Source organism: Sitophilus oryzae, unplaced genomic scaffold (assembly GCF_002938485.1).
Source record: "Sitophilus oryzae breed Bouriz unplaced genomic scaffold, Soryzae_2.0 scaffold_1614_pilon_pilon, whole genome shotgun sequence".
Lineage (NCBI taxonomy): Eukaryota > Metazoa > Arthropoda > Insecta > Coleoptera > Curculionidae > Sitophilus > Sitophilus oryzae.
The window spans coordinates 855,704-927,792 of NW_022146297.1; the positions used below are offsets into that span (position 1 = coordinate 855,704).

Genomic DNA, 72,089 nt, shown 5'->3' on the forward strand with positions numbered 1-72,089 from the left:
ACAATATAGATTTTAGGCAAGAGGGAAGCCAATAAGGGGGGAAGGACTGCGTAATTAGTAATTAAAACTTAACAATTTTTTTTTACTTGATATTTTTCTGGTCGTTCACGTTGCACTTTAATTCTTTGTTGTGTCACACACAATCTAAATTTCAGATATGATGCAGAACTGATAAACTGGATTAAATATATTAATTGCAAGGTATTCAAAGAAATATTTTCGTTAACTTTGCAAATACATAAGGCATGCAATAATTTTAAAAAATTTTGACGTGAGATTACTTCATAATTCTTGGAAGTATTGAATGATAAAGATTTGAATTATTATGGGCCTGTTTTGTTTAAGAAGCTAACAAATAATTTCAAAAACTCAACTATCAAAATATAATGGTAGCAAATTTTTAAAAGTATGCATAGTTATAATGTTCTATATTAATTGGACATACTGAATGTAAACTAGGTATAGTTGTTGCAATCGATAATATATTTTGCTGCTTATTTTCAGCACAACAAAATCCGTTATGATGAAACGAAAAAAAAATACCGCTACTCATATTATGGGCACCTATGTATTTTTAATTTCATAATGATGTTTAAAAATACATAGGTACATAGTATGAGTAGTGGTTGTGACAGTTTTTTATTAGGTATGATGAAAAGAAGCTGCAAACCAAATTATCGTTGAAGCCAACTATATTTTAATGTATTTTTATCTACAGTAACTATGCACGGTAAGGGTTCAAAATATGCCTATACTGTGAGGCAACTCCATTCTAGTATAAATTAACATTTACGTTCCAAGTATCTTCTAGGTCTACCGACGCGGCACCCCGTTCACCCTTATTACTTACTTAAGTTCGAATATTGGTTAAACCTAGGAATATCCAGGTAATAGCCCGAAATATGCAAAAGAAGAAGTGAGTTTAGGTTAGATTAGAATTAGGTTTTAGTTGATTTTGCATTAATAAAAAATATAGACCTAATCTAAACTTAAGCTAAACTGACCCCCTTTTGCATATTTTGGGCTCCTACGTGGGTATAGGAGCCCGTCATAGTGCCGTGACCGTGATCGTGAGTCACGAATCCAATCACGAATCCGCACACGTGCATATCATCAATATTTTCCTCACTAAATTCTTCACTTTTACAAAAAACCATCACGATAAAAATCAAATATCAAAATTATTTAACGTTGCGAACGTTAAACTTGTTCATTATACGTATCTGGAATATATTTGTGAATAGCGATCAATGATACGTTTACGTTAGACTGCCGGAGTGCTGACGTCACAAATGTCAAATTGCTTTCCAACGAACAAGGTTTAGTTCTTTTATATTTCTATTGAGCTCTTCCAAATGACGCCACAAGTTAATATAAAATGTAAAAAACATGTGATTGTCGACAACCGCCGACTTGTGTCTGGTATTTTCAATACGCCTATGATGGTTGCGCTTGTTGCAAAATCTGTGAATTTTTGTTTATAGTCTCATTATTAGTGGTAATATTATTCTGTAAATTACTGTAAAATTTTTTTAATAAATATTTAAATAAGAATCGATCGAATTGAGATCGTAGAAAAAATGTTGTGTGCAACATGTGCAAAAAGCATATTTGTTGCACTCAACATGATTGCAGCTCTCAAGTTCGTCTCGAGCTGCAAACCTCATACGTCGTGCAACAAATATGTTCTTTTTGCACTAGTTTTTTTCCATAACAAGGGGCCGTCCTTTGCCGGAAACACTGCGACCTGTGAGGCCTATTGTGTTTGTCCCCTTTCTATATCCGCACCATAGACTTAAAATAAAATATAGACTACACTATTTACATCTCAACGCGGACAAACAACCTTTTTTGTACACATGTTTACTTCTGGGTACAGTCGACCGAGTCTTCCTCATCCAGCCTATGTTGTCACGTCTTTAATATTATCAATATTTTTTTTCTTGTTATACACATATATTGAGATATTAATACTACAGTTTAATAAAGTAGGTTTTAATATTCCAGAGATGTATTAAATAGTCCTTATACTACTAAATTATAAGTCGGATACTGTTTAAAAAGGATAAGTTCTTTACAATATGACAACACCGATTAGAGGCGAGGGAGCCTATTCATTCATTTATTACCTTGTAGTACGTGTCGCACGTGTGCGGTAAAGCTTTGTTGCCGCTATCTCCCCGGCTGTATTAACGCATTTTCTTAGCTTGTAGTGCTTAAGTGTTTATTTTATTGACTTTTTCTGTTCAAGAACTATAAAATATGGTTCGCCAGTGCCAAATTTGCAAGAAATTTGACTTAAATAATCCATTTAAGTCTTGAAACGACTTTTGACCGGTAGGCAACTCTCAATTTACCCATTGGGAGTCAGTGGCGTTGTTGTAGAAAGGCGCTTATTTAGATAATATTTTAGTAAAATGTAAAATCTGAATTTTTTCTCTTACATTACATTATTTACTTACTTACATTGTAACAAAATCATAATTATAACCCTGTTAATAATTAATAATGTTTTTATTAAAAATATATTCCGGTTTATTCTAAAATTATCTTCAGAATCTAAAATAACATACAAGAATTTTAAAATGATATTACATTATGAAACAATATTTTTTAATATACCGGGTCGTCTCAAAAGTGGCTAACCCTATAACTTTTTTTTTTTTTTTCAGATAAAAAACAGATTTGTATGTTAGTAGGTATATGACATAAATTAGATTTATTGACTTATTCAATTGTTTTTTGGTCTCTTCCGGTTTCACCGAAATGATTACATCTTTTGATTTTTAAAGGCACCCTCGGTATATTGCTACTTTATTCGATAAAAAATGACACTCTGAATAGAATGACATATCATATGTCAACTTTTGACATTGTCGCTTAAAACATATCCTATTTTAAATTTCAATCCAGTTTTTTTCAATCCACTAAGTTTTAATCAAGGAGCCTTGGAAAATAGTTTTGATCGTCTAATAGGTTTCGTGTCTTGTCTAGGCCGGTTAAAAGATGTACAAATCGTATTTTTAATCATACATATGTCAATTTTTTCAAATGGAACAAAGGGTGACTCATTAGCATATTTGGAAAAAGCATTTTTTATGAATATATTGATACCACACACTTGGTATTTTGAGTCAAATTGTCGTTATGAACCGCGTGTTACAATTACAATTAAACCATATGCGAAAATGTCAAAAGTTGACATATGATATGTCATTCTATTCAGAGTGTCATTTTCTATCGAATAAAGTAGAAATATACCGAGGGTGCCGTTTAAAAATTAAAAGTTATAGTCATTTCCGGTGAAACAGGAAGTGACCAAAAACAATTGAATGCGTCAATCAATCCTAATTTATTTCATATACTAACATACTAAATCTTGTTTTTTTTATTTGAAAATATAAAAAAATTATGGGGATGAGCCACTTTTGAGACGCACCCGGTATAATAAAGACAGTACCGAGTTATAAATGTAGTTTTTATTTTATCCACTTCCTATCACCTTCCTTGCTTTAATGGAACAGATTTATGTTTGCTCTAATTTACATAATAAGACATCACTTAACCAGAAAAAAAATTACAACAATCATATTTTTTTTCTCTCCCTGTTGCCGATTCTATTATATCTGTGGAATAGATCCTGTTTTGATTAATATTAGGGGTTGTAAATGTTTGACTAAAATTAATAATTTATTATTAATTTCAAAAATTACCTAATTTCGATGATAAAATTTCTTCTATAACGTGTATTTTATTATTTTTATCCTTTTTGGACTCTAAATTGTTTTTTCTAAACTTTTATTTAAAAAATCTTAATAAAATATAAAAAAGTTTAAATACGATATATTTTTAATTTAATTATAGCTTCATTAAAATAAAAAAATTACCCGGCTATGATACGGAGAGTTCAGGTGTACTTGAGAACGAAAGACAGTGTTGTGTTTCTCGGCAGAGTCGTCAGGGAACGACCGTTACGACAGAGACAACCTATCTATCGCTCGTGTCGCACTCGTTATAACCTAAAACAATAACACAACAATAACAAGACAGTGTCTGACCGCATGTTCCAGCTATTTATGAATGAGATGCTCAGTCTATATTTTATTTTAAGTCTATGATCCGCACCCATTCTCCTATCCCTGTGCCCTGCACTAGCTTATGCAGGTCCTTGATAGGATGGAAGTTAATCTAAGGATGGAAGCATAATTAGTCCGGTTCTAGCCTAGCTTTCCCAAATAAAGTGTCGCTTGCGATCCAGAGCCTCGAAATGACATATTATGTGCTCCGCTGTTTCAGTATCTTTATCGCAGAGTCTGCAGCAAAGACTTTCTTGATATGAAACGCATGTCTGTGGTGTCAAATTATATTCGTAAAAAATGCTTTTTCTAAATATGCTAATGAGTCTCATTTGAAAAAATTGAGATATGATTAAAAATAGGATTTGGGCTTCTTTTAACCGGCCACGAAAAGACATTAAAAACATTAGACGATCAAATCTATTTTTCCAAAGCTCCTTGATCAAAAATTCGTGTTTTTAACATAGCCATGGCACTCTAAATTGAAATTTAAAATACGATTTTTTATTAAGCCAGAATGTCAAAAGTTGACATATGATATGTCGTTCTATTCAGAATGTCATTTTCCATTTAAAAACCAAAAGTTGTAGTCATTTCCGGTGAAATAGGAAGTGACCAAAAACAATTGAGGACGTCAATCAATCCTAATTGATGTCATATACTAACACACCAAATCTCGTTGTTTATTTCTGGAAAATGAAAATGTTATAAGGGTAAGTCACTTTTGAGACGCACCCGGTATATTTTAAATAAAGCATAATATTGGACGGAAAACGAATCCAAGAAAATTTCGATTTTTGTTTAATTTAGATTCACACTAAAATTGTTAAAATCTAATATAGAAATTAGCATTCCGCTTTAAATCACTGAAATTACAATAATTGAAAAGTATAGAGATTAAACATATTCTTTCAATATACTACGGATTTTTTAAACTGAAAAAATCTGATTCTGGGTGACCTTGATCGTTAAAGGTAAAATTCAACTTCCTGGAGTGAGAAAAAAATGATATACCAGATCTTAATTTACATTCCTTTCTTACACCATATTTATAATGTAAATGTATAATGTGTATATCACAATAGCCATTATTCGAAATAAATTATTTCAAAATGTATCTAATCTATTCCTATGTGTATCCAATTTTACTCGCTTATTCAAATTTCATTTCAGTAATATATCTTTTACTTATTAGATAACTATTTCCCTCTAATGTATCTATACAGGGTAATTCAAATTCGACCCACCATTCATTGGGATCTCGAAAGCTATCGGAGCTAAGAGCATGGTTAAATTAGGGCAAATTTGTGCATTAATGTGCCATTTAGAAACGTTTAAAATGCAGAGTAGTTTCGAAGATATTATTGTCAAGGTATCTTATTGACAAGGTACTAAAAGCATATTTTCATTGCCACTTTTTCCATTTTTTTAGACCTTATAAGCGGCAGCCTAACATGATTTTTTCTCTTAATATCCCTCGTTAGAAAGTAGAAAGGAGATAGAAAGTTCCAGTTTAGCGCTGATATTTTGAAAAAATTGTAAAACCTTGCTTATGTTTAAGTAATGTTTATAATAAATTAATAATACTTTATTACCGTATTTAATAGTAAAAGAGAAACATAATTTATCACTTTATTGAAACGCATGCATACCCTAGAGTGTTGCATATCCTAAAGTATACTAATGGCAAAATTATGAACTATTAATATAAATATTTATTTTTGATAGAAAAAGAGGAGGAGAGAGGAGCGAATACAGGCCCCATTAAATATCTTGTACATGGTGAGTTAACCATAGAATAGAATAAAATGAATTGCCTCGTTTGTTACGAGAACTACGAACAAATTATGTTGAATAGAAAAGTTTTAAATTATTACGTTATATAAGATACAAAGTATAAAATTATTTTTGAGCATATAGGGTGGTTTAAAAAAGTGTGTGTGTAACACCCTATTTTGATTTTATATTGAGATTCTGCGTAAAATTCTATATTTTATGTATTTTGTTACATTATACCTAAAATCAGTAGTTTTTGTATAATTTCAATTTATTTTAAAAAATGTTAGATTTCAGTATGATAAAAAATTTCAGTGGCGCAATTGTTTCTAAAATTGGAGTAGGTCCTCACATTTTGTAGGAGAGTTTTATAGAGATGAAGAAAAAGATATAATACGTAAAGATTTCGACTGTTTAAAATTGAAAAAAAAAGGATTTTTTAAATTGCACACTCTATATAAAATGACATATTTTTTCTTATAGATTTTACAAAGTCTTTCAACATTTATTAAGTATGTCTATGTCATCTAACTATTTTTGGTAGTTTGTGCTTTTGTCCTTTTTTTTTCAAAAAACCACTTATTAGTGATTAATAATATGTTATTAATTTTCATTTTGTTATGGCGTATATCCTATGATGTTATAGCTTTAATGAATTAAGAGGAGGGCAACATTTTTTTAAAATCATTATAAATCACAGTCTGTTAAAAAAGCTACATGGCATACTTAAGAATAAATAATAATATATATCCTGTGCTACATTTTCAAGAAATGTGATTTTTTAGTTTTAATTAATTTAAATACATACATTTATTGTAAACCACTCTGTAGCATATAACTCACTTTTTTGTTCATCTCTATAAAAGTCTCCTACAAAATTGGAACTTTTGAACGGGCCATATTTTAACTTTCTGTTATTTTTTTATTCATAAAAAATGTTCACAATATGGCGAATGCGCCACGCAAACCATATTATTAGAAATTTTAATTTATATCGGTATAGTTAAACAAGCTGTCCTATAGATAGCGCTAGCAGTCTTGCCCGCTATTTTACGCTCGTTCACTTACACTTTTAAATTATTTATTGTCTCTAATAGTATATTGTTTTATTAGGAGTAAAAATGACACTTTTTGTGGCGAGGCATGCTGACACACACTAGCTGAGGCAAAAAAACTCATTTTTACTCCGAATATGCTATTTTTTTCAAACGCCACCAAATAATTTTTAAACAATTTCAATCATTCCAGATAATACAAAAATATTTAAAAGTCATACCTTGTATGTAATTATATATCGAGAAACTATGGTTGCGCTCGTTGAATTTGACACTTTATGTCGGTTTAATAATATATTTTCGTATTTTTATGCTTAGGCGTAAGAGCGCTTTACTCTTAAGGTGAGTTTATATGCATCCGTAATGCGTCGTTCGTCGTTCCGTCACTCCAATCATATTTAAGTATGAGCTGTCATTTTTCAAAGGAACCAATCAAATTACGCAAAAACGACGACGGACGACGCATGCATGTAAACTCACACTTATGCCTAGGCGCTAAAATTTCTTTTTTATATTGTCAATCACGTCGCAAAAATTAAGGGTGTATTCCGTTGCTTACCTTGGTTATGGTTTTATGTTCCGTTTCTATCGGTTTCCTGAAAATTTTCTTATTACGGAACACGGTTCCTGAAAAATTCGGTTATAACTGTCACCAAACTAACCAGTTATTTTTTTATTCAAAAAAAATGTTCACAATATGGCGAATGCGCCACGCAAACCATATTATTAGAAATTTTAATTTATATCGGTATAGTTAAACAAGCTGTCCTATAGATAGCGCTATCAGTCTTGCCCGCTATTTTACGCTCGTTCACTTACACTTTTAAATTATTTATTGTCTCTAATAGTATATTGTTTTATTAGGAGTAAAAATGACACTTTTTGTGGCGAGGCATGCTGACACACACTAGCTGAGGCAAAAAAACTCATTTTTACTCCAATATGCTATTTTTTTTCAAACGCCACCAAATAATTTTTTTTAAACAATTTCAATCATTCCAAATAATAAAAAATATTTAAAAGTCATACCTTGTATGTAATTATATATCGAGAAACTATGGTTGCGCTCGTTGAATTTGACACTTTATGTCGGTTTAATAATATATTTTCGTATTTTTATGCTTAGGCGTAAGAGCGCTTTACTCTTAAGGTGAGTTTATATGCATCCGTAATGCGTCGTTCGTCGTTCCGTCACTCCAATCATATTCAAGTATGAGCTGTCATTTTTCAAAGGAACCAATCAAATTACGCAAAAACGACGACGGACGACGCATTACGCATGCATGTAAACTCACACTTATGCCTAGGCGCTAAAATTTCTTTTTTATATTGTCAATCACGTCGCAAAAATTAAGGGTGTATTCCGTTGCTTACCTTGGTTATGGTTTTATGTTCCGTTTCTATCGGTTTTCTGAAAATTTTCTTATTACGGAACACGGTTCCTGAAAAATTCGGTTATAACTGTCACCAAACTAACCAGCGCGAGAAGGGGTTTTTCTAGTTTTGTTTGTCAATCAATGTCATTTATGTGACAGAAATCAAGCAAATATTGGAAGTTCGAGTGAAATTCTTATTTAATTTTTAAAATTTGTAATAGTATTTTGTATTTACATCTAAAAGCAATGGAGGTAGGCAGTAAAGGTAAATAAATTTCATTAACTAAATATAATGATTTTCTAGGACCTAAATGGTCAAAAAATGACCAAACCAAACTTATCATGCAGCCATTCTTTTTTAAAGTCAGGAACATTTAAAGAAAACATGAAAAACAAGACAACAAGTAATCGTAAATGTTTTGTAAGCTATAAAAATATAAATATTGATTAGATTTGTGTATTTATTATAGATCTGTTTTAATTTGGCACATCGATAGTTCCGCCACCTGCCAGAGGCGAAACTATCGATGTGCCGTGTGTGCGAAGGGGGGGCCGAGCCGCATTCCCATAAATATCACATGCTATCGCGAATCAAGCAAAATCGGTCGATCCCGAACTAAGTTCTTATCTATCACATGTCTTCTTAACTACTTAACTAGCACACGCTATCACGAAAATAACTTTGCTTTACACTTGTTCTTGTGCAATTTTGTAGCTGTGTTTTCCTTTTTATTTTGCAAAATAAAAATAACTGGAAATATGTGATTTTTCATTAGAGCATTAAATTTGATAAAAAAAGAAAATTTGCTGTATTGTCACTGGATTTCTGTACCATCGAATAGAAATAGAACTAAGCTAGTTGTAGCATCAAAAAGAGCATGAAAAATTATACTGGCCAAACTAGTTAACTGAAAATCACAAAAACTCTAGTTACCTAATGGTTGTATTAAGGGGACGATCAGGCAGCTGAGTTACGAGAGGTGCCCGAAACTGCCACTTTTTTTGGCAATTATTTTAATAGAAAATGAAGTTACTCGTACAATAGACATTGGTAATATTGTGTCAACTTTCGCGCATGCTCAAGCAAGGAAAAAAGAATTTTAACATGTTCATGTTCTTATTTACATTGTTTATTTTAATTTAGTTAGTTTTGTTGTGGTTTTTGGTTTTGTTTTTATTTATTTTTTTATTTATTTCATATTTTATATGTTTTGGGTTACATATTCTGTGTTGCAGTAATAAATAATACTATATAAAAATTAATTTGATAATATTATTTCTAACCTAAAATATGAGTGCATATTATTCAGATTAGTATATAAGTATTGAAATATGTAGGTGTAATAGGGGGCGCGGTAAAATTTTTGCACACAGGCCCGTGAGTCTGTTGGTTATAAGATACTGACGCAACAAGATACTGACGCTACTGGGACCTGCAAATCTTTACTTGAGCTGTCTAGCGAGTTTAACAGTTTATTAATAAAGTACTTTTCAATATTAAACTCAATTGAAAAAAAGAAGCAAACGTAAAAGCAGAGAATAGGTACATTAAAAATGCATAAAAGATAAATTTTATAATAGAGGTATTGAAATTTAGAAAACGTCAACATTTGACATTTCCAATATTTTACCAAACCGTTCCGTATCAAAACCGATGTTTTTCAGGAACCGCTCTTTACCGTAGTTTGCCGGTCTGGTTCGCCTGGTTTTGCAACGGAATACAGCCTAATGCTTTTGTGACATTTGAAAAAAAAAATATTTAAATTTTTTCTATAGTATAGTAGAAAGTGTATCTAGTAAAAATCTATTAAAAATGAGTCTTGCAGTAAGACCAAGACCAAGGAAGTCTTAGTCTTGCATTTTATCATCGCTAATTAAGTATTTTCCAGCTACAGTGCAATTAATTCAGTGCAAGTTTATGTTGCTTGCCGAAGTGTTTTATTCTAATTAAATGTTTACAATGATTTATCAAATATAATTCAGGGTGCTCATAGAGATATTCTAAAGAGTAAGTTTATTAAAGTTTTAAAACAACGTATTTAGTTTGTTTAGTATGTTTTCTAATCTGCGATATACGTACCCAGAAAATTCCATCGGAGTGGAACCCCCATAAAGCATATCAACTAACATAACTTACCTACGCTTATTGAAAATAGTTGTGTTATTTTATTTATAGTAATATGGCGCCTTTCTTCATTTTTTACAAGAAGCAGAACTTTTATATTATTTAATTTATTTATACGTTGGCATTTAACTATATTCAGGTTTTACCATAAAGCCTTGGAGATTTATTTTTGTCGTTAATTCCGAGTGATTTTTTACAGTATAAGAAATGCATCCATTACTATAACATACCTAAGTTAACTCAATTAATTTGCTTTATTACCAGAAGCGAAGCAAGAAACGTCTTGCAAGATAAATTAGAAAAGAATCTTGCTGGTATATTTTCGCTAACAAGCTTGAATAACATTTTAAAATCATAAAACATTTATTTTTCTAAACCTTAAATTTAAAAAAAAATATTTTTATGTTCTTGTTGATTTTGATTATCGCTAATTATAGCTAAACTTATTGCTCGTTTTTTTCATATTGTTACGGATTCCCTGTGTCTTTAATTTTACATACACAATAAAACACTTAACTAATGATGATTAAAAACTGCAATCCGATATATATATACAGGGTGTTTCAAAACAAATGCGAAAAACTTAAGAGGGTGATTCCTTGTTCAAAATAAAGGGGAGTTTGCTTTATAAACGTTTGGTTTGGTTTGGTTTGGTTGTGACACACTTCCTGTTAATTTTTTCACTTTTTTAAAATGAGTGGAAGGGGTTGAAATAAACTACCCTTATCATTCTTGTTAACGAAATTTAAAGAAAAATCTTATCAAACACATGCAAAAAAATTAATTTGGATAGTTTAGTTTGTTTAGAAATAAATTGTTTTTATCTTTTGTGTTTTTTTGATAAAACTCACCGATTTGAAATTAAAAAATAAAATGTAAATCTTTACATGTCAGGACAAAAAACATTTTTAGATTAAGAATCTTAGAAAGAAAATAACGATAATAATAATCATCTAGATAATAACGTATTGCGGTAGAGTAATGTCAAATAAAATAATATTAATAAATAATATTAGGAACAGCGGCCGACTAGATTTTTTCCTAAAAAAATTACAATAGCCCACTAGATTCTTTATCAAAAAATGTTTTTTGTCCTGACATGTAATGCTTTACATTTTATTTTTTAATTTCAAATCGGTGAGTTTTATCAAAAAAACACAAGAGATAAAAAAGTTTCTAAACAAACTAAACTATCCAAATTAATTTTTTCGCATGTGTTTGATAAGATTTTTCTTTAAATTTCGTTAACAAGAACGATAGGGGTAGTTTATTTCAACCCCTTCCACTCATTTTAAAAAAGTGAAAATATTACCAGAAAGTGTGTTTTCATAACAGTAATGCTTCATAAAATTTCATTAGTCTATTTCTGTTCGTTTTCAAGATAAAAAATAAAAACATTATTTTTCCGCCATTTTTGTACCGCGATATCTCCCTAATGGTTGACTTTTGACCAAACGTTTATGAAGCAAACTACCCTTTATTTTGAACAAGGAATCACCCCCTGAAGTTTTTCGCATTTGTTTTGAAACACCCTGTATATACTTAATTATTCACAATAACGATTAATTAATTATTTCCGATCTCTTTCTTCTGCCTTCTCTATTTATTTATTCAAAAACTGACCCATCCCACAAAGATAGTTTTTATATACCTACCCACATTACATATATCAGAATCATCGAGTTCAAATTAGGAGGAACCATACTCCAAACAGTAATTTGATGCATATGAATCTAGTTGCCCCACAAGTAAGAGCATACAAAAAAATAACAAGCCCTGGTGGAACAAGAAGCTGGTCAATCTTATCTTTGATCGGTGGTCCGACGCCTGTTCAACAGAGCCAAATCCAGCGGCAAATGGCAGCTCTACACCGAGAAATTGACTAGGAGATAAGAAGGGCAAAGCGGTCGGACTTAGATCTTTTTGCGAAAAGATTACTTCTACTACTTATGTAGCTAGACTACACAAAGCTGTAGCCAAGAGAGTGGCCATTCCCAACATGGCACTTAAGAAACCTGACGGACGCTATACGAAGGGAAATGAAGAGGGAGTTAACCTTCTACTTCATACACATTTTCCAGGTAGCATATCTAGATACGCAACTAGCTCCGACCGTACCCCACAATCTTGCGGGGAAGACTGGGAGATGGTCAAGCTAGTAATAACAGAACAAAAACTTAAATGGGCTATTGAGACAGGGGTCTCAATAACCCATAGAAGCCGAGGGCGGCAGGAGTAGGTGGGATTTATCCTGTCCGTTTAAAGAAGGTTTGGAAAATAGCTACTTGCCATCTATTGAACATTACAAGAAGCAGCTTAACTTAAATCACTAAAAAAATAACAGGAACAAAACAGAGCGATAATTCGCTGGTTTTGGAAAATGCTCTCAACACGGCTAAGATGGGTACCAAAACTGTAGTTGCTAAAACAACGCAAGAAACCCCACAAGGTGGAATAATCTCCCTCCTACTGTGGAGCTTGGCAGTGGATCACCTACTAAACAAATTAACTCTAGCGGGAATACGCTGCATATAGTATACAGATGACATAGTAATAATCGCTCGGGGGAACCATGAAGACACTTTATGTGATATTACCGAGTATATTATCCAAAGAGGACTCGGTATCACTGAGAGATGGTGGAGGACTGTCATGTCGGGCTGAGTATCAACTCAAACAAACCCGTGGTAGTGCCATTCACCAGAAAGCGAATTCTGAAAAACATGGAAAAAGGAATACTGCCATCACAGGAAGTGAAATATCTCGGAATAACCCTGGACAGTAAACTGCTCTGGAACAGACATATTAAAATATTTACCAGCAAAGCCACATAGGCACTCAGGATATACAGAAGACTTGGGGGAAATAGTTGCAGCTGGTCCCCTAACATGTTGCGCTGGGTGTATACCATGATAGTATAGAGAAGCTAAACAAATTAGAGACCTAGAGAAGCTAAACAAATTAGGCAGAGAAAATAAAGTTCCTCTACTCTGGGTGCCCGCTCATCGAGGTGTAGAAGGCAATAAAAAAGCAAACGATCTAGCTAGAAAAGGAACGAACACTCCACTAACTGGACTAGAACCAACTCTGCTAAGATTATTGAAAGACTGGTTAAAAAAGGCTTCTATCTTTTCTCCTTAAATATATAGTACTTAGTACCCATCAATTTGGATTTCTAAGTAACAGTTGCACAAATGATGCTATGTTCGATCTTTTTAATAATGTATGTATATGTATACTCTAGCCTGAATAACCATCACTCTACAGCTACAATTTTCTGTGATTTTTCTAAGGCTTTTGACTGTGTAAATCATAATATCTTAATTAACAAATTGCAATACTATGGATTCAGGGGAGTGCCGCTCGAATAGCTTAAGTCATATCTTGGCAACAGAAGACAGCTTGTGAGGATTGATACGTCTATGTCTTCTTCTAAGCCTATAGAATGTGGTTGTCCCTCAGGGTTCAGTACCTGGACCTATTTTGTTTCTGGTGTTTATCAACGACATTGCAATTCTAGACATTAGCGGTAAATATCGGACGATACTAGTTTCACTTGGAGCGGCCCAGATGTTATGGCACTATATAATACTCTCGATAATACTATATCCAGTGACTTACGCACCATAAAATCTTGGTGCGATTCTAATCTCCTATGCCTCAACCTTTCAAAAACTGAAGTTTTGTCATGTAAAAGTACTATACAACCTTTTGTATACTTAATAACACCACTATATGAAAAAACTGTTTATTATGCACTTTTTGAATCGCACCTCAGATATGCCCTTCCATTCTGGGGTACCGCTGCGCGACAAAATTTGATCGTATTTTCAAACTTCAAAAGAGAGCAGTTCGATATTTATTAGGACTGAACAGTAGAACTCACTGCCAGAATTTCTTTAAAAATTTCAAAATACTGACTCTTCCTTCCTTATTCATTTTTGAATCCGTTTGCTTAATCCGCAAGCACATATCTGCTATTCCCGAAAGGCCATCTCACAACTATCCACTTAGGAATGCGGAACACGATCTTTATCTGCCAACCCCGAGCTCAGAACTAGTTAAAAGCTCAATACTGAACAATGCCAAAAAAATGTACAATCGTCTGCCTTTGAATATCAAGTCACTTTCATTTTTTCCCGCATTTCGCAAAGCTCTGAAACTATACTTACTGGAGAGAGCCCTATATGCGGTAAACGACTTTTTTGTTGATGTTTAATCATGTACAATTTTGAATTTTAAAATTTTGATCATCTCACACACTGATTAAAGGTCTAGTATTTAATATTTATTATTTTATAACTTATAACATGATTATATCCATTTACAATTTTCCTATTGTAAAATTTTATTGATACGCCTTTTTTTGTGTTCTGCAATGTCCATGTTATGTATTATTTGTATTTTTTTTTAATTTAATGACGTACATTTTTTTGAATTCATTTGTATTGTATGATTTTTTATTATTTGTATATTTTTTTGTGCTTTTGTTTGTTTTGTAAATGCTTTGTCGATGAAGCTATTTTGGCTTTTTGTACAATAAAGCGTTGCTTATTATTATTATTTATACCCGTTCTGCTTTCCAAGTGGAAACCAACTTAAAGCGGACCTGAAGAACCTAGACGACTCCGTCCGTCAGGGCCGCCGCTAAGGAGTTAGCCGCCCGTGTGCAACTCAATATTTGCCGCCCCCTTATATTAAACAAAATGTATAAAAATTACATATATTTTTTTGGCATACCTATATATAATATTATGTTTATATTCCCCGAGACATGTATGATATCATTAATAATACCCGTAAATAAGTACTTAATTATTATTATTACGTTATAATCCCGCAGAGTCAAGTCTAAAAAAAATCCAAATTAAAAAAAAATGTCCAGTAAAATGAAACACTTATAACTAATCAACATAAAAAGTTATGAAAATCGAACTTTTCGGCCGAAATTTTTTTGACGATATCTTTAATATCCAATGTCGCACATACCTCATGTTCGATGGATAACAAAGCTAAAGCAGAAAGTCTTCCTTGCGTCATCGAAGATAATAAATAGTTTTTAATAATTTAAGTCTTGAGAACGGTACGGTACGGGTGAGCGACAGCACCCGTACCTACAGTAACCGGTAGTGTTAGGAATATAGGTATAATTAGGGTTAAATTTGGAAATGTTGAATGTAGATTATTTTCGTACAAATACTAGTAGCCTAGTATATCACTAGGATATTTTTCTGTGTTAAAATATAGTTGAATAGCTTTAATTTCCTCCTGAATGTCACCGGGTTTTTAACAGGACACCTCAGTAGATTGAAGCTGAGAAACAACGGCGAATGCAGATTCTGTGGGAAAAATAGGGAAACACCACAACACCTTATCACTTAGTGCTCCTAGACGACAGCTGGCCTCTGTGGAGTCGTCTCAGATACTGGATTTTGTTAAAGCCCTGAGACTGTATGATGAATTATAACTCGTTATAATTCAAGAAGAACACACAGAAGAAGACTGCCATGTCTGGCAGTTTATTATAGTCGACTGTTGGTCTTAAGACTGAATGATAATTCCAATAGTGAGACACCCCTCGATTTTATATGATTAATCCTGTAGACGCAGTTTGGAGTTAATTAAAGAAAAATAGAAATAAATGAACCAAAACCACATATTTTTTATTAGACTCACTGATTATGTTCTAGCATTTAACCTAACTGTAACTAAAGTAAATTGTAGTATTTCTTTTATCGGTTTCCACTTTTTATTAATTTATGATAATCGACGCGGTAAAATTGAAAAACCAGCTAGTATCGCAAACAAAATGCAAGAATGTCTCGCCTTCATCTCCTTGTGACTGAAAGGGGTGTGGCTGTTGAGGATATATAAGATTAACGCACGGAGTTCCTCGAAGATTTCGAAAGAAAATTTTAGCACAAAATACGAGTGTAAGTGTTTTTATTGGAGAGTGGAGAATATGGTTCTGTTGGGAGTAAAAAATATTTTGTTTCGCGTAAGTGTTCTGTGTCTTCATTGTGATTGTGACATTGTATGGGGGTGGTCAAATTTGGTGGCAGATGTGTAGCAATTTTATCAAGAAGTAACTTCCTGTTTCGCCCTTTTTTTTGGCTTATTTAGTTAAATGAAACTGAAAAAGTATTTTACTTTTGAATTAAAAGAAACAGTATTTTGGTCTATACAGTGTCATAGATAAAATACACAATTTTCATTTTTAACTTATTTAAAATCAAGGGCGTAGATAAGGGGGGGATACTGGGGGACAGTACCCCCCCCCTGACGCTTGACGAGATACGAGAATTGAAATAGTCATTGACTATGAAAGGATTTTTTTTAATTAATATCCGACATATAAGAACACTTTGTATGCTTTTAATTATGTTGATTTATCGTTTATAATATGTTCGACCTCATTAAAAGCACACAAAGTGTTCTTATTGGCCAGGACAGATTAGTGGGGTTAACTCTAATCAATATCCATAAAGATATTGAAAAAAATGTTGATGCTGTTATTGATAGGTTTTCCAAACAGCGTACTAGAAAACTTGATTTTGTTTTGTAGTTTTATTTATAGTTTTTATAGTTTTTTTTGATAGTTTAGAGTTTTTTATTTATAGTTTATAGAAAATTAACTAATAAACGTCGTTGTTTCATTTTTGTTTATGTTATTTACAAATCTATATTTTAATTTTTGTGTTATGTTTTTATATCTTTTTGAAGACAAAAAAATCGCCGTCGTTTTAATTCGACAAAAAAATTCCGACGGTGATTTTTTTTGCGACTTACTCATAGTACCACCCCCATAGCATACACCTATCTACGCCCCTGTTTAAAATACGGCATTTTTACTAATTCATTTAGGTCACATTTGTCTTTGGGGAAAGGTTAAAAGGTAATCTCGATATTTTTTTACTTTATTCGATACAAAATGACACTCTGAAGACATATCATATGACCGTTTTTGACATTCTCGCTTAAAAATAAATCGTATTTTAAATTTCAATCTATAGATGAAAAATAATGTAGTACTGCTTTTTCAATACAGATTAAGTGGTCCAACATATACATAAAAAATAAATATTTTCTTTTTCGATAGTTGTATTCTTTGGACAAGAGATACAAATCGAAACGTAAACATGATCCAATGAGTTTGATTTAAAAACATTTTTATTACGGACCATACACCCAAGAATACAACCTCAAAAAAAATAACTTTAAGTATTTAATTTCCTAATAGTATTTCTGTTTAATTATATTTTGTTTTAATTCCTTTTTGTATAATTTTTTATTTGCGAATATTATTAGCAACACACATTATAAGCAAGAAGATTTTAGGCTTTCATCGTTGATAGCTAAAGTAGATGTAATTTCCCATACCTTTTGGAGGTTGTAATAAAATTTTATATGTTGGACTTACAAGATTTTACCTGAACCGCTAAAAATTGAAATAATAAAATAGACAAAAGACGATCAGAAAGTTAAGAAAAGTTTATAACTGCACTTTTTTTAATGGAAAATGTATAATATACAGGGTTGCATATTATACAACTAACCTAACCAAACCACATACGACACGGTGTATTGTGGCTAAACGATTAGATTTTTACAAATTGTAAGTTCTGGGTTCGTTGAAAGACTATTAGAGCTACAATTTAAAAATAATTTTACAAGATACAGAGTGTCCCAGATAAGTAAAAAATATTATAATTGTATTTTTTTAAATGGAACACCCTGTATATTATTCTATTTTTAGATTCTAGCATTAAAATAAAGATAAATTTCATTAAGATTTATCACACTTAAACCTTACCGTTTTTGAAATATTTTCAAGTTTATGAAATTGCAGTAAACATTTTAAGGCTTCATTTATCCCAAAGTATCGACGTTTTTAATACTAAATATTTACTAAATATTTACTTATTTATTGATCAGATATTGTTTTGCAATAATAACAATACTACTACCTTATACAGAGTGTCTTAATTTAAATGGAACACCCTATATATTTTACGACAATCAGACTCACAATTTAATTGTCTAACAAATTGTACTATACCATTTTTTACCTATCTCTTCTTCAAGTGGAAATGCATTTTCTTATAATTTAGATCTCATTTATCACTATACCCATGGAATATTGTCAATTTAAATTATTTTTAAAGATGTAACAAATTTTCAAAATTTCAAAAACAATATTGCAGATACTAATATTGTCGATATAGTTCTCTTATTTCTTTTTAAGAGGACCAATTAATATGATCGCAGTATTCAAACTACATTAATTGACCGTTTACATTGATTAACAATAATTGCTCCAAATACTAAAAAATTGAATTTTGTTTGTGTTTTAGACAGTGTGGTAAAAGTAGCACCTTATAAATTTTATTTCATATTTTGACAAAATAAATGCTTATTTACAACAACAGAGATGATCATGTTCATAAGTCGTTATTGAGCCAAATCCATATTTATTTAGAATAATTTATTCAATTGTTTTACAACTGAATATGTAATTAACTAATTTTTGGGCGGAAATAATGTTGGTATATTAATAATTAGTAATAATTGGTATACTCTTTTACAAAGATTTAATAGTAAGTTTTCTTTTTGTAAACAAATAAGCTTGCAATATTATTATTTTTACCACCTGTACATTTTGTACATATTATGTTGCTTTAAAAAAATATAAAATGTCAATATTCCATGGGTATATATGAGAGGTCTAGTTCCAAAGTGTACAATCTCCAAGTTTTGATAAAAATGAGATAGATGTCGTTTCTGGTGTAATTTGTGGCGCTAGATTCAAAAATAAAATTACTTTGCGTCAAAACGGTCATTCTCCAGCATAAAATTAGGGTTAAAATTTGAGATTAGTTCTAAACTGTACAATCTCCTTCCATTTGTTAGTTTCAAATTGTACAAACTCCTTGGTCATCAATGAAAGCAAAGCGTACAATCTCCAATGTATTTTAAGGCAATATCCAAAGTTAACATTCAAAGTGTACAATATCTGATTGGCGCCTAAATTTGTTTACCGTCAGTTTATTAACGGTTTCTAAACGCCATTATTGTGTTGTTTGCTGAAAAGTAATAAGGTTGTTAGTTTGTACGCTCTTATGTTTTTGTAGTTATTAAGTGTTTAAAGTAATCAGCATAGTTTTAATTAACAATGGATCATAATGTAACACCTGTTAGTGAAGGCAAAGGCCGAAAGAGGAAAAGAAATCCTTCCGGATGGAAGAAAAAACAAGAGAAATGTCTTAGGTAAGAAGTAGCATTTATATTAGGTGTAATAGAGTTCATTTCATGAGAAAATTTGTAATTAGGTATAGTCCACATTTACTTCCGATTTACCCAACTTGTGGCCACAAAACCTCTGCGTTTCAGTGCAGTTTGCTAACAATGGCTGAAATACACAGTTTTCACAAAAAATTTTATAAAGTAAAGGAAAAGGTTTACCAAGATAACTTCATTCTAAAATATTGCCAGAACATTCCGGTGAAGCGAAAAAGGTCAAAAAATTCGAGACATAGCGAAAAAAAGTTCCAAGTGCATTTTTATATCGTTAGTGAACAAAAAAGACTTGTGCCAATTTGCAAACAGTCTTTTATGAATATTTTGGGAATAACACGAAAAAGGATCGACACAGTGACTAAAAATCATTTTCGAACGTTATTACCAGCGAAGGAAAATCGGGGTGGTGATAGGCTGTCGGAAAAATATGAAGCCCTGAGAAAATCGATTATGGAATTTATTAATAAGTTTAAGGTGATAGAAAGTCACTATTGCAGGGGGCAAAATGAAAGGATGTACTTAGACTCTTCTTTAAATATTAGTAAAATGTGGACCATGTACCAAAATGAAAACAAAGAACTATTAGTTAAACATAGTTATTTTAGGTATATTTTCAATACCTCTTATAACTTGGGTTTCGGAAATCCGCGCACTGACGTATGTTCAACATGTTTACAGCTGACAGAGAAGATAAAGAGCTGTAATGATGAGAATGTTAAAAAGGACTTGCTTGCCGAGAAAAAAGTGCATAAAATGCGGGCTGAAGCGTATTTCCAGCTCTTGAGAGAAGCAGAGGATGGCGTTGTGATTTTTTTCATTCGACTGCCAAAAAAATCAGGTTTTGCCTAAGGTGCCTGATCAACAAGCCTATTATTCTAGGCAGTTGTATATCTATAACTTTACAGTGGTGAGAGGCACTTCAAAAACCCAACTGAATCCGTCAACAGTTACTTGTTTCTGTTGGACCGAGAATGAATTTAAGAAAGGATCTAACGAGATTGCTTCCTGCATCTATCACCTTCTGGACACTTCTAACTTAACGGGTATCCATACTGTTAGGCTTATGTGTGATGGGTGCGGGGGGCAAAATAAGAATACCACCCTGATATCAATGTGCTGTAATTGGCTTTCCAAACAAAATGTAATAGATAAAATTGAGGTTATTTTTCCTGTCAGGGGTCATTCATTTATTCCCCCTGACAGGGTTTTTGGTCGTATAGAAAAGGAGATTCGTAAGAAGGAAATTATTTTAGAACCAGAGGAATATCTGAACCTATTTTCACGATATGGAACCGTTTTAAAAGTTGGCGATGATGTTCAAATTAAAAATTGGAAGAATGAAATGAGTAAGTTCATAAAAACACCTGGCCAGTGGCACGCATTTTCAAAAATGAAAAAAATGGTGATTACCAAAAATTTAAAAGGGATTGTTGTAGTCCGAGGTGAAGGTACCTATCGCTCAGACTTAGGAATGGGGAAGTCAATAACAAAAAAGGAAAAGCCATTCCTGCTATGAATCCAACCATAACAGCCAAGGCTACCACGGTAAACTCCAACAAGAAGTTAGATGTAAACAACCTTCTGCGCTCTCACTATGGGGAAGACTGGAAAAATAATCCCAAATTGAAATTTTATAAGTTTGTGCTGGAAGCGGAAAGTCAAGAAAAAAGAACTGCTGAAGAAGTACCTTCAGTTTGCCAACCAATGGAAGAAGAATGCAGCCTGAATATTTAATTTTTTTTTATAAAAACATTTTATTTATTTCTTATGTTCTATTAATAATTTAAAAAAAACTAGAACCACGACTTATGTTTCAATTAAAATTTAAATAAAAGCATACAGAAAAAATAAAGACGTTGACTTATTTCCAAAGTGAACAATCTCCATCAATGAGTTCCATAAAGTACAATCTCCATCTTTTTTTTCTCAATACCGCCACTAAAATAACTTTTTTTTTCTACAAATTCACAAACTAACACTAAATACTTACCTTAACTGATTAAAACAGCAAAAAAAAAATATGGTAGTGCACTAAAGTTATATGTTTTTTTCGTTTTGTCATTTTTTTATAAAACTGGAGATTGTACACTTTGCAATTAACCCTCTCATATTATATATATTATATTCCATGTCAAATGGATCTCTATATTATAAGAAAAAGCATTTTCTACGAAAACTTGAAGAGATAGGTAAAAAATGGTATAATACAATCTGATAGACAATTAAATTGTGCATCTAATTCACGTAAAATATACAGGGAATTCCATTTAAATTAAACAAGTTATTGCCGTTTAAAGCTAAAAATTATTAAATATAAATTTTTGGACACTCTGTACCTATAAGGTAGTATAATGTTTATTATTGCAACACAATATCTGATCAATGAACAATCTTCAGTAAATATTTAGTATTAAAACCTTTAATACCCTTGGAGAAATGAAGCCTTAAATGTTTTACTGCAATTTCACAAAATTGAAAATATTTAAAAATGGTAAGGCTTAAGTGTGATAAACCTTAACAAAATTTACATTTTTCTCAACCGTAGAATCTAAAAATAGAATAATATAGAGGGTGTTCCATTCAAAAAAATACAACTACAATATTTTTACTTATTTGGGACACTCTGTATCTTGTAAAATTATTTTTAAATTGTACCTTTAATAGTCCTTCATCGAACCCAAAACTTACAGTTTGTAAAAATCTAATCGTTTAGCTACAATACTCCGTGTCGTATGTGGTGAACAACCCTGTAGTATAAGTTTTTTTGAAAGATATTTTGTTTATGTTTCAAATATATAGTTTTAATCCGGGAGGCAGCTTTTTCCGAGGAATTTTATTTTTTGCTCTGGCTGACCGTTTTACCCCCACTAGAAAAGCAGTTAATTGTTATTATTATATTTCTATATAAGTACGAAATACTGTGTAAAAGTTTCAAAAGGGATGAAATAATTTCATATTTTTTTCTCAAGTTCAGGCGCACCACTGACGTATTATCCACCCTCTGCCGTAGGATTGACGTTTTTTTATTACTATACTTATAACATAAATATTACATATCACAGATAAACAATTTCACATGGGATGAAATAACTTCAGAAATCTATTTTTTGACAAATACCGCAGCCAACGTGCAGTATTAAACTCAGCCGGGATGAAATTCCTAAAAAAAACCGCAGCCTCCCGAACTATTTGTCTATATTTGCGTGAACCGTTTTTGAATTATTTTTATATAAACAATGCAACCGCTACTACAAGCTTTCTTGTCGTCTTTTGTTTATTTTTTTGAGTTTCTGCCGGTTCAGGTAAAACTTGGAAGTCTACATTTAAACTTTTTTACCACCTACAAGAGGTAAGCCTGCAGATACTAAATATCTCTAACAACAGTGTACATGTGTAGAATGTTTAGATTATTGTTATTATTAAAACGGTACTATAATTTAAAGTTATTTTATGCTTACATATTGAAAAACAACATTTTTCAGATCACGGTCTCTATATGAATTATAAATATTATTTAAAATGTAATTTATTTCATACTGGAATTAAAATGTTTTATTTAATAGATTGGGGTGTGGTTGACTATCGTCAATGGAATTTTATGTCAGTACAGATCACAGTTCAATCCCTCGATTATACATGATGCACGATTGGAACCAAAAGTCGATGGTAAGTAGGCAAATTTAATTAGCCAATTCAATTATATCTACAAAATACACCCTGTAGGTATAATTAAATTTGAATATATTTAAATATTTGAGATATGTTAATATATTTCATATCAGTTAAACTTTTAGTTACATAATCGAGGGCGCGATTTTCAAATTCATTGTTATCAACTATGGGCATATTCTAGTCTAAGAGCTGGCTACATAAAAAACCTTAGCATCGTTACATGGCTAATTTTTCTTGTGATGTATCCTTTTGTGTAGCTATTATGAAATAGTCATGTCTGCCAGCGCGATTCCAGGGCTTAAAGCGAGGGCGGCCATCGAAAGGGTGAAATTTTGACACAAAATATTATAAGGTACACGCGTTATAATTGCGAAAATAGCTTTTATTTAATATTTAATATTTAGAAACGTGGAAAATTGTTGGCAGACTTTTTCTCGTCGCTAAAATACCGACAGACAATGCAAAAGAGGCAAAAAATTTTGAAAAAAAAGTAGTGGCATACATGCATGCCGATTGCGGAATGCCATGTATTTATTTATGTAAAAGCCTAATAAATACAAAAGGGCAGACCAAAAGATCGTGGCTAAATATCAGTATAGGTAAATCATGTATCGGTTATCTATACTAATATATAAAATCCATAAGTGACTGACATATTGATTAATCACGATCCTGCTCAAACCACTCAACGTAAGAAGCTCAATTTTGGCATACAGGTTGATTTTAGGGTGTAGAGGTTCGATAAGAAGGGATTAATTCCATTTCCAAGGGAGTGAAACCACCCCTAAAATATTACAATATTTTTTATTTAAAAAACGGTCAAGTTTCCGAAAAAATGCTTAAACACGTATATTTTATTTTGTTTTTTTACATATTTTAAGATTTTTTAAAAATGTATACAGGGTGTTTCGAAAAATCTGGTCATTGATTAATCACGATCCTGCTTAAAGCGCTTGACGTAAAAAGCTGATTTTTGGAAAACAGATTGACCATAGGGTGTAGAGGTTCGATAATAAGGGATTTTTCGAAACTCGAATTCTAAGGGGGTGAAACCACCCCTCAAATATTAGAATATTTTTATTTAAAAACCGGTGAGTTTTTCGGAAAAACTCTTAAACATGTATATTTTATTTTGTTGTTTTACATATTTTAAGATTTTTTAAAAATTTATACAGGTGTTTCATAAAATATGACCATTGAGTAATCTGGATTCTGCTTAAACTGCTTGACGTTTAAAGCTGATTTTTGGCAAACGGATTGACTGTGGAGTGTAGAGGTTCGATAAGGAGGGGTTCCTCGATTGTTTTTCCTCATGCTGACATAAATGTGAGAACATTTTATCCAGTTTGTATGTTAACGGAAATTCTTGCTTTGCTTTATCATCACCATTGCAAATGATTAATTCGATGCGAACGAAGTCGCGGGTACACGCTAGTATTATTATAAATATATATTTTTTTATGATTTCAATAACAGGTATCATACATTTACTATTCTGTCTCACTATTTGTATCTGACTCGTCGTACTGCAGATTCTCGCCCTCGCAAACGAGTCTTCCTCTGAGTCGATATCTGAACCGTAAAATTTTTGTAGACTTCATGTATTATGTTTCAATTGATAACGCGGCGAGCGTTTCCGGAAAACGCTTATACAGGGTACGTCTTAAATAAGTGCAAATACTTTTAGGGCTGATATATTTCGACCCCAGGAACACGTCTATGAGGTTTTTTTGGCGAAAAAAAATCTGGAATATCGTCCATTTTTTAAATTTTCCTGTATATTTTAGAAAACTTTTTTAGAACTGCTTGTTCATCGTAAATTTACCCACAGTATAATAATTATTTCTTAATCTACCATGCTTACGTCTTATATACGTCTATGGTTACGACACTAAAAGCATGGATGCAAATACAGAAAAAAAACAGGTGGCTCGCAAAATTATTTAAAAATAAATCAATTTCTTTTTAAATTTTCATACTTGAGTAACTCGGTTATTTTGGACTTGTTTGGAAAACGATAAAGAGAAAATATGTTTCTTTTATCGAGATCTACCAGCTCTGAAAATATTTGCAGTTATTCAAGACTCACCCTGTAGAGTAATATCGGGTTTTTGATAACTGTCTACCGCTGATTTAGCAACGATTGTTTTGTCTGTCCTTTTGAATACGACATTTTAGATAAATAAACATGACATTCCACCAAGCGGCACGCATGTATGCGATGACATTTTTTGTCAAAATTTCATGCCTCTTTCCTGTTGTCTGCCGGCATTTTAGCCACGAGAAAAATGTCTGCTAACAATTTTCCACGTTTTTTAATAATAAATAAAACTATTTTCGCAATTATAACTCATGTACATTATAATATTTTTAGTCCCAAAATTTCACCCTTTCGATTGGCCGCCCCCGCTTAAAGCCCCGGGATCGCTCTGGCAGACATTACTATTTCATAATGGCTACATAAAAGGATGCTTCATACAAAAAATTAGCTATGTAACGATGATAAGATTTTTTATGTGGCCAGTTTAATCGCTTGACTAAAAGGTCTATTTGGTATGAACTGTACATTTACTATCTATGTCCTATGGTTGTTTTTTTTTTTCGTTTATTATGAAGTCAACAATCTGTGGAAATTAGAGAATACTACCTTGATTTAAAATTGTGAAACGATATTTATTCAAAAATACATAGAAATACATTTGTGCTGTGAGTTGCATGAGTTTTTTAAAAAAAATAATATTATCTCAAGTGATTTATTTGATTTAATCTCTTTTCACATTGTATCTTTTTCTTTTCTTAGTACAACAAATGATAAACTCTATAATAAGCACTACTGTTCCAGCTATATAACCTAGGAATAAAATAGCAAATGCCCCTTGCAAATGGCTAATGGTAAGTTGCGTTACTTTTCCACTAGAGCTACTATTAGCGCCTAGAGCATCTAGATTTAGTTTGTCTGATTGCAAGAAACCCATATATCGAAGTCTCAATACATTGCCTATACCACTCTCGATGATCAATGTTTGTAGTTTGAGGTTTAAGTCATCCTCTATATAACTTCCCTTTCTCATCATCACCCCAACCTGGAAAAGAAATATTTATTTTACATTTTGCGCAAATACACTTTTACTTTTTTATGCACGTTAGGAGTAAAAATGCGTGACACTTGACCGTGACACTCGGCCTTGAATGACGGCCGCGGGACGATCGTGACGCGCGAGAGGAATTGTGATAGTGGCGGTGTTGCCACAGCTACCCCATTCGGGGTAGATCTGCCGGGTCAACTTTCGTTTAGCTGAAATCAGTTATTAGAAAAAAAAATTGTCTTTAAAAAGCTACTATGAACCACGGAAAACTGAAATCTGCTATAAAAAAATACATTTTGCGTTTTATTTCTAATATTTTTCTGAACATATAAACACAAAAATTTTCCTGCGGAAATAAGCTGTCTTCATTTTTTAAGGAAATTCATTATACTTTAGAATAGCTGAAATCAGTTATATGAAAAATAAATATATTTTTGCTTTTTAGAAGCATTCACGAATTGAGGAAAATAAAAATTTTCCTGCGGAAATAAACTGTATCCATTTTCTGAGGAAATTTAATAGACTTTAGAATATGCACTGATTAGAAAAAATGCTCTGACTTTAGAATAGCCGAAATCTGTTACATTTATATCAATGTTTGTATTAAATTTTAGACATTTTTCCGATTATAAAAACACAAAAAAAACTGTGCGGAAACTTTTTATTAACATTGAAAATGTTTCTGTTATCCTATATAAGGGAGCCCAAATCGAATTAAAATGCTACATTTGCCACACCATGACGTCATATATACAAGGGTAAAGGAAATCTCGGCGCAGCGGCGGCAGTCGGCCAGCGCGCGCAAAAACCATTACATCGCTAATTGTTTATTGATATATCTTTATTAGTTTAAAAGCAAAAAATATGGGGTTTGCTTTGATACCTTGTCAAGACATAAGCGAAACTTTTAAATTGTTTCTTTTTTTCATTTAGGCCTTCGTTTTTCGTTAAATGAAAGTTATATTAAAAAAAATCTATTTTTAAACCAAATTTTCGCATGATTGAAATGATTATGGTATGTATGATGGTGTAACCAGGAGTATATTTCGTAACCTCTTACGATATAAGAGGGCACAAAGTGTTTTATTACTTAATGCTTAAAATTTAATATATTTGTACATAAAATAAAATAGACTAGAAAGTCAATTAATTAATATTGACGAAATTACTAAATAAGTACAAGATTTTTTTTCTAATTATTTTAGTGTATTTTTAGTCACCTAATTATAAAGGAGAGATATCCAACCATTGCATTATTTTACTCACAAATAAATGTTTTATGGTTTTTATTATAAAACAACGATTAATTTATTATACACCCCTTAACCCAAACACTCCAAAGAGGATATTTCGTGACCCCTTATTTAAAGTGGACAAGCTTTAATAGTCAATGTTTTAATTACCCAGCGTCTTTAATAAAAATCTAATGTAATTTTTCATAGAAATGATCTGACATAAAAAGCAAATATTATCAAAAAACTTTTTGATTATCTACAAGGAGTAAACCGCTGACAAATGTCTGTACACTAATGCCAAAGTAATGCCAAAAATACAAATTAAATACCAAAATTTCTCATATAATGCCCCACTAATGCCAAGCTGATTCCAATATAATACCACTAATACTACGAATAATATGTAACACATTTGTTTCACGCATTAACCTGTAACAATACTGGTAGGTACGTGCACAGATTTTTTCCTAGGTAACTTAAAAGTCGTTAAAAGTCTAATTATATTTAAAGAAGATATAATTCCAACAAATTACATTATAAGGCCAATAATGCACAAGTAATACCATTAAAATTTTAGCGTTTTTAACTTGTGTAACATATTTCTTTAACGAATTAACCTGTTACAATAGTGGTAGGTACGCGCACAGATTTTTTCGCTAGGTAACTTAAGTCGTTAAACAGGCCTATAAAAGCTATAACAACATAGGTAACTAATATTTATAATTTAATTCGAGTTTTAATCTCAAATAATAAATGTTTTTACTGGTGTATTTCTGAAGTGTTCATTATTAAAAGTAGATATTCTTCAAGTTATGCGAAGTAATAAGTAATGTTTCCGGTGAGACCGCGTATATGTCACCGGATTCTGGTTAGTATAAAGACTTTTTCTGTAGAAAGAGTTTTTTCTATATTTTCCTTTCAAAATAAGACTAATTTCTTCTTATTCTTTTAAATACTACAGTGTCTCTTTTTCCTAAAATGTTATGCTTAATTTTCGCTTAAAATTAAAAAATCACCAAATGGAGGAAAATATACGTTATTAAATAAAGTTTATACAAATCACTGTACCATAACAAAAAAGTAAAAACATGTCATGGCGGAAGATATTCAGGTGGCATTTCACACATATATATTAAAATCGAGATTAAAATAATAAACTTGAGTAACATGTTATACATGAGATAGAAAATTGCAGAATCGATTAATACGCAATACCCTACGCAGTCAACTTATTCCTATGCGCGGATGAGCGTCTTCAAGACTCTTTCATCGGCCAGGGTCACGGCGCCGCGCGCCGCCGAAGAGGAATCGGCCTACGTTTGGCTAAACAGGCTGGACACGGTGGCACACGGTGGACCACGATATTGACGAGTCTGAATATTTATAAAAATTTGCAAAGTAAAATATGTTGGAATAATAATTAATCCATACATATATAAAAGCTCAAAGGTTTTTTTTGTTGCATCCATCCCGCCGAAACAGCTTCACCAATCTTGATGATTCTTTTTTTAAATGAAAGGTATATATGTGTAGATTTGTTATGAAGTATTTTTATAGTGCTTAATGGCTATTTCTTTGTGTAAAACGACTAAATACTAAAACATACCTGAAAAACACCTACACACAATACCTCCAGAAATAAATTATTTGTCATTGTCAGTGGTGTGTCATATATATTACGTTTTTAGATATTTTAGAGTGAGTTCATGCCGCCACCTTTACATACATAAATATTAGCACAAAGGTTCGTTTAAACGACATTAGTGAATTAGCTACACAAAGCGATTTTAGAAAATTCATCCTCTTAGAGAGTAAAATTATCTCGGAACAGTTTGTTGTATGAAAATTCCTTTCTATTTGGTCTAGAAGAATGAAATCCTACAAAAAGAATTAGAAGAAATTTTTGAAATTCATCAACCAAATTGGTAAAGTTAGTAAAAATTTATATAAAACTTGGTGACCTCTGGATTATACACATAAAAATGGGCACAAAGGTAAAGCGAATTTATGAAATTTATACCCTTAGGGAGTAGAATAGGGAACGAAAGTTTGCTGTACGAAAATGCAATATTATAACATTATAAACCAGACAGTATAAAATTTTATACAAGGGTTTATTTAGTGACATCATAACGAAATATATCTTCCTCAATTATCCTTCAAAGAATAAAAAATAACCTATAAAGAGAGTATTAGTGCTCTTAATAAATAAAAAAAGATGAAAAATAAAAAACATCTATGCTCACTACTAGCTCTCTATAAAGAAGTAAAAAATCATTTAAATCAATGCATGAAGGATTCGAGGTGTAACGGGAACGTAGTCGCGAGAAAAAAGCTAGTAATTTATTAAATTATTTTATTTAACTCATTAATTTTCATTCAAAAGGAATTTTTGTAATTCGCCACTATATTAGTTAAAAACTAAGAAACTCATATCAAATTTAAGTTTTGCAATTTTGACTTATACTTTTTACAAAATCTGAACACATTTTAAAAGAAAAAAAGTTTTTGATAATATTTGTGTAGATTGACTACAAGTTGTATAACATAAATTTCTACGACCGGTCTAACCTAGTGGTTTGCAGCATCGCCTTGTGGTGCAAACGTGGGCCTGTTAATCTGTGACGTAACGCACAACAGCCAAGAAAAACAGAAGCGTGGCTAAGAATTTAGTAATTTAAAAAAAAGTCTTTTAGATACAGTAGTAGGTATTAAAAAGTTTTGTGTTTAAATGGGGTTTGCCTTTAACAGTTAAAAAATTATATCGTAAAGTGTAACTTTCCGTAAGAATTCTTTTTTTTTGCTTGCTTGTTTTACGGATAGGTGCGATCGCATAATTATTATTGATAATGTTTTATTTAATTTTAACATTACTACTTTTTCAGTGAACCTTTAAATCTGTTGTTTTTTGTTAAGTTCGTTATTTAAACATATGTATGTAATGTACGTTATTTAAAAATATGTATGGCATGGTATGTATGTATGTAATACACTCATATTAACACTAATCATATTTTTACGTTTTTATTCATCATTTTCAATGCCCCCCCGGTTGCATCTTTGTAAAGGACTGTGAATTTTTTCATTTTATATAGAAGATTTTCTGACTTTAGAATAGCCGAAATCAGTTACATTTATGCTAGTTGTTCTGTTGAATTTTAGACATATTTTCCACTGTAAAAACACCAAAAGAAATGTGCGGAACAGCCGGGGAGGTTGGCATAGTTTTTTGGCAGACGTTCCTATGCTTATAGAATAATTTAAAAGAAAAAAATCCATGGATGAAGCACTTTTAAACCAAAAAAAATCATTTAAAAGTGTCTAAAATGCTAACCAATCTAATAATGTTTTTACAAAATCACAGTTAATAATTATTAAAATATAAAAACCACAGCTTAACACCCTCCACAAAGAAAAGCTAACCAAAGCAACCCAAATGCTAACCAATCTAATATTTTTGCAAAATCACAGTTAATTATTAAAATATAAAAGAAAACTGCATGATCCAATAATTTTTTGTTTTGAATCAGCCCTATTATTACGCAACATTCCGAGATACTTATAGTTTACAAGAACCTATATTATTTATTCTACAAGAATTGTTATTTCTTCGAAAGATGTTTTACCCTACCCAGCACCCCTATTCGCTTCTGGGTCCCATAAGCTTCTAAACTGAAAAATGTATGAAAAACGAAGTGCACAAAATGACATTGACACATTTCCGCAGGCATTTTTTTTTATTTCTTTGCTCGTAAAAGGCTTGTATAAAACAAATATAAGTTCATTTTTCATGTAACTGATTTCGGCTATTCTAAAGTCAAAGCATTTTTTTATGTAAAATAAAAATAAAAAATTTCCGCAGGCACTTTTTTGTGTTTTTATGTTTAGAAAAATGTCTAAAACACACCCCGAAGACTAGTTTTCATGTAACAGATTTCGGCTATACTAAAGTCCGAAAATTGAAAATGACGCATTTCCGCAGGAAAATTTTTGTACATTTATACTCCTAACGCCTTCTAGAACGCATATATAAAGTCATTTTTTATATAACAGATTTCAGCTAAACGAAAGTTGAGTCGATCTGCCCCCTTTCTAAAACAATTTAATCCCGTTATCTCGTGATAATCGATGAAAAATATCCTTGTGTCAACACTGGGTAACGATCTGTGCCTGTATACTTACTGATTGTGATATGATTGGTTTGTGTAAAATGTATACTTTCGGAAATCCATTAATTTCAGTTACTATCGGGTCATTTTTGGAAAATAGATATAAGACGTACAGTCTGATGGTGATAGTAACCATACTTTTGTTATTAGCGACTAATTTTAGCCAGTAGCTGTAGTTATCTTCTACACTATCTTTTGCTGTGGTGTACCTCTCAAAAACTTTTTTTGACAGCAAGCTGTTATGTTCTACATTATTAAACATTTCCTGATATTTTGAGGGGCCACCAATTGGATAACCTAAAAATGTATAATAATTTGTGTGTCCAAAAATATGGGGAAATTAAAATAACTTTCGTTGCACATCATAATACGACCACCAGCAAACTCCATAAAACGACGCATGGTGTCATTATAATGACGTGCAACGAAAGTTGTTTTAATTTCCCTTATATTATGAAAAAAATATGTTTCAAGTTTTTATTCTTGTCAACAATTTTTTATTCTTGATTAAAGTATATTAGAATACTTTTTTGATTCTTATTCTAGGTAGAATGTAGAATGAGGGGAATGGGAAATCATTGCGACTTCTAAGATCTATTGTGTCCCATCCATTAGCATAACTAGCAATTTATCCTGGGGTGGGCCTGGGGGGGCCTGATGGTGTAGAGCCCAGGGGGGGGCCTAGAATTTTTGTTTTTTTTTAATGAAAAATAATTTTCAAAACACATTTTTTGAATAAAACGTTTACATGAATTTCTCTATCAATAAATTTCCTAGACCTGGTTATCAAACCGTGTTCCTGTATTACTTGAATACCTACAAATTTTCTAAAAAAATAAAAATTAACACATTTTTTGAACACAACAAACTATATATATACAAACTATATATACTTATAACTAAACAAAACTAAAAAACGTCATTTTTACTGAATTACAAGCAAATAAAAATTAATACGTAGCCAAGAGTTATAATTCAGGATTTCTCTGGGGGGTGCCCAGCAGTACTTGGGGGGCCCTGCACCCCCGGGCACCCCTATACAAGGTATTTCCCATCTTCCTCTGACAACAGATGTTCTTCCTTCGAGGCTACAAACTACAGGTGGGCAAAGATTGAACGAGTCGTTCATTTCAACGAGTATTTAAAATGAATCGTGAGAATCGATTCACCATTTAGAATACGGTTCGTTCAATTGAATCGTGGCTAGGACGGTGTTGTATTACTGTTTTGTTGTATTTGAACATTATTGAATCGGATCACAAAGAGTCGTGAGCAGGGGCGGATACAGAAATTTATTTTAGGGGGGGCCCAAATAAAAAATAATGCAAAATATGCCTTTTAGGGCGCCATTTTTAACCCAAATGTCTAATATTTAACCCAATTTACAGACTTTAGGGGGGGCCCGAGCCCCATGGGCCCCCCCTTTGTATCCGCCACTGGTCGTGAGAATTGATTCATTGCTTACGATATAGTTCGTTTAGTTGAATCGTGCCAGCACGAATTCATAAACTGTGAACGATGAGCCGTTAAAAAAATTAGTAAAATTAAATTTGCGACACCAACTTTAATGCAAATATGGAGGTTATATAGTTCAAAAATTATTTAGAAAAACAACGAAATAAAATGAAATTTCTACACCCTGTATCTCCTAAACAAAGCATTTTAGGACATTATTTTATAAGATTTTTTTTTACTTATTTTTATCTACAGAATATGTTGCAGAAATTTCCCGTTGACAATTCGGACCAGCCTGTATGTTTTATCTAAATTACATTCTAACACACAAATAATAAGTAATTATTATTAGCTTATTATAATTACTTTCAAATTAGTAAATGCCCTTAAATATGACAGGGAATTTTTATATTAAACACAATTTTCATTTTAGCGAATTGAAGGAATTAACGTTTTGATGTGTTTACAGGGTTGTATTAAAGGACAATACATTTTGAATGAATTAGATTATTTTTTACATGTTTTCAATTTCAATACTTTTTTGAACGAGTGTAAATAAAGTTGTAATTAAAAGTGTAAATAAAGAGTGATCAACTAAAATTAAATATTACTCAAAACAATACCTGTGTCTATTATTTCTAGAGCAGTAGAAATTTGATGTTCTCTGATTGGCTCTTGAAGATAATACACCAAGGATGACGTATAGACTGCGTTCATTATAATGGCAAAAATGGCCAGAGTGATAAAAAATATTCTTGTAAAACTAGTAATGGGATGAAGATAGACAGGTGTCGCTATGACGACTTCAAAAGCGGCCAAAACACATTTCTCAAACGATTTAAAACTTGTTACTTCCTTTCTCATTTTGGAAAAGTAAAATAAGATTCCGAAAAGAAATATAACTCCCAAGCATATCGCCCACATTTGGACGGTAAAAATTACTGTCAACACCCTCCACCTAAAATAATATTTGTTTATTATTAGCTATTCAACATAGATACAACCAACAAGAAGTTTATCTCTTAAAAAAACATGGGTATTATGCCACTGAAATAAATTCCTGAAAATATTTTTTGTAAATTTTATTGATTAGAATTCAAACGAAAACCAGCTTGCAAATGTATATGTACTGCCAAAATATAATTTTACTGTCAACTAAAAAAGTAATTCAGTGATATGAAAACCGGATCTTTATACTCATAAGCAAGAGATCCAGTAAAACACACGAAAATGGGACACCCTGTACAATGTGTCCCATTTTCGCTGGCCTTGCCGGAAGGCAGTTTTCGGAAACGTTTTAACCTAACCAACTTTTCGTGAAAATTTGATTCCATTATGAAAATTTTCATAGTTTGCTGTTGTTTATTAGATATGCGAAACTAACATTCGACATATTAAGCAGAAAATCCAGAATCTTATTCAGTTAATTTGGTGGCAAAAATGACATTTTTTCCTTAACAACAAAACATTTTGTCCAAAATGTACAACAAGAGAATGCAACATGCATGACAGTAACAGTTATTTTATCTGTAAATTTTAATTCCCAAGTAAATTGTATTTCTTGTCATTCTTATTATGTCATGACTCGTTTTGACCAAATAAAAGGATATAATATATTGTAGAATATACACAATGTACCAAGTTAAATTAGAAAAGTTAAATTATTTATATTTTTATACCTTGGTACTAGAGAAGCGATAGGAACAATCCAAACAACTTTTTGAGAGTAGTACCCAACGCTGTAACCAAAATCTCTAAGATATTTAGCATCCGGAGCGATATTTCCTATTCCTAATGCCCAGTCGTTATAAATAGGTTTTACAAATCCCGTCCAAGAATCATTAGCCTCCAAATCGCCTAAATCTAGGGATGTGTTGTTCTCTACGTTGATTACAAATGAAATATTTAGAGATTTCCCAACTTCGTTCATGATGTCGACTTCAAAACCAGAGTTGTTGCCAATAACAAATGGTTCATATGGTAGAGCACTTATGGGAATCACGCAGTCGTTATAATAATTCGAGAAGCCTTTATGAAATATGTTGCGATAGGTTTTTTTAATTGTTCCTAAAAATACATACAGGGTTTTCAACGCCAAGATGCACAAAATGTAAACAAATACATGAGTAATGAATATGTACGTAAAGAGTTGAGAATGTAGAATGTTTGGGAAAGGGGTTAATAACCGCGAGCTTACAGATCTATTGTATGTCCCCGTTAGTATCTGAGACGGCTTTACAGAGTGTAGTTCTCCATCTCCGATATTAATCGTACTAAAGATTATGGCACGAATGGCAGTGATGAGATGTTCTGGTGTTTTCCCATTTTCCCCACAAAATCTGTATTCTCCGTTGTTTCTCAGTTTCAATCTACTGAGGTATTATTGGAGAAGACAGTGTCCCGTTGAAAACATCGTAAATCCGAAGATTGTTCTTACTTAAATCAAGAAAAATATTTGATTTTTCGGGTCTTAAGTTCTGAGGAACATTTTCGAGCGTCTTAGACCGTTGGAGGATTCTTATTCCAGGTTACAGATAGAGTCTTCCAGATTCTTCAGTTCCTCTCCAAGCTGGTTTCCGCTTGGAAAGCAGAATTGTTCTGGTCCAGTTAGTGGACCTCCTTTTATAGCTAGACCGTTTGCTTCATTGCCTTCTATCCCTTGGTGAGCCTGCACCCAGACTAAGAGGACTTTATTTTCTTCGCCTAATTTGTTCAGCTGCTCTAGGCATTCTTTGACCAACTTTGAATTGATGGTTACTGAGTTGATCACTGTTAGTGCTGCTTGACTGTCGGATAAGTTGGCTATTTCCTGTTTTCGATAGTTCCTACCTAAGATAAATTGTACGTATCTTTTCATAGCGCAGAGAGATCTACGCTATGGAAAGATGCGTACAATTTATAGGCAGAGGCCTGAAGGATGCTGGGGTAGGTACCCATTCATATGGTTTGGTATATATATGGTTGGCATTAATTTTTGGCCCAAATACTCCTATCCCTGTGTATCATACGCTTTGGCTTTGGAAGCATCAGTATACCATATTATGGTATGGTCTCTTACATGCTGAAGAAACGTTTCTCTCATCCAATCCTTTTTATTGCGCAATACTACAGTGAGGTGTTTCTCAAAGTTGTAAATTCTTGGTATGTCATCCACTGGGAGTTGAAGGAGTGGAATTTTTTTTGAGCGTGTTCGAAGCCCCTGACCTAAAAATTCTCGCAGTACTGAATCCGTCAATGACCATTCTAATCATTGACATAACTGCCGATGACAATGCGCAGTGGTGTTAGGTCTAGGATGATCTCAGTTGCTGCTGTTGGGATGTTCTCATAGCACCTGTGATGCAGATGCATGCAAGTCTCTGCACTTTACACAAGTTTTGGCTTGTTGTACGTTACTCTAGTTTTGTGTACCAAGCAACTGCTCCATAGGTAATCATAGCTCTTACTATCATGGTATAAATCCAGCGTAAAATGTTAAAGGCGAATCCCGATCTATTTCCCGTCAGTCTTCTACATATCATGAGAGCCTTTGTGGCTTTGCTGGTAATGTTCTTAATGTGCCTGTTCCATAGAAGTAGTTTACTGTCCAGGGTTATTCCCAGATATTTGACTTCCTCTGATGGCAGTATTTTCTTTCCATCTATTTTGTTATGATTATGTGCGTTTTATGAATATAAGCAATAACTCTTAGAAGATCTTCTAGAAATTATTGATATAAGTCGGTCCAATGATCCATTATGACAGTTGTGCCTGTCACTTACTTTACGTTAATTCACAAGTAAATATTATTTTCTGGTGGATTTTGATTGTCATCTGTCAAGATCTTCCTTGAATCGTTAAACAGTCTTGCGCTCACACTAATTTTATATGCAACGGGTAAATTAGTTTGGAGTTATAGGTATATAACGTGCAGTGTATGGATTTTACCAATAAATAGCATTTAATAATGGCAAAGCGACTATTAAAAGAAGTTTAATTCAATTCTAATGTCATCTGTAAAGTATGCAATGAATACCTTTGTATTGGTTACAAAGGCAAAATAATATACTTAACACTGTCTCAACTACCTTTAATATCCTCTTTAAAGTATGTCGGTCTGTCCAACAGTCTGTCAGCGAAAAATATCGTTAAAGGACCTCCAATCAATGACGCAATCAAGCAATAACTCTCACTGTCAGATAGTCTTTAGATAGACAAACTTTACATACCTAAATAAATCCATAATTTAGTTTTTAACGACGAAGACCGGATTTTGCCCGAAATTTTCAAGATTGTATGTAAACCCTAGTAATATCATAGCAACAGATATAATACCAGTAATATCGCATAGTAATATCACAGTAATACATATGTATAATAGGTATAATATTATTGTAGTATTGGTGTTCACGTGCATGCCTCATGTATTAGATTGCCTTTGGTGCATCTTCCCGTTCAATAAACCTTAGCTTCAGAAAATATAAAAAACATAATAAGAATATTAGGCTTAATTAATCTCTAATAATGCTTAAAATTAGTCGAACAATTTAAATAACTAAATATTGATAAATCAGTACATACCATTTATACATTTATTCGCTATTTTAACAACTTGAATTTTCGACAAACATCGCTGGTGCGGCACATTATGCATAAGTAAATTATACATTTCCATTGTCGATTCATTGTATCGCAATATTACAAAAGCATCTCGAATAAACTCTTTAAAGGAGCTCTGAAAAATACTTTCAGCTATTTCATAACCATTTGAAACATTTTCAGTAAAATAAACCAAAAATAGAGCTTCTGAATCAAAATTTGATGTCTTAGTCAATTTGGACAATTTATTGTTAAATTCTTCTAAACTTTCAACCATCAAAAAATAAAGCTGAGGATAATGATCCAAAACGTGATAGTTCTTGCACTTTTTGTGCTGTTTGAACGATTGAACTTCTTCAGGATCGTTGGGAAGATTTTGACAGTGCTCAGAATAAGATACGAATTCTTCTCGATCGTCTTTGAATATTTCGATTAACCATTTTTTCTGCTTGTAAATGCTCTTCAAAATTTTGTCCTGTATAAGAAAATGTTCAGAATCTGAGTTTTCCAGACCAACGAATACTAAAAGGAACAGAGGTAATCTTGTTTCATTAAAAGTTGACTTGCAATAATCGTAAGCATCTATGGTTAACTTATCTAAACATTGTAAAGCATCCGTTTTATCTTTGAGCTCTGGTAACACAAATTCTCTCAATTTATGTGTTTTATGTACGATAGCAAATATCATTATTATATAATTTACGAATATAACAAATTGTATAAAATACATATTGTAGGGACAACTTTACATACTCTAAAAGAGTTACAACAATTACAACAAATATATTATGAAATTTAATAAAAAATGGCCAAATGTCTATCGCCATGAGTAAAAATTGTATTTAATTATCTGATGCACGAATGCATAGCTTTAAACATGAAAAGTACTTTAAAATATTACAAAGTAAGTACATAATGAAACTAAGCTTTATTCTAATCCTATGTTTGATAAAAAAATAATTTCTAAAATTATTCTATGGCATTTAAAAAATATAGATATATCAAAAAGACTGGAGTATTGTTTTGACCTAATACTTTCTACCCAATATTAATTTTTCAATCATCTAGGTATATTATTTTTATCAGCATCATCATCAGCATCATTTTCAGCTTATTCAACCGTTTCCAATTATGGTGTAGCCTCCCTCACATATTTAGATACTCTCTTTGCGGTTGGAGTTGAGCCCAAGGGGGGCCTAAAGCTTTTGTTTTTTTAAAAATGAAAAATAATTTTAAAAAACACATTTTTTGAATAAAATTTTACATGAATAAATTTCATAGACTTGGTTATCAAACCGTGTTCCCGTAGATTACTTAAATACCTACAAATTTTCTAAAAAAAATAAAAATTAACACATTATTTGAACACAATAAAATAATATTAACTAAACAAAACTAGAAAACGTCATTTTTACTACATCACAAGCAAATAAAAATTAATACGTAGCCAAGAGTCATAATTCAGGATTTCTGTGGGTTTCAGCGGTACCTGGGGGGGGGGGTCCGGCACCCCCTGGCCCCCCTGATTTCCCTCTCCCTAGTTTGGAAATAATATTTTAAAAATCAATAATTTTATTTATGTATACAGTGTCTTAAAAATAAATGTTTTGAATTTAAAGAAATATGTTTATTTTTAATTAGGCGGTTCATCTCAATAGAAATGAGTCTAAAATTATATTTATTAACGCAATTTGTTCTAACACCTATTAGAAAATAATGAAAAATCTACCCATAATGCATAATAAAGCATTGTATCACAGTGGCACACATAGATACACTTTACATTCATTTAATTTTATTCTAATTCAATTATTAGATAAATATCCTAACAACTAAAGATGGCTTACTTTTTCTATTACTAAATAATATAAAGTAATTAGAAATGAAAAAATATTATTAAGAAAATAGCCAGATTAGGAGGCCCTAAATATAATATATTCGAAAAAAAATCGGCGTCAGAGATGGCTTGGAAATGACGATCGCTGTCTTTTTTTTCTGTGTGGCGGGCCACAGCGGCATTCAAGGCAGCAAAAGAACTGACGAACTAAAAGTAACGATCGTCGGAAACATAATTTAGTCCAGAACCAGGGGAAACTGGAAGTAAGCAGATGGTCGGTAGTGCAGTAAAGGTCTGGACCAAAAAGATCCAGATACCACGTTGGAGTAACAGATAGGAGTACATGCATAGCAAAGCTTTCATCCGAAGACCTAACTTTAAAGAACCTAATTACGAAGGAACTGCTATTGCTCAGCAGGAATAAAGTGCGAATTAAAACAGGTCTCTTGAGAGAGTATATGGCTGTTAAGTGTCACCTAAACAAGCTCAACCTGGATCAAGAAAACCTTTCCTGCAAAACCTGCGATAAAGATCCGTATATAGCAGAGCACATGTTTAGTGTAACACTCCACTCACTGGACCAGAACCGTTCTGTTTTCCAAGCGAAAACCAGCTTAAAGCGGAAATGAAGAACCTGGAGGACTCTATCTGTAACTAGGAATGGAATCCTATAACGCCAACGGTCTAAGACAATCGAAAAAGTGCCCCAAAACTTAGACCAAGAAAAATCGAAAATTTTCCTTGATTTAAATAAAAACAATCTTCGGATTGTCACGGGGTTTGTTAACCAAACCAAACCAAACCAAATCACAACCTGGATCAAGAAAACCTTTCCTGCAAAACCTGCGATAAAGATCCGTATATAGCAGAGCACATGTTTAGTGTTCGCTAGATCATGTCTAGCGAACACTCCACTCACTGGACCAGAACCGTTCTGCTTTCCAAGCGAAAACCAGCTTAAAGCGGAACTGAAGAACCTGGAGGACTCTATCCGTAACTAGAAATGGAATCCTACAAAGCCAACGGTCTAAGACAATCGAAAAAGTGCCCCAAAACTTAGACCGAGAAAAATCGAAGATTTTCCTTGATTTAAATAAAAACAATCTTCGGATTGTCAAGGGGTTTCCAACAGGACACTGTCTCCTCAACGATTATCTCAGTAGATTGAAGCTGAGAAACAACAAGCTGAGAAACAACGATCACCTTATCACTGAGTGCGCGGACACGACCTTTCGTGCCATAAACTTGTCAAAGCCCTGAGACTGTATGATGAGTTGTAACTCGTTATAACTCAAGAAAGTGAAACACACAATAGTTCTGTATAAGGTCGCGGCGATTAGCTCCCTTCCTAAACATTCTACATTCTAGGAGAACAAAGAATATGTCACTGTGAGACTCTGAAATACAAGTGACATTTTCTAATAGAAAAAAACAAGACAAGAACCGGAGGAACTTTGATTCCAATCCATCAAGAACCTGGACAAGGGATACGAAACTGGGTACAAACATAGAAAGGGGACAAACACAATAGGCCCTAGAGATTGCAGTGTTTTCTGCATAAGACAGTCCCTTGAAAAAATGTACTTTGATTTTAATAATATAAAAACTTTTATTTGAAATTTTCTATATTTACTAGGCAACAGTTTTAGCTATTAATCCATCGCATTTTTTAATATTTCTAGGAACATTTGGATTTGCCTACAGAACAGAAGACGGTATATCTCACGCGGCTCAAGGAGATCCCACTGGATTTATCCAAGGCAGTTACTCCTACAAAGATCCAACTGGACTTAAAGTAAATTTTAATTATTTTGCGGGGTCCAGAAATGCTCCTTCTAACCCGGCTCCAAGATATCCAGAACCCAGTTATAATCAAGTACAAGAACAACCAGCGTATGATGACAGGTATTTTATGAGTGCATATTGTTAGTCAAATTTGTTTTTCGATTTTTTTAATTATCTTTCAGTGCTTTTAGTAATTCAAATAAAATTTTGAGGATAAAACTTACTATAAGAGCTACACATTTTAATGCCAAAAAAGTGTCGACAGATTGACCAAGGACGTGAATATGAGTTATCATTGAACTTTTTTTAAGAAACCCATGTACGCCACTGATTTTCTTTTCTCTTGTTAGCAAAATTGTGTAAGTCCTTTAATGCAGATTAAAAGTTTTATTTTGATGATTTGTTGATTTCGTTCTCCTTGATGAGGTAAACGCAATTTTTTTGTATTAATCACGATTATTAAAAATAAAATAAATAAATGATTTCTTTCACTTAATTTGCCGCCTTACAGAAAATTTAAAAAATAACGGTATTTAAGATAATTACAAAAGACCTATATTTTTAAAAGTTTTACCTAACATACTGTAACTTTAGAACTTGCATTTCTGCACCCATGTTAATAGAATTTTTTTTTTCATTTTTTTTTGAGGAGTAATCAATTAGTACCTAATTTTTGATCAGTTAATAACGTTAAATTTTTTTAAAGGTTATTGCTATTAGACTTGAATTAACGCAAAATAATAAAATGGCGTTTATCTCATCAAAAAGATCGAAATCGACAAATACCAAGAGCCAACTTTTAATCGGCATTAAATGTTCCTCACAAATCTGCTCAAAGAAGAGAAAAGTCAGTGGCGCACATGTTTTTTAGAAAAAATCTCCAGTGATAACCCATCCATATAGATATACGTAATATATCGAATCTTTTTAGCATTAAAATATGCCACACTTATAGTGACTTTTACATTCAATTTCATTCGAATTTTTTCGAAATTCGAATCGCTAAAAGCATTTGGAAGAAAATTATAATAAATCGAAAAAAAGACGACCTTAACTTCCTGTAACTACGAAATGAAGTAGAATCGGACCTATGTTTATATTAAAAATAAATCTTATTTTTACGTGCGGAACCTTGCCTATAGATATTGCACAGGTTGTTTGAAACACTCTGTATACTAGGCAGTATATCCATTAATAATATATAAATTTGTACTAAAGGTCTGTAATATTCATATTATTTTTAGGCAAATTGAAGATGATCGTCCAGTCGAACCATACGTCCCAAGAACTAGACCTCCATCTACTTATTACAATAAACCACAGAGTAATTACCCAAGATACACCAGCACCTCTAGAGATAATGAAGTTTACGAAGGTCAAGAACAATACAGAGGATAATATATTTTTAATAATTTCATATTTGTTAAGTATAAGTGCCATTGTAAGTAACACTAAAAATAGTTTTTACTGAATAAAGAGATGAAATAGTTTTCTTTAAAAAAAACACAAAAAATGCATAATTTTTAATGTTATGTTAAAGTATACAACATGATCGAAAAAAAACGGTGTTAGCGATGGCTATGAATTGAAGCTCGCTGTCATTTCGTATGTAAAATTATATGGAGAATGTTATCGATGTTCATTTCCAAGTCTTCTAGACGCCATTTTTTTCGATCATACGGTACTATAATAATTCTTATACAACCCCATACAGCACATCAAATCACATTTACGATGTGTTTACATTATTAGATGTCGACACAGGGTGACACAATTCCCCCAATGTAAATATGCTACTTTTACACATTGTAGTTCAACACGTATGCACAAAGGTTAAACGTCCGTCTCACAATGTAGCCACAGTATAGCATTTACGTATACACAAAGTAAGGGATACACAGTGTGCCGTAGGATACACAGTGCTTGTGTATTACGTTTAAAGTATATTTACACATTGCAGTTATGACTACCGCGTGTATACGTATGTATACACGCTTCGAATATACATCTTGTGCTAGATAAAACTACTTCTTATGAACGAATTTAGGAAATAATAAAAGTTTTGATGGCCTAACTTTTCGTTCTTTTTAAGAAATATTTATTCAATGGTACCAATAATATTTTTTTAGAACGAAAATTAGGAATGCAAAACTTTGTATTTTCCAAAAGTATCTCGATCGTAAGTTCAAGAGAAGTAGCCTTAAAATTGTTCCATTTTTGTTTTGTATTAAATGTACCATTTTTCTTCCATAAAATGGATTAAGTGGTTAAAAAATAAAATTCTTATATTTCTTTATATCATGGAACGCAATAGCGCAAATAACACAATAATAATAATTATTTACACTGCAGAAACCAGAAGTAAGAAAACACTGTAAAAGAACAGAATTTGTATCAAAATGTATTAAAAATATAAGTACCTAGCATAACAACATACTAAAATAGAAACACTGGTATATCGCTACGATTTGGTAGACCTCGTTTAGTCATTTTTTTCTCCTCTTTTCCCTCCAAGCAATTGGTTTATTAGCATACTAATTCATCAAGCACTCTGTTGGACTTTGTTGTATCTTATTTCCAGATTAACAATCTCACCCTTAAATTTTATATGAAACTGATTATTGAATATTAAACATATCTGTATATTGATCCATCAATAACTTACCGAATATCAGTGTAAGAAGTTCTTTAAATCTTTCTTTTTCTGGTCCATTTAGATTTTTATTATTTCCAAATTAAAAAAAAATTATATTGCAGAGCTAACTCAGATAGGTAACCTCTTTATCATAATACTAGAATATTTGGAGTTTTCATTCATTGGAGTCAAAATTTGGTAAATTGGGTATTGAGTAAGGGAAGAGTCGCTGCTATAATATTAATAATACTCTTAGGAAGGTGTAACAAGGTAATAAACTTGTATTTACCTTAAAATCTCTTTTAAACTACACACAAACAGAACATTTATATAGAGCTTCCGAATGATAAAACAATAATGGCTGCTAACACATACCACTCCTAGAAAGAAGAAAGGAAAGAGGACACATAAGATACACTTGGTCGGTGTATCTACGCTGAGGCTATCCGCGCATGCGCACACCTTCATTTCACGCTAGAATGTAGACACAACAGTACATTATTACAAAGAGTCTATATACATATATATATATATATATATATATATATATATATTTATATTATGTGTATACGTCACATTTTTACAAGGTGTGTACTATAGGCACAACTATGACACGAAGTATCACACATACATATGACTTATACATTGTATGTCTCATATACCGATGTCAGATTTCATCATTTTAATAATTATTTGTTACGTTACAAGAAACTCTTTAGAATCTTGAGTGCATACGGTATACAACTAGTAAACACTGTATCACACAATTTTATCAGTATAAACCTGCGTGTATCTCATATGTATATGTTAGAACTAGATGAATACTTAGGTGCACTTTAACATATGTTGTTTCTCATGTGTCTCCCTTGTAGAAACGTAATTTCATTTGGACGTGCTATATGGGATGTTTCTTTCTCAATACTCAACATTGGTTTAGATTTATTTCAAACATTAGTTGAGCTATGGGAGAGAAAATTATTTAAATTCGTTTTTATATTACTTAAAATATATGAAATATAATCTCATACAAGGTGGTAAATGTTATTCCAGTTCAAAACAATAAAACACCAAAGTCAAATTTAACCTAAATAAAAAAATCCATATCATGCAGACTTTATCTGTAAAACAAGATAAAACAGGATTGATAATTACAGAAAAAATTGATAAATCAAATATTTTTCCCGAGATTTCATAAAATTTTGACAAGATATTGTAATGAGCAAAGCAGACAGGCCAAACAGTTTACAGTAGAAAGGCCAAACATCTCAAAATTTCGACTGACTTGATGAAGCAGAGATATGAAACTCTAGTGGTTCTGTTAACAGGACATTGGAAGCTCAATAGGTACCTATTTAAAGCTAAAGGTGTTGACAGACGAAACCAAATTCTGTCAATCATAAGAAAAAACGGCAGAATGTTTTTTTATGTGCTTGCGATACTTATACAGGGCGTCCCCTGACATATTCGGTGGACATAGAACTACTACGCATTTTTGGAATGAAAATAAGTTCATTGGGAACAATTTATCTCTATACAAAAGTGCTTGGCTTGTCCGTCAGAGGGCATCAACCCATACAGCACATCAAATCACATTTACGATGTTTTTACATTATTAGATGTAGACACAGGGTGACACAATTCCCCCGATGTAAATATGCTACGTTTACACATTGTAGTTCAACACGTATGCACAAAGGTTAAACGTCCGCCTCACAATGTAGCCACAGTATAGCATTTACGTATACACAAAGTAAGGGATACACAGTGTGCCGTAGGATACACAGTGCTTGTGTATTACGTTTAAACTATGTTTATACATTGCAGTTGTGGCTACCGCGTGTATACGTATGTATTTTGCTTCGTATATACATCTTGTGCTAGATAAAACTTATGAACGAATTTAGGAAATAATACAAGTTTTGATGCCTAACTTTTCGTTCTTTTTAAGAAATGTTTATTCAATGATACCAATTATATATTTTTAGAACGAAAATTAGGGATGCAAAACTTTGTATTTTCCAAAAGTATCTCGATCGTAAGTTCAAGAGAAGTAGCCTTAAAATTGTTCTATTTTTGTTTTGTATTAAATGTACCATTTTTCTTCCATAAAATGGATTAAGTGGTTAAAAAATAAAATTCTTATATTTCTTTATATCATGGAACGCAATAGCGCAAATAACACAATAATAATAATTATTTACACTGCAGAAACCAGAAGTAAGAAAACACTTTAAAACAACAGAATTTGTATCAAAATGTATTTTAGATACAACATACTAAAATTGTAAACACTGGTATATCGTCACGATTTGGTGGACCTCGTTTAGTCACTTTTTCTCCTCTTTTCCCTCCAAGCAGTTGGTTTATTAGCATACTCATTCATTGAGCACTCTGTTATATGAAACTGATTATTGAATATTAAACATATCTGTATATCGATCCATCAATAACTTACCGAATATCAGTGTAAGAAGTTCTTTGAAGTGTTTAAATCTTTCTTTCTCTGGTCCATTTAGATTTTTATTATTTCCAAATTAAAAAAAATTATATTGCAGAGCTAACTCAGCTAACCTCTTTATCATTATACGAGAATATTTGGAGTCTTCACTCATTGGAGTCAAAATTTGGTAAATTGGGTATCGAGTAAGGGAAGAGTCGCTGCTATAATATTAATAATACTCTTAGGAAGGTGTAACAAGGTAATTAAAAACTTGTACTTACCTTAAAATCTCTTTTAAACTACACACAAACAGAACATTTATATAGAGCTTCCGAATGATAAAACAATAATGGCTGCTAACACATACCGCTCCTAGAAAGGAGAAAGGAGAGGGACACATAAGATACACTTGGTCGGTGTATCTACGCTGAGGCTATCCGCGCATGCGCACACCTTCATTTCATGCTAGAATGTAGACACAGCAGTACACTATTACAAAGTGTCTATATAGATATTTATATTATGTGTATACGTCACATTTTTACAAGGTGTGTACTATAGGCTCAACTATGATACGAAGTATCACACATACATATGACTTATACATTGTATGTCTCATATACCGACGTCAGATTTCATCATTTTAATAATTATTTGTTACGTTACAAAAAACTCTTTAGAATCTTGAGTGCATACGGTATACAACTAGTAAACACTGTATCACACAATTCTATCAATATAAACCTGCGTGTATCTCATATGTACATGTTAGAACTAGATGAACACTTAGGTTCACTTTAACATATGTTGTTTCTCATGTGTCTCCCTTGTAGAAACGTAATTTCATTTGGACGTGCTATATGGGAAACTTTAAAAAAATAAACACATTTTTTCTTATATTAAGAACCTTTGGGTGAAACAGATATAATATTTGTATAGTTTTCTTCTCAACCGGATACTGCTCTGCACGAGTCGTCACTGCATACTTTTACTTTTATTTACCCTAAAGCACAGGAAGCTTTAAATATTCTGCGGTTGGTTTAATCCGGGCATTGAATTTAACCACGGATTAAAAAGCTGCTTCGTTTTGCTTAGGGGCGGCGAACACCAAACGAAATTTGCGCCTAAATAGCTTTTTAAGAAAGCAGATCAAACGTTGCCGACGAACTGTGTGAGATTTGTGAATTAATATTGAAGAGGTTAACCAATGATCAATGAACTACATCTTTTAGAAAACATATAGGTTTAAATACGAGAGTTTCTTTGTTAATATATCTTTTGAGAATTGAAAAGTTCATTAAAATTATATACAGGTTGAGTCTTAAATAAGTGCAAAAATTTTCACGGCTGTTAGATCTTGATAAAAGAAACATATATTTTCCCTTTACCGTATTTCAAATAAGTCCAAAATACCACAGATATTTTACTTTGAAAATATCCAAAAAAAATTGTTTAAAGTTTCAGCAAACCACCTGATGTTTTGTAGGTTTTCTTTCTAGTAAATTTAATCAATTACCTATGATGCTATATTATCAGGAATTGATTGTTGTTATCGAGAAACAAAAAAAAATCCAAATTTTCTCAAATTCACAACTTTTTTCAATTTTTTCTATTTAAGACTCACCCTGTATAGTATCTGCAAGTTTAACATTAGATAAAACGTAGAAGATAACCTCACATATATGTTTTTTATTAAATTTTTAATAAGTTACGTGAATTCGTTAATTAATTTTCAGTAATAAATGAACGAACAATAAATACCAAATACGATCAACCAAATACAAAATAAACACGAGAAATTAACGAAATGACCAGCTATAGATATAGATAATCGAATTCCCTTCAAAAAATACTCCAATAAAAATTTCTGATTGTAAAGTGAACTGTAACTTCATGGCGGCAAGTAAAATTGTCATTTTGTAAACAGCCATTTGCCCTGTGTCCTATGAGTGCCGGCAAATCTTAGATTTTTAAAAATCACCTTTTTTTAATAATCTTTATGTTCTTTAATCGAACATTTAACGGTGTAGATGTTTCACCAATGTAAAATTTTTCATCTTCATATGGTATCACAGACAGATAACCATGTTATCTGTGATGGTATTTGAATATCACATTTTTTGTTTGTTGCTCACTCTTCATTGGTTTAGTGTGGGTTAAGATGGATCTCAGCCTCTATAAGTTTTGAAGAATATTCGTATGTTATATTGTTTTCCTATCCTTATTTTTTCTGAAACGCCTCGTATATATGGAATTGTAAGGATAATAAGTTAAGTGTTTATATATTTTGTATTTGTCTTCATTGCAGTAGCGTAATTTGAAATGTGAGGCCCACCCGCAAGGTTTTTTTGGGGCCCTTATATTAAGATAAAAAAACACACTAAAAACATAATATAGCTTTATGTAAGTATATCAAGTCATTTAAAATATAAAAACAAAAAATAAACTTGTTCCACATAAGAAAAATAATAATAAAGGAACATAAAAAATAAAATTGTTAGTCAAATTTAATAATACATGATTAAATTAACTTGGTTAAAAAATATGTGTTTAAAATTAAAATATATTACATTAACAATGTAGCTTAAAAAGTAAAAAGTCAAAATTTAAATATTAGTTAAATATTTTTCATGTTATTCCCTTTTATTTTTGGAAATTGTAGGGGACGCTGTTCATATACCGGGTGCGTCTCAAAAGTGGCTGACCCCTATAACTTTTTTATTTTTTCAGATATAAAAACGAGATTTGGTATGTTAGTATATGACATAAATTAGGATTGATTGACGTATTCAGTTGTTTTCGGTCACTTCCTGTTTCACCGGAAATGACTACAACTTTTGATTATTAAATGGCACCCTCGGTATTTTTTTACTTTATTCGTTAGAAAATGACATTCTGAATAGAATGACATATCATATGTCAACTTTTGACATTCTCGCTTAATAAAAAATTGTATTTTAAAATTCAATCTAGAGTGCCATGGCTATGTTAAAAACACTAATTTTACATCAAGGAACCTTGGAAAAATTGATTTGTTCGTCTAATGTTTTTAGTGTCTTGTCCTGGCCAGTTAGAAAATGCGCAAATCGTATTTTTAATCATATCTCAATTTTTTCAAATGGAACGAGGGTGGCTCATTAGCATATATGGAAAAAGCATTTTTTACGAATAATTTGATACCACACACTTGGTATTTCGAGTCAAATTTTCGTTACGAACCGCAAGTTATAATTCCAAATAAACCATATGCGAAAATGTCAAAAGTTGACTTATGATATGTTATTCTATTCAGAGTGACATTTTCTATCGAATAGAGTAAAAAAATACCGGGGTGTTATTTAAAAATCAAAAGTTGTAGTCATTTCCGGTGAAACCGAAAGTGACCAAAAACAATTGAATACGTCAATCAATCCTAATCTATATATATAAATCTGACTGTCCTGACTGATACTGACTCATCAACGCCCAGACCAAACCCTTGACCCTAGAAAGCTGAAATTTTGCACAGGGGTTCCTTTTATGATGTTTACGTAAGATAAGAAAGGATTTTTAAAATTTCATCCCCTAAGGGGGTAAAAAGGGGGGTGGAATATTACAATATTTTTTATTTAAAAAACGGTCAAGTTTCCGAAAAAACGCTGAAACACGTATATTTTATTTTCTTTTTTTACATATTTTCAGATTTTTTAAAAATGTATACAGGGTGTTTCCAAAAATCTGGTCATTGATTAATCACGATCCTGCTTAAAGCGCTTGACGTAAAAGCTGATTTTTGGAAAACGGATTGACTTTAGGGTGTAGAGGTTCGATAAGAAGGGATTTTTCGAAACTCGAATTCTAAGGGGTGAAACCGCCCCTCAAATATTAGAATATTTTTTATTTAAAAAACGGTCAAGTTTACGAAAAAACGCTTAAACACGTATATTATATTTTCTTTTTTTACATATTTTAAGATTTTTTAAAAATGTATACAGGGTGTTTCGAAAAATCTGGTCATTGATTAATCACGATCCTGCTTAAAGCGCTTGACGTAAAAAGCTGATTTTTGGAAAACGGATTGACTTTAGGGTGTAGAGGTTCGATAAGAAGGAATTTTTCGAAACTCGAATTCTAAGGGGGTGAAACCGCCCCTCAAATATTAGAATATTTTTATTTAAAAAACGGTCAAGTTTCGAAAAAAGCGCTTGAACACGTATATTTTATTTTCTTTTTTACATATTTTAAGATTTTTTAAAAATGTATACAGGGTGTTTCGAAAAATTGATTAATTGGTCATTGATTAATCACGATCCTGCTTAAAGCGCTTGACGTAAAAAGCTGATTTTTGGAAAACGGATTGACTTTAGGGTGTAGAGGTTCGATAAGAAGGATTTTCGAAACTCGAATTCTAAGAGGTGAAACCACCCCTCAAATATTAGAATATTTTTTAGTTAAAAACCGGTGAGTTTTTCGGAAAAACTCTTAAACATGTATATTTTATTTTGTTGTTTTACATATTTTAAGGTTTTTAAAAATTTATACAGGGTGTTTCATAAAATATAACCATTGAGTAATCACGATTCTACTTAAACTGCTTGACGTTTAAAGCTGATTTTGGCAAACGGATTGACTGTGGGGTGTAGAGGTTCGATAAAGAGGGGTTTTCGAATTTCAAATTCCAAGCGGGTGAAAACGACCCACAAATATTACAATATTTGTTTTTTAAATACGGCGAGCCTTTCGGGAAAACACTTGGACACGCATAATTGATTTTGTGTTTTCACATATTTAAAATTTTTAAAAAATCATACAGGGTGTTCCAAAAAGTTGGGTAATTGATTAATCACGATTCTGCTTAAACTGCTTGACGTAAAAAGCTTATTTTTGGCAAACGGATTTTCGAAAGTCAAATTCCAACGAGATGAAACTACCCCTCAAATATTATACCAAGTTATATAATAATATCGCCATATTGTTTTTTCTCATGCTGACATAAATGTAAGAAAATTTTATCTTAGTTTGTATGTTAATGGAAATTCTTGCTTTGCTTGATCATCACCATTACAAATGATTAATCCGACGCGAACGAAGTCGCGGGTACACACTAGTTTACCTATATTACTTTGTCGGTTAGAGAAACTTATTTTAATCATAGACTTAAAATAAAATATAGACTACACTATTTACATCTCAACGCGGTCAAACAATCTTTTTTGTACACATGTTTACTTCTGGGTACAGTCGACCGAGCCTTCCTCATCCAGCCTATGTTGTCACGTCTTTAATATTATCAATATTTTTTTTTCTTGTTATACACATATTTTGAGATATTAATAGTACATTTTAATAAAGTAGGTTTTAATATTCCATAGATGTATTAAATAGTCCTTATACTACTAAATTATAAGTCGGATACTGTTTAAAAAGGATAAGTTCTTTACAATATGGCAACACCGATTAGAGGCGAGGTAGCCTATTCATTCATTTATTACCTTGTAGTCCGCGTCGCACGTGTGCGGTAAAGCTTTGTTGCCGCTAGGTCCCCGGCTGTATTAACGCATTTTCTTAGCTTGTAGTCCTTAAGTGTTTATTTTATTGACTTTTTCTGTTCAAGAACTATAAAATATGGTTCGCCAGTGCCAAATTTGCAAGAAATTTGACTTAAATAATCCATTTAAGTCTTGAAACCACTTTCGACCGGTAGGCAACTCTCAATTTACCCATTGGGAGTCAGTGGCGTTGTTGTAGAAAGGCGCTTATTTAGATAATATTTTAGTAAAATGTAAAATCTGATTTTTTTCTCTTACATTACATTATTTAATGTAATGTTAATAATTAATAATGTTTTTATTAAAAATATATTCCGGTTTATTCTAAAATTATCTTCAGAATCTAAAAAAACATACAAGAATTTTAAAATGATATTACATTATGAAACAATATTTTTTAATATACCGGGTCGTCTCAAAAGTGGCTCACCCCTATAACTTTTTATTTTTTCAGCTAAAAAAAAACAGATTTGTATGTTAGTAGGTATATGACATAAATGAGGATTGATTCACGTATTCAATTGTTTTTGGTCTCTTCCTGTTTCACCGAAATGATTACATCTTTTGATTTTTAAAGGCACTCTCGGTATATTGCTACTTTATTCGATAAAAAATGACACTCTGAATAGAATGACATATCATATGTCAACTTTTGACATTGTCGCTTAAAAACAAATCGTATTTTAAATTTCAATCCAGGGTGCCATGGTGTTGTTAAAAACACTAAGTTTTAATCAAGGAGCCTTGGAAAAATAGTTTTGATCGTCTAATAGGTTTCGTGTCTTGTCTAGGCCGGTTAAAAGATATACAAATCGTATTTTTAATCATACATATGTCAATTTTTTCAAATGGAGCAATGGTGACTCATTAGCATATTTGGAAAAAGCATATTTTTATGAATATATTGATACCACACACTTGGTATTTCGAGTCAAATTGTCGTTATGAACTGCGTGTTACAATTACAATTAAACCATATGCGAAAATGTCAAAAGTTGACATATGATATCTCATTCTATTCAAAGTGTCATTTTCTATCGAATAAAGTAGAAATCACCGTACATAAAACTCGGTGGTAGAAATATACCGAGGGTGCCATTTAAAAATTAAAAGTTATAGTCATTTCCGGTGAAACAGAAAGTGACCAAAAACAATTGAATGCGTCAATCAATCCTAATTTATGTCATATACTAACATACTAAATTTTGTTTTTTTATTTGAAAAAATAAAAAAATGATGGGGATGAGCCACTTTTGGGACGCACCCGGTATAATAAAGACAGTACCGAGTTAAATAAATGTAGTTTTCATTTTATCCACTTCCTATCACCTTCCTTGCTTTAATGGAACAGATTTAGGTTTTCTCTAATTTACATAATAAGACATCACTTAACCAGAAAACAAATTACAACAATCAAAATTTTTTTTCTCTCCCTGTCGCCGATTCTATTATATCTGTGGAACAGATCCTGTTTTGATTAATATTAGGAGTTGTAAATGTTTGACTAAAATTAATAATTTATTATTAATTTCAAAAATTACGTAATTTCCATTATAAAATTTCTTCTATAACATGTATTTTATTAAAACTGTCCTAAATCTTAATATGTTTTAAAAAAGTTTAAATACGATATATTTTTAATTTAATTATAGCTTTATTAAAGTAAAAAAAATAGCCGGCTATGATACGGAGAGTTCAGGTGTACTTGAGAAACGAAAGACAGTGTTATGTAGTTATTCTGTGGTGTTATGTTTCTCGTCAGAGTCGTCAGGGAACGACCGTTACGACAGAGACAACCTATCTATCGCTCGTGTCGCACTCGTTATAACCTAAAACAATAACACAACAATAACAAGACATTGTCTGACCGCATGTTCCAGCTATTTATGAATGAGATGCTCAGTCTCTATTTTATTTTAAGTCTATGGTTTTAATAGTAAAAAACCACTGACAAGTTGCTTCCAGTGGCGGAAAATAATTATTTTCAAGAAATAAACCTACAAGTCAATTAAGATTATAAAAACTTAAGAAAAAAGAAATTAATTCTGTTTAATAGGTCTTTCTCTTAAATATGACAATAACTATTCCTCTTTACCATTAAAAACCATAAAAACTAAATCACTTGACCTTATAAAGCTGTAAAACTCCCCCACTGTAAATTATTATTATTCATACACCACCCTTTTTCAAGAAGCAATTACATTCGACAAGATTAAACACCCTTTCCCACCTCCCGTTCCGTCTCCAAATATCTTTGATTATTTCCACAATGGTAATTAGTACCGGCAACAGTACCTTGGGCTGTTTATTTTATTAACTTTCTAATGACTCGAAACCTATAATCCCTAGCTATAATTTCTTTATGTTTAACAAGTTAGGTGTAAATCTTCCAATCTCTTTCTTTACCTATTTACCTGACGCACCAATTCTCAGTGAAGTAAGTAAAACTAGATAAACTCTACAATATTCTTCGATACCATCATGTTTTGGTTATCATCTGAAGTTATCATGTTTCACAGAAATATCAGTCAAATAATACAAATTTATAATTTTCACAACAGAATTTTTTTTGTGCTTAGCATATTATTAACAATATTTTTTTTATTATAATAGGAAATGTATTCATAATTAGTTAAAATTTGTTTGATTTATAGCCTTAATTTATTAATACAATTATAATATTGCTCATAAATCTGATAATATTATTGGCATTAAATTTAATTCAATTGCATAAAAGACTAACAAAAGTGGATTCATTGACTTCTGATTGATCATAGTATTTTTAGCGTTCAAATGTAAAGTAGGATAATCTCAATAAGTTGCTAGTTCTGTTCTACATAGGCTGTATCTTATTTACAGCAAAAATTTATGAAACAAATATATCATCGTCATTTTCAGGTTATTCAACTGAGGCTACACCATAATTGAAATTATTGTGTAGCCTCCCTCACCTGTTTGGATACTCTCTTTGTAGCTGAGCTCATTGTTGTGTATTGATGGCTAGGCGGACCTTAGTAATCCCTGCTAATTTTCTAATATCATGGTCTCATCTCAGGTTTGGTCTTCTTCTGGGTCTCTTAGTTCCTCGTGGGTGCCATGCTGTAATTTTTGTGGTCCATCTCTTGTCCGTCCTGGTTGGTTGGTTGGTTGAAGTGGCGAGTGCAACCGCTTGTCGAACTCCATTTAGCAGAATTGCCGTTTTGATACCAATCATTCTGAGACCCTATCCCTAGGGATGGAAAAGTTGGACTGTTAACTGTTTATAACCATTCGGTGGCATTATAAGGTAACGTACAAATTCCGTTATGCACCTCCCCGCAACATCTTCAAGATTTACAAAGCTGTAACCACCGAGGAAGATCCTCAGAATCCTCAAGATACCATGGACGGCCAAGAGAAGAAACGAGGATGTACTAAGACGTATTAATAGTGAACGTGAACTCTTCAACACTATAAAAAAAAAGGAAGACCGCATACCTGGGTCACGTCATGCGTAACCATAAATACACATTTCTCCAGTTGATTATCCAGGGCAAGATCGAGGGCAGAAGAGGTTTGGCACGGAAAAAAATGTCGTGGTTGCGGAACATAAGACAGTGGACAGACATTAGTGACATACAGACGTTGATCCACACAGCCAGAGATAGGGAGCCATGGAAAATGTGGTCGCAAACATCCATTAATGGATAAGCAGAGAAATAAGAAGAAGAACCACCGAGGAAATAAATAAAATAAATAAATAAATGTCTTTATTGTCAAAAAATTTTTCAATTTGTAGACAAAGGTAAACTAACAAACAAAGTAAAAAAACAAGGTACACAAACAAACAAACAAAAGATAATACAAAACATTATACAAATAATATTGTCAGTCTTATTGTTAAAATAACATTTATAAATGTTTATAATGTCAAATAACAAAAAATAAAAATAATATTCAAAAATATTTAGCTAGTTTATAGTAAAATATCAATGACCTCTAAATAAATTCATTTCGATGTCATTAGTAAATATAGCAATAGCAAACATTAGACCAGTGTTTACAAGATCAAATTTGATTTTCAAAATATAATTCATTTACGGCGTAGAAAGCCTTGTCTAGTAAATAAGAGTTCAATGCTTTGCGAAATGAAAAAAATGATGTTATGGATTTGATTTCAAATGGCAGGTGATTGTGCATTTTTTTCGAGTTGTATAATATTGAACTTTTAACTAACTCTGAGCGTGGGGTAGGTAGATAAAGATCTTGCTCCGCGTTCCTGAGTGGATAAGTGTGAGATGGCCTTTCTTGAGAAGCTGATACATGTTTACGTATTAGGCAAACGGATTCAAATATAAATAAGGAAGGAAGAGTCAATATTTTTAATTCTCTAAAAAAGCCCCGGCAATGAGTTCTGCTGTTTAGTCCCAGTGAATATCGAACAGCTCTCTTCTGGAGCTTGAAAATGCGGTCAAATTGAGCCGCACAACACGTACCCCAGAATGGAAGGGCATACCTGAGGTGCGACTCAAAAAGTGCATAATAAACAGTTCTAGCCACTGACAAGTTAAGCTCCTTAGAAACAGACCTTAATGCAAAACAGGCAGAGCTCAATTTTTTCGACAAAGCTTCGATATGTATGTCCCATTTCAGAGAATTGTCCACAACAAGCCCTAAGAATTTTACGGATTTTACGACGTCAATGGTGGTGTTGTCAAGTACAAAAGGCTGCAACGAGTTTTTATACGACAAAGCCTTAGTTTTAGAAATGTTGAGACTCAGGAGGTTCGAATCGCACCAAGATTTAATGGTGATTAAGTCATTTGATATAATCCTATGAAGTGCCGCGATGTCCTTGTTGCTCCAAGTGAAGCTAGTGTCGTCCGCAAAAAGACATATTTTGCCACTGATGTTTATGTTAGCAATGTCGTTAATAAAAAGAAGAAACAAAATAGGGCCTAGTACTGAGCCTTGTGGTACTCCACATTCTATTGGCTTGCTAGAAGACAACGTGGTATCCACCCTCACAAGTTGCCTTCTGTTGCGACTTAAACCATTCGAGAGATGATCCCCTGAACCCATAGTGCTGGAGTTTATTAATTAGGATCTTATGATTTACACAATCGAACGCCTTAGAAAAATCACAGAAAATTGTTGCTGTAGAATGATGGTTGTTTAGGCTGGAGTAAACTGTATTAAGGAGGGAAAACATAGCGTTATTTGTGGACTTGTTGCTTAGAAATCCAAATTGAAACGGTTGGGGGTCCTATACAAAGCCTGGTAGCGGCACAGGTAATGCAGAACCGTGTCCCCTTCCTTTGGGTCCTTGCAGCTTCGGCAAACTTTGTTAAAAGGGATGCCCATTCTCGCCCCATATTTTCCAATTAGCCAGTGTCCCGTATATACCGTCATAAGCCTGGCTATATCCTTAAGCGACTTAGTTATGAGTTCTTTCGATTTCTTATATATGGTCATATTTGGACCAAGTGTTCATGGCTATCCTGCAGGTGTTTAAAGTTTAAAGGTTATATCATATCTATATGCCGTGTAGGATAACTTGCCGTACGTTTTTTTGACTATTTTGGAGGATATGGTTGTCCGTTCTTCTTGCCAAGTGTCCTGTCCATCACCACTTCATTTGTTTCTGTAGATGAATTCAATTACCTGAGTCTTTTGTCGTATCCACTCTATTCTTTTACGATCTTTTTTGGTAACATTTTTAGTCATTTAGGTGAGATTTTTTTTTCATTATTTTTAGCCAATAGAAGCCGTTCCATGAGGTGGAAGGAAAAATTAGGTAATGATAATCCGTTTGTCAGTCAAGTATTAATTTTGTCATATAATGAGTTAAAAGCATGAATCATTTAAAAGTTTTTAAAGCAAAATTAAATTGGGTTGTAGGAAAATCGACTTAAATGATGCAAAATAGTAATATCTGTGTTTGAACATTTGAATATTTTATGGCTGTCTACGTTTACTTGTTTCACTGAGCACCAACCAAATGCAGCCTAAAGACTAGTAGGTACACCTATACCTGAAAAAGGGATCGTATTTCGGATAAAGATAAGGTAAGAAACTTTGGCGATCGGAGGGTATTACATCTTTGGTATTACTTTGATTATGGTTTTAAATGAAAATTTTTCTTTAAACCTCTAAGTATTTGGTGGCATTATTTAGTATTATTTCACCCTAAAGGCACGGATTAAATATATAAACTCTGTGCTAAAGCTAAGTACTAGATTTAACACACTTACTACCTGCACCAAAGTTTCTGTAAACTTTGCCTATACAAATTGTTGTCGTTATGACCTTAAAGTCTGCCCAACGAGTTAAGGAAGATTTTGACAAAGACATCCAAAAAATGACCGAATTAATTCACAAGTAAATCAAATTTACTTGTGAATTAAAATGACAGAAAACAACAGTCAGTATCGTGGATTCTATCATTGGACCGACTTTAGTCAAATATTTTATATTTTTTGAAATGCTTGTTTTGTTCTGGTATATCTGAACTAATCTAATAATAATGTATATGAACCAACCAAAACTGTATGTATAAGAATAAACATTGTTTAAACTAAATACATTTTTATTTTAACTATACCAGGTGCGGTCTTAAAAGTGGCTCACCACTATAACTTTTTTATTTTTTCAGATAAAAAAACGATATTTGGTATGTACTATATGACATAAATTAGGATTGATTGGCGTATTCAATTGATTTCAGTCACTTCCTGTTTCACCGGAAATGACTACAACTTTTGATTTTTAAATGGCATCCTCAGTATTTTTCCACTTTATTTGATAGAAAATGACACTCTGAATATAGAAACACATATCACTCTGACATACATCATATGTCAATTTTTACCATTTTCGCTCAAAACAAAATTTTATTTTAAATTTCAATCTAGAAAGCTGTATCTATTATCAAATCCGTACAGCTGTGTTAAAAAAACTAATTTTTAATCAAGTAACCTTGGAAAAATAGATTTGATTTTCGATCTCCACTTATAGTAGTGTCTTGTCCCGGTCAGTTAAAAGATGCCCAAATCGTATTTTTAATCATATCTCAATTTTTTCAAATGGAACGAGGGTGGCTCATTTGCATATTTGAAAAAAACATTTTTACGAATAATTTGGTACCACACACTTGGTATTTCGAGTCAAGTTGTCGTTATGAATCACATGTTGGAATTACAAATAAACCATACTCAAAAATGACAAAAGTTGACATATGATATGTCATTCTCTTCAAAGTGTTTTCTATCGAATAAAGTAACAAAATACCGAGGGGGCCATTTACAAATCAAAAGTTGTAGTCATTTCCGGTGAAACAGAATGTGATCGAAAACAATTGAATACGTCAATAAATCCTAATTTATGTGATATACAAGCATACCAAATGTGGATTTTTATCTGAAAAAAATAAAAAAGTTATAGGTGTGAGCCACTTTTAAGACGCACCCGGTATATGTTGAAGGAAAATAAAACAGATTTTTATTTTAAACATTAAAAAAAATTAAAGAAAATTAAAAAACAACATTTTTTTCTAGATAAATATTTTTTTTAACAGAACGTCAACGGTTTCTTGTAGACGTATCTGTTTTAAAAAAGTAAGTAAGTGTTTTCGGATAGTTCAATCTAAATATTTTAAATGTTTTTTTTTTCTTTATTCTTTGTATTTTTTTGCTTCCGACGACAGATTTATTTATTTATCGTATGGCTCATATACATGCAAGAAAACCAGACACTTAAACATAGACATAAAATAAACTACAATGTAAATGAAAACATTACAATGTAAATATAAAAAAAAAACAAGTATAATATAAAAAGACAACAAAAAAAACGTATTTACGAACACTATATATTAACATCTAGATGCCCTATCCATTCCAAAGCTGATGGAGAAGCCTCCAGAAAGTCCCTCCAGTCTTCACCCTAAGCGCGTAGGTTGCACTCTCTAGTTATGTGATGGATGGTTTGGTGAGGGGATCCGCAATCACATTCTGGGGAAGGTATTTTTCCCCACTTATTAAGGGAATCCGCACATCTTCCATGGCCAGAGCGTATCCTATTCAAAGTTGACCATGTTTTCCGGTTTAGATCGGTACCCGGTGTCTGGCAATAGTTATGTTTGAACCAGGAATATAGCTGCGCATCGGCCATTTCTCTCCATAACTGAAGCCACCGTTCTCGAGAATTGTAGTTACTGCTTTTTAATTGTTCAGCTGTTCGCAAAGGTGGATTCCTCGACTTAAGTCTATTCACCTGTAAAGCAGGAAGTGTTTTATGAACAGGTAGCGTTGGGGTAGCTATTATTTTATCAAATTCTCTAAGAAGAGCCTCATTTCTGCGTAGATTTGGAGGTAGGATGTTACTCAGGACTGGAAGCCAGTAACTAGGGGTGCATCTGATTGTCCCTGTAATCAGCCGCATGGTGTTGTTCAGCTGTCTGTCTGCGAGATTTGTGGCTGTTCAACCACACGGGTGCACAATACTCTGCCACACTGAATACCAGACCAAGGGCGGAGATCCGAAGTGTTGTTGCTTTTGCACCCCAAGGAGTACCACAAAGTTTTTGTATAATGTTGTTTCGTTTTCTGATTTTCCCAGCAACATTTTCTAGGTGTTTTCGGTCTAGAGTAATCCCCAGATATTTTGGATATTTGTTATTACGCAGAGTGGTGTTACCAAACTGGACGCTTATTTCAGTATTCGCCAGCTTGTTATTAAGATGGAAGGTAGCCACTTCTGTCTTATTTGCACTGGGTTGAAGTCTCCATTTTATAAAATAGGCATTCAAGGATACGAGATCCTTTGTAAGCGTTTCTTGGGTTTGATATAGCGATTCATGTTCCGTTGCTATGGCTATATCGTCTGCGTAACAAAATTTTCTAGATTGCGTATCTGGTAGGTCAGAGATGTATAAGTTGAATAAGAGAGGGGCGAGAAATTCTATTTTCAATAGAATAAAGGATAGTATCTTAGACCATATTCCAGTTGAACAGGCAAGTTTCATTCCTAAACGCAGTTGCTGTAACCAAGTCCTAGCACTTACATCTCACATTGAAGGAAATTTCCAACTTAAGCTTAAAACCTCCATAGCTTTTGTCGATTTAACAGCCGCTTACTACACAGTCTGGAGAGATGGTATGGTTTATAAATTACTTAAAGCACTTCCTTGTCAAACTATAGCTCGAGTTATCAACAACATGCTAAGTAATCGATATATCCAAGTATTTCAGGGAGAGAGCAGAAGTAAACCTAAAAAACTTAACAACGGCTTACCCCAAGGCTCCGTTCTCCGACGACAGAAAGAAATAACTTTCCGAAACGTTAAGCATTGTTTTCTTTGTTAGGCAAATTTGTATTACTGTAAACATAACTTCTGACAAGCAGCGTCCGTTTAGGTTTAACGCAGAAGTGTTTACAAAAATAACCATTTTATTTTGTAGATTTTCTTGCAGTGTAGTGGCGAAATACCCATAAAGGATTTTTTGGTTTGGTTTGGTTTCTATTTGTTATCTGAATATTATACAAAAAAAGAGAAGTGTCCTTTACTCCCTGAGAAGAGGGACTTGATAATAAATAAATATCCCCTCAACACAAAGTGTCATCACACATGCCCCCACCCCGATAATCACCGTTCTGCGGTCACAATCTCTAAAATGGCGGCCCGGAATTAATTGATTCATCGTGCCTTAGAATCGCCTTCAATCCCAGCCTCCCTCCTACAAAAAGACCATTCTAATGGACGGTTTGGCCCGCTGCTGTCGACGACGGATAATGTACGGCTTAATAATACTCTGCCTAAAAGGCAGGTCACTTTGTACTAAACTTCATTATTTTATTTGATCCTGTCACTAACTCTCGTCGCACAAAACGATTGCAGTACGAAAGCTCTGCCCTATTCCATAGATTTACTATAGGGATGTATAAAATATATGTGGAATATCGATATTTCTTAAATATAATGTGGAACGATATCGGGTAGCGGTCTGTAGATTCAATTTAGACTAATTTCTTTTTTAACTCGATATTTCCTTAATTTTTATTAACTTCTTCAGGAGTAAAACACTTAGGTTGGCTGGAACAACATCCCGTAATCCTGCTGTTAAAACGTAACAATTGCTTTTTATATTTTTTAACAGCAGGATTACGGGACGTCGCGTCTCGTTGCAGCCCTCGTGCAGCCACCCTTAGACCACGGCCACACAGAAAGCGTTTTTAGCGTTTTGCGTTTTTTGCGTCTCAAGCGCTTTTTGCGATTTTACCGTTTTAAGCGCTTTTTTCGATTTGTGTCCATTAAAAACACGCAAAAGACGCGGCAGGTCTGCAGTTTCTATTAAGATGTCAATTAGTAACGCCGCAAGCTCGTGGATTCCCGGCCCGTTCAACAATCAATCCTGTGAGAAAGAGATAGGCGAGATCGGCGCGGTTAACGTTGAAGAGACTAAGATAAAAGATGCTGGGATTGAATTGTGGACGGGCCGGGGCATACATATATTCGGCGACAAACACAATCTACTGCTAGTGCCAGTGGTGTGTGTAAAAATAATAAATAGTATTTGCAATTTATTTTACGAATTTTAGTTTATATGTGTATATATTTATATAAGATGATAAAGAATTATAATTATATAATAGAATAGTAAATATAAGTATATTACTAGTTGCTAACACAATTTTAGGACATGATTTATGCAACTTTTTGGAGTGAAACTTCTTTACGCGCGCTGGGAGTAAAGATTCAAGGCCCTGCCATACGAGCTATTGAGACGGCCCTGATACACGAGCTAGTTGTAACGAAACATGTCAACGGCTTAGAAATACGTAGTGACGCGACGTGTATTCGTGCGCAGACCTCGTGTTTATCAAAAATATTTATATTTTAATACAAATTTTGTAAAAGTTAATCAAATTATTACGTGTAAAAAACCATTTTTACACGTAAAAAACTATTTTTATTATTTTACGCGAATAAAACTCTTATACGTAAAAAACTATTTTTTACGCATATAAAACTATTTGTTACTGGTAGAAAACTATTTTTTACGCGTATAAAACTATTTGTTACGTGTAAACATCTATTTGTTAAACGTAAAAAACTATTTTTTTACACGTCAAAAACTTATTGTTTCTGGTAAAAAACCTTTCTTACGCAAAAAGAAATATTTTTTACGTGTAAAAAACTATTTGTTAGACGTAAAATTTTTTTTTCCGTCAAAAACTTATTGTTTCTGGTAAAAAAACTTATTTGGCCAAAAAAATATTTTTTACGTGTAAAAAACTATTTGTTACACGTAAAAAACTAATTTTTTACGCGTCAAAAACTTGTTGTTTCTGGTGAAAAACTTTTTTACACAAAAAAATATTTTTTCGCGAAAAAAACTATTTGTTACGTGTAAAAATCTATTTGGTACACGTAAAAACTATTTTTTTACACGTCAAAAACTTATTGTTTCTGGAAAAAAACTCTTTTAAGCAAAAAAAAAATATTTTTTACGTGTAAAAAACTATTTGTTACACGTAAAAAACTAATTTCTACGCGTCAAAAACTTATTGTTTCTGGTAAAAAAACTTTTACAGAAAAAAAAATTACGTGTAAAAAAACTATTTGTTACACGTAAAAAACTATTTTTTAAGCGTCAAAAACTATTTGTTTCTTTTAAAAAAACCTTTTTTACGCAGAAAAAAAAACTTTTTACGAATAAAAAACTATTTTTTACGCGTAAGAAAATATTCCTTTGATTTATGACTTTTTCAACATTTCAAACTACATTTTTTTAAACATTTCCTTGAAATTTTTGAATTTAATAGAATCTTCTTAAACAGTAGATGTTCTCTATAAAAATATTTTTAGATAATATCCTAAAATGAAAAAAATGCTATTACTATTTAATTTATTTTTATTGTATTATTAAATATTACGTTCGCCTATGACGGGGTCTCATAGAAAACGCTAAAGACGCTACAGAAAACAAATTGATTTGTTTTCATTTGCGTTTTTTGCGAGACACGCCGAGCGCTAGACGCTTTCAGTGGGGCCACTCCTATATAATTCAAACCAAACGCAAAAAACGCTTTCTGTGTGGCCGTGCACTTACGCTTCGTCCTAACGTTAACACGAATTTCTCTATCAATAAATCTCATAGACTTGGTTATCAAACCGTGTTCCCGTAGACTACTTAAATAACTACAAATTTTCTAAAAAAATAAAAATTAACACATTTTTTGAACACAACAAAATAATATTAACTAAACAAAACTAGAAAACGTTATTTTTACTACATCACAAGTAAGTAAAAATTAATACATAGCCAAGAGTCATAATTCAATATTTCTCGGGGGGGTGCGCAGCAGTAGCTGGGGGGGGGGCACCCCCGGGCACCACTGTAGTTAGGCCAAAAAATGCTAATTAATAATTCATACTTTCACTTTTGAAGTGAAACTTCTTTACGCGCGATGGGAGTAAAAATTCAAGGCCGTGACACACGAGCTAGCGTTACGTGACGTTTTGTGCACTATGAAACTCCATCATCAATGGCGAAAAATGAATTAATGGGTCTTTGGAGCATCGTAATTCAATCCCTATGTGAGCTAGGAGGCTGAAACTCGGAATGTAGTTATTCTAGTAGTGTCTTCAAGTCTCATCTTTACATGATGTTTTGACAACGTTTTGTGCACTACGAAACCTCATAATCAATAAATTCTGTACTCCCAAGCCCGAGGGGTACCCTGACGAAAACTGCGCATCGAACACAAAAAAAACAAAAATACCGACGAAAAAGACCAGTTTCAATAAGTAGTTTTCAATAATAAAATTTGCGGATTATCGGCATATTTTTTATAATATATAATAATAGCTCCCGTATATAGCGTTTCACGCCTTGGGAGTAGCAAGGTACAGCTTGCCATCCTAGAGCCGTTCGGTAAACAAGGAAGGTAATGTGGCTAGCACTACGCTTCAACCGCCTATTATTACCTCAGGATTGTGAATCCCAAGTACTCATTTTAAGGCTGAGTCGACCTAGGTACTCAAACTATTTTTATTTTAATAAAAATAGTCGGCTGATGAAATGCCGGGCGTGGGATTCGAACCCACTATGCACCGCCGCATATTTTTTAAAATATTAAAATATTAAATAAAAATGTTAGTACTAGTTGACGTTGCGGATGAATTTTGACCACAAATGAACCACAGAACATGCTTATTTTGACAGGTGACACGTACAAATTATAAAAAGGTTAGTCAGTGTTGCCGTTATATAACACGCAATTTCGGTAGTATTAGTTTTTAATTAATTTGATCATTGTTATGTAGTTTCATTTCCTTATTTAACCAAAACTCTATATTTATCACAAACAAATAAAGAAAATCAGTCAATATCAAAAAAACAAACAATAATAAATTAGGAAAAATCAACCAAATCAACCCTCTCAAATATCCAACCTAACCAACCAAAGCAACCCCAAAATAACTAATCTAACCAACCCCCAATAAATAACCACCCAACCAAAAACATTGAAACCAACGTAATCAAATCACGCTATAAGTGTGTTTTGTTGATTATGTATTATCTGCTTTTGTATATAATCTCGTTTGGAATTTCACCATACTCTAGGCAACACCGCATTAAATGTCATTCAGGACATAAATATGGCGACTTCAATTTTGAACTCCTTTTACACTTTTATTCTGTATATTTTTTAAAAGTAAGTAACTATCAAAAAATACATGAATTCCGCTCATAAAACATATTATTATTGTGCTGTTATGAAAATTTCGAAAATATATACATATTTAGCATGGGCAGTTTTCGTCATGGTAACCATAAATCAAATCAAAAAATCGTCCGATTTAAATATAATTTAGTATGTTGATAGATTGAAATAAAGGCCAACTGGACCGTGTACGACACGTGTCACTGTGACGTTAGTGAGTTAGTTTTGACATAAGAAAGGTCAAAAGTTGATGTCGTCCGACTGCTATTAAATTTCGCTACCTCGTAGATCCCACCCTGCAAAGTTGGATAATACGACGTTTCGTTTACATCTTTATCATGGTGGGACTAAAAATTTTATATTGAAGACAAATGTGGGTCGATTTAGGCATAATTGGGGACGTGCTACAGGATGACGCCCTCGACGTTTCGAAGCGATGCCTCTAAATGGACGAAATCATCAGGATTTTTCTAAATTATGGGTCGATTGGAACCAAACTCGGCATTTGGATAGAGGAACCTGAATGGAGTCCTCAGATGGACAGACAGTAGACTTATAAGTACAGTATGATCGAAAAATGCACAATAATGCGAAATGTCATCGATCGTCATTGATCGTCCCAAGCAACTAGACGCCGTTTTTTTTTTTCGATCATACGGTATATTATAGTGGTATACCGATATATTTTTATTAATGAACCAAAACGATATATCAACGAATTTTATAAATGAGACGTCAAGTTGCAAAACCCGCCTTCCTTATCCCACAAACATTGTTTCGAGATAATAAGCAAAAACTGTCTTAGCAAATGTTTGAAGCGTTAATTTACAAAAAAACGTGTCCATTGAGTGGAATCATTGTTTTGTATCTCATTTTACTAGAAATAAAAATTAATATTTAATTTTTGAACAGAAAAAACACAAAAATAATTCCTATAAGGCGGGTTTTGTTGCAGTATGATACATATTGGCTACGAAATGAAGAATGCCGTCATTTTATATCTAAATTTATATGGGAAATGTCATCGATCGTCATTTCCTAGCCAACTGTACGCCGTAAAAAGCTTATGAAAAAAATCGGGATTTGTAACAATTATGACAATAAAAAGCAAATATAAGTGGATAAGACGGATTTTGCTGCAGTAACGTAATTTGTAGTGAATTTTATATAGAAATAGGCGACTTTTACTGCATTTTGGGATTATGTTTATGTAGATTTCAGAGTCCCACTATTAATATATATCATTAGACAATTTTTTTTAATTGGAAGAGGCGGGTTTTCCAACTTGACGCTTCAAATACAATTAAAATTATCGATACTATTTTTACATATCGCCATCCCTAATATGCCAAAGGCAAGCTCTAGCTGAAATCTAATTGTGGTATGGGGTGAGAACCGACACAGCTGTGATGTTGATGTTAAGCCCGGTATTGTGAATGTATATGTGCATATGTCAGAGCCATCGCAGATCTAGGCCGCGATTGTTGTATTGTAGCGATTCTTTTTGTGTTTATTTTTGACGAGAACTGTAAAAATGTTGATGTCACGGTTTTGTTGTGGCCCATTGACGGATTCGTTCTGCCTCGGTATTTTGGATTTTCACAAAAAAAAACATGCCCGAAATTTCAAACAAATTACGATTCTTTTCGAGTTGTTGTTGGTCTTGTTTTAAATCCTTGTGGGAGATTCTAGACACAACATTACACCGATTCCTCATCAGAATTTTCTTTCTTGTATATAATATGCTGTATAAACGTTTTTAGTAACTTTGAATTAATAATTAGAATTTTCAAAATGAACAAAAAATATTATAAGATTCAAATAATAATTCAATGAATCAAAAATATGGTAAGATTATAAAGACGCCATAGATATATTATGTAAATGTATGATTGAAAAAAACGGCGTCAAAGATGGGTGGATAATGACAGTCGACGATAATCTTGGCGAGGTCAATTTCTAGACGTCATTTACCTACTAAAAATTTACATAAAACTTGTCAAAATTATAGCTAATATATAGAAGAAGTAAAAAAATAGACCGCTATCCGCTATATCAATCATATGGTACAACAAAATTGTATCCCACAGACTTGACTGAATCTGATAAAACATTTCTATTTCAGTTAGATTAAAATAATTAATCTACGACAATGTCATTATGACACATTTAACATTGTCATTTGGATGTCATTATGGCTTTCATAATAGCACTAGTGCTATTATGAATTATAACACGCAAAACATAATAACACGCAAATTTTAAAATAAGAAACAAGCAAAAAAAGGTTTAAAAAAAAAGTTTTACATAGGCTTGCTCGTACGTTTGTCTTGATTTTTCGGGAAGTAAGGAATCGACAACGTTTTGCGCAATGCCTTCAATATCCGAAGGGACACTTTCAGAATCAGAATCACCCATATTAATATTATTTTTTGCTTTTTGCTAATATTGAACGTTTTACACAAAATTGAACATCAATAATTGAGTTGTCAAAGTCAAAATGGAAACAATCAACAAGCACGGTTACCACGGCGTCGGCTAATATGGGCACCTGATAATTTTGAATTTTAATTTTTATGAGGATATCTCTGATATTTTAAATTAAATCAAATCTCTTTGGATCGTCCCTCGTGTCGCGTCGTAGATTAAATTTTGAATGATACACGTTCGATACGAACTTTTTAATGAAACTTGTGTAACTAAGCCTCTGTCTAACCAGCGTTACACGCGTTTCATTATGATGTTCGTATCGAACTTGTATCATTAATAACTATAATTATATTCCTTCTAAACATTTAAATTATTTAAATAATTAAAAAAGCAATTCAGAGTTGATAGAAATGAACTCTAAATAGATACTGAAACAAGCTTCTTATAATATATTAGCGGAGGTCCTACAGCTTCTGCCACATCCCGCATTTCGACCTCCATATCGTGCGATTTTGCCATTCTTCCTCCTTAATAGCTCTATCTGTCATATATTGAAGTACTCCTTTCCTTCCTGCTTTGGAAACGATACTCCATTGCTCTTTTTGGTCATCTTTTATCTCTCATTCTTTTTACGTGCCCATACCATAGTAGCTGTCTCGATTCGATGTTGTCGGTGCTGTTATATATCCACCTTGTTCTTCGCCTGATCTCATTTCTAATGTGCTCCATCCTTGATATTCAGCAAGCTCTTCTGAGAAAGTCTATCTCTATTGACTCGCCCATCCTTCTTTCTTTTGATGTAAATTGCCAGCATTCGGCAGCGTATATTAGAATTGGATCTACGATTGCTTTGCAAATCCTTAACTTTGTTTGGATGGATATTTTACTCCAAGGAAAGTTTTACACACAGGAGAGGGTTTAAAAGACCAATTACTTTCGTGTCTTGTTGAACTCTGTTATTTATATCTTTTTTGGAATTTCCTTCTTCAGATGTAGTATTCATTTAGTTATAGTAAATATTTAGGAAGTATTCTTAAATAATTTTATTCGCTGCACCTTTTAATTTCGTGTATGTGTAGTTCAGGATCTTTAGTTTGTTCTTCTCCTACTTTCAGGTATTCGGTTTTTGTAAGGTTGATATTGAGTTCACATCAGTTGTATTCTTCCTCAAGTTTCCTAAACAAATAGTCAACATAACCTGCAATAATAATTTGGTCGTCTGCAAAAAACAAGGTCGATAGACAGTGGTTATCTCTATTCCCATACCCCTGCTCTTCCTTATGCAGTTTTTCAGTGCCTTCTGGATATATATTTTAAATAAGGTAGGTGATAAACTGCACCCTTGTGTGAGTCCTTTTGATGGCAGGAAGGATTCCGATAGGAACTTTCCTGTCTAATTATATTTTTTGGATTTTTGTACATATTCTAGATTGCATTGATATATGTTTTACTCATATTTGTCTCCAACCAAGATTTCTCAAATAGTTTCTTCAAAGGCACCGTGTCATAGTTTTTCTCTAAATCTATAAAAATCAGATGCGTATCCAAATTTCGAGCTCATTTTTTTTAATATTTGTTGTAACACAAATATGGTGTTACAAGGCCCAGCGCGGAAACCACCTTGTTCTTCTATTTCTTCAAAGCTTTCTTCTATTTTCTCTTTTAATATCCTGCCATATACAACATTTCCTAAAATTAGCTTCTTATAATTCTATCACAAAATCAATTTAATAAAGTTAATGATAATAATAAATTTCTATTACTAGCGAATAAAAGTTTTAAGAAAGGAAACCTAATTGCATTTTACAAACCGAAAGAAAAAAAAACAATTAAATATATAATAAAAGGAAACAATTAAAAATCTCAAACTTCAGATTGTTTTCTTTTACCAACCCAACCCTTCCCCATATAACTCGAAACACTATAGTGTTTGAATGTATTAACTCGATACAATAACAACACTGGCTAAGCAGCTGGTGCTACAATGGCCTCTCCACAACTTTAATCAGTAACTATTTTAAAACAATACCTTCTACAGTCGGAGGCATAAAGGGTGGCCAAGTGGGCACTAATGGGCCCTTAAATATTTTGATTGTTTAAAGGCAACAATGCATGAATCGCTTTGTGGTCGGTGGGGACGGTTACAGAAGTTTATTTGTCAATTGTTGCTGTATAAATTTTAAGAAGAAAGAAAGTTTCTAGTTGTCTGGCGAAAAGAAATATGAAATAGTATTTTACTACAGTAACTTACTTACTTTTTAACAGTAGAATCGTCTTCAAAAGGCTTATGCCAGCATACCATTAAATAAATTGTGGAAAACGTTGGAAATAACTAATATAAATGTCAACTTACTTAAAGCAGTTAAAACTTATACCAGAACATCACAGCTGGAATAAAAATACGAAACTCATTACAAAAAAATTACAAAAGCTCTTAAGCAGGAATGTTGCCTGTCTCCTATACTATTCAAAATATGCCTGCACCAAGCACTAAAAAAATGGATGCTAAAGTGTAGAGGAATGGGAATCCCCTAATAAATGAGGACACCTTATACACTCTATATTTTGCAGACGACCAGACAGTCCTAGCTCAAGACCATGAAGACCTTGAAACTTCTTCTTCATGTGCTTTCTCCTCATCGGAGTTTGGCGACCATCAATTGGAATTCCTCCCTGTCTTTAGCCAAACGGATAATTGCACTGGCCTCTCCTATATTAAACCACTGGCGTAAATTCCGCAACCAGGAGAACCGTTTACGTCCGATACCTCGTCATCCTTCAATCTTTCCCTCAACGATCAGCTGCAGGAAACTATATTTGTTATTTCTAAAAATATGACCAAAATATGCTGCTTTCAGTCGTTTTATTCTAGTCAATAGTTCTTGGTCCTTATTCATTCTTTCTAATACTTCAAGATTTGTTATTCCTTCGATCCAGGATATTTTCAATATTCGTCGGTACAACCACATCTCAAATGAATCCAAGCGTGACATGGTCTGTGCCTTCAATGTCCATCCATCGACTCCGTATAACAATGTAGACAGTACATAGCATTTGGTAGCTCGCCATCGAGTAGTCAGGTCTCGGTTGCAGAGTAAAGTTTTCATTTTGAAAAAAAATGTTTCTAGCTATTTCAATTCTATGTTTGATTTCTTCATCAGTATCCCATTTATCATTCAGCCAGCACCCCAAGTACTTAAATCTTCTTACCCTTTTTATATTTTAATCTTCTACTTCTTGTATCCTGATATTTTCAATATTTAGTTTGCTGATAATTATAAATTTAGTTTTGTTTATGTTTTTTTTAAGACCATGAGTCTGTCCACCAGACACTGCAAATCTTTTTCATTGCTAGCTAGGAGCATCGCACCATATCGTCAGCATATCTGGTGTTATTAATCGGCTTACCATTCACCTTTATTCCCACTTCTAAATCTTCCACCGCCTCCTGGAATATCGATTCGGAGTATAAATTAAACAGAAGTGGCGATAATATACATCCTTGTCTGACGCCTTTAAGAATTTCTATATCCGTTGTTGACATATTTCCGATTTTTATATAAGCTGACTGATTCCAATATAAGTTTCTAATGATTCTTATGTCTTTACCATCTAACCCAATCTATTTGAGTAAAAGTATCAGCTTGGTGTGTCTGACGTTATCAAATGCTTTCTCATAGGCATTTTGGACTAAAACCTGTATTGAGAAGAAAGCATATCTGGTTCCCAGTCCACTTCTAAAGCCGAATTGAGTTTCACTTATATTTTCGTCGAGACCTTGAATACATGGCAAGAAAGCTGATAGAAGAGTACAAGAAATGGGA

At 32.5% G+C, this 72,089-nt stretch overlaps 1 protein-coding gene across 1 annotated transcript; it reads left to right on the forward strand.

Annotated features, from left to right (window-relative positions):
- The first annotated feature begins 16,277 nt into the window (after positions 1–16,277).
- Positions 16,278–43,021, forward strand: LOC115880071. The gene is made up of 4 exons (XM_030897196.1): positions 16,278–16,406; positions 23,269–23,371; positions 41,420–41,642; positions 42,767–43,021. Exons 1-4 carry the CDS (start codon positions 16,371–16,373, stop codon positions 42,918–42,920), a joined length of 516 nt encoding a protein of 171 aa, XP_030753056.1. The 5' UTR covers positions 16,278–16,370; the 3' UTR covers positions 42,921–43,021.
- The last annotated feature ends 29,068 nt before the right edge of the window (positions 43,022–72,089 follow it).

Excerpts from the sequence above, each read along its gene's own strand:
- LOC115880071 (XM_030897196.1), top strand. The coding sequence starts at position 16,371 with ATGGTTCTGTTGGGAGTAAAAAATATTTTGTTTCGC. Across the intron at positions 16,407-23,268 it reads TAAAAAATATTTTGTTTCGC|ATTGGGGTGTGGTTGACTAT; the intron begins GTAAGTGTTCTG and ends TTTATTTAATAG. Across the intron at positions 23,372-41,419 it reads ATTGGAACCAAAAGTCGATG|GAACATTTGGATTTGCCTAC; the intron begins GTAAGTAGGCAA and ends TAATATTTCTAG.